At 43.3% G+C, this 70174-nt stretch overlaps 1 protein-coding gene across 1 annotated transcript; it reads left to right on the top strand.

Annotated features, from left to right (window-relative positions):
* Positions 1-41078: 41078 nt before the first annotated feature.
* Positions 41079-47329, top strand: FBXO30 (F-box protein 30). The gene is made up of 2 exons (XM_007517844.3): positions 41079-43171; positions 46222-47329. Exons 1-2 carry the CDS (start codon positions 41138-41140, stop codon positions 46423-46425), a joined length of 2238 nt encoding a protein of 745 aa, XP_007517906.3. The 5' UTR covers positions 41079-41137; the 3' UTR covers positions 46426-47329.
* The last annotated feature ends 22845 nt before the right edge of the window (positions 47330-70174 follow it).

The following is a 70174-nucleotide window of genomic DNA, read 5'->3' as shown; positions in this document are numbered from 1 at the left end:
ACTACAACAATAAAACAGCAAGGGCAACAAAAGGGAATAAATAAATAATAAAACAATTTAAAAAAAAAATAAATAAAATAAAATAAAAAAGAAAGAAGAGAAAAAAGAAATATCTGATCAGAGGGCCAGGCGGTGGTGTACCAGGTTAAGTGCACATAGTACTAAGCGCAAGGACCCACACAAGGATCCTGGTTCAAGCCTCAGGCTCCCCATCTGCAGAGGAAGTCGCTTCACATCTTCAGGGGGTTCTCTTCACAAGTGGTGAAGCAGGTCTGCAGGTGTCTGTCTTTCTCCTTCTCTGTCTTCCCCTCCTCTCTCCATTTCTCTCTGTCCTATCCAGCAACGATGACATCAAAACAACAATGACATCAATAACAGCAACAATAATAACTACAACAGTAAAGCAACAAGGGCAACAAAAGGGAATAAATAAAATTTAAAAAAGAAAGAAATGGAAACACAATAAAGGGCACAAGGACCCAGGTTCAAGCCCCTGGTCCCCCCCTGTAGGGGGCAAGCTTCACAAGTGGTGAAGCAGGGCTGCAGGTGTCTCTCTGTCTCTTTCTCTCTCTCTCTCTACCTCTTTCCTGTTAAGTTCTTTCTGTCTCTATCTGAGCAAGGATCCCGAGCCTCTGGCTCCCCACCTGCGGGGGGCGGGTCACTTCTTAAGCAGTGAAGCAGATCTGCAGGTGTCTGTCTTTCTATCCTCCCTCTCTCCCCTCCTCTTTCAATTTCTCTCTGTCCTAGCCAATAAAAAAATGGCCTCCAGGAACAGTGGATTCATAGTGCAGGCACCAAGCCCCAGCGATAACCTTGGGGGAGGAAAAAAATAAAGCAAATTATAGAAGGGCAAATACAGTATATTGATTCTTTATTATTATTATTATTATTATTATTATCTTTATTTTTTGGATAGAGAAAGCCAGAAATTAAGATGGAAGGGGGAGATAGAGAGGGAGAAAGAAAGACACCTACAGCCCTGCTTCACCACCCATGAAGCTTTCCCCCCTGCAGGTGGGGGCCAGGGGCTTGAACCTGGGTCCTTTGTAACATGTGCACTCAACCAGGTGAGCCACCACCCAGCCCAGATGATGACTCTTAATAAGGCAACTAAAATAGTGATTTTTTTCCTTACTGTACAATGTTTTTATTTTGGTTATTGCTAGGGTTTTACCAACCAGGCTGATTTAAAAAAATTATTTATTTATTTTAAATTTTTTTAAATATTTATTTATTTTCCCTTTTGTCACCTTTTGTTGTTTATTGTAGCTGTAGTTTTTATTGTTGTTGCTATTGATGTTGTCGTCATTGTTAGGACAGAGAGAAATGGAGAGAGGAGGGGCAGACAGAGAGGGGGAGAGAAAGACAGACACCTGCAGACATGCTTCACCACCTGTGAAGCGACTCCCTTGCAGGTGGGGAGCCAGGGGCTCGAATTGGGATTCTTATCTGCCACGTGCACTTAACCCTCTGCGCTACTGCCCGACTCCCAAAAATTATTTACTTACTTATTGGATAGAGACAAGGAAATTGAGAGTGAGGGAGGAGATAGAGAGGGAGACAATGTGACACCTGTCGCCCTGCTTCACCACTTGCAAAGCTTTCCCCTGATAAGTTAGAACTGAGGTTCTGAACCTGGGTCCTTGTGCATCATAACACCCGTGCTCAATCAAGTGTGCCATTACCCAGCCTCAAGGCTGACTGGTTTCAGATAGAACCAGGGTGGACAAGAAACTACAGCAATGAAGTTTCTTCCATTGGGGCGGGTTACACTTACAACACAGCAGTGTACAATCCAAGTGAGTTATTTTGCTGACCCTAATCAGTTTTATTAAAGTAAACTCCCTTCTTCTATGAAAGTAAGAATAGCCAGGCAACTCAGTAAGTGGGAGAAGGTGCTTGCACATCACACAAGTGAAAAGTGATTGATATCAGACAACTGTACAAAATTGATACAGTTCTACAAGAGAAGCCAAAATTACCCAAAAACAAAGGGAGCCAAAGCAGAGGTAGATAGCATAATGGTTATGCAAACAGACTGTCATGCCTGAGGCTCTGAGGTCACAGGTTCAATCAAGCCCCTGTACCACCATAAACCAGAGCTAAGCAGTGGTCCGGTAAAACAAAACAAAACAAAACAAAAAAACCAGAAAACAGGCCGGGCAGTAGTGGTTTAACCACACGTGGCACAAAGCGCAAGGACTGGTGCAAGGATCTGGGTTTGAGCTCCTGGCTCCCCACCTGAGTGGGGTGGGTCACTTTGGAAGTGGTGAAGCAGGTCTGTAAGTGTCTTTCTCTCCCCCTCTTCTTCCCCTCCTCTCTCCTTTTCTCTCTGTCCTATCCAACAACAATTACAGCAATAACAATAACAACAAGGGCAACAGAGTGGGAAGAAAATGACCTCCAGGAGCAGTGGATTCATGGTGCAGGCACCCAGCCCCAGTGATAACCCTGGAGACAAAAGCCAAAGAACTAACCATTTTTCTAAAGACAAGCTACACAGGGCCCACAGACACAAAAAGAAATACTCCATTTTACTTATAATTAGAAAAATATAAATCGAAACTACACTGAGATACCACCTCACACTGACAGAATGGTTTACAGTAACAAAACAGGAGGTGACAGGTTCTGGGGAGGCTGTGACGCAAAGGGAACTCTATTACATTGCTGGTGTTGCAATGCAAACAGGCACAGCTCCTTCGGAAGACTGTAGGGAGAGTCACTAAAAAATGGAACCTGAGGAAGATGGGTCCTGAAATTGGAGCAGCATGGAATGTTCCTACCCATGACCACAGAATGTGAGCTCAGATCTACAGGGATGCAGAGGTCACAGAGGCTCCTAAGCTGAATATGGGCCCCAGATCACATCAAATCGATGGGGTTGACAGTCAACAGTATTGATACCCCTTTCCCATATTAGGGAGCTACTCTCTTCACTGATCCAGCTCTCTGGTCCTTTTTCCAACTATGACATCATCTCCTCAGACAATAACCTGGGTCCACCTGCATATCAGACATCAGGCTCAGGGAAATACTAATAGTCATGGGCTCTTTGGAATATACCTAAAACAGACCTACTAGCTAATTTCCAAAATGGAAACCCCAAATCTTCATTTGCAATATTCCAGCCTTTAGGTTCATGATTAGTCAACAATTTGTTCTTCTTTATATGTTAACTCTTTTTTCAGCCACCAGGTTCCAGATGCTACCATGATGCCAACCAAACTTCCCTGGACAGACAACCCCACCAATGTGTCCTGGATTCCCCAGAGCCCTGCCCCACTAGGGAAAGAGAGAAACAGGCTGGAAATATGAATTGACCTGTCAATGCCCATGTTCAGCGGGGAAGCAATTACAGAAGCCAGACCTTCCACCTTCTGCATCCCACAATGACCCTGGGTCCATACTCCCAGAGGGATAAAGAATAGGAAAGCTATCAGGGGAGGGGAGGGGATATGGAGATCTGGTGGTGGGAATTGTGTGGAGTTGTACCCTTCTTATCCTATGGTTTTGTCAGTGTTTCCTTTTTATAAATAAAAATTAAAAAAAAAAAAGTAACTTCTCTTCTGTAAAGCTAGAAGCCAGTCCTCAATGGGAGTTTTGTTTGTTCATTTGTTTATTTTGTTTTTATTAGAATTGTTAAATTTCATTCTTAAAAAGATTGTGAGATAATATAAAATTTAAACAAATTATTCATTACAAACAAAAAAAGTGGAATTACCTTATGGTGCAGTGATAGCACTCTGGGGCATTTATCCAAAGGACATTGAAACGCTCATTAGAAGAGGCCTCTGCAGCCCTGTGTTCACAGCTGCATTATTCACAGCAGCCAAAGAGAGGAAGCAGCCAAGATGCCCCTCATCAGATGACTGGCTAAAGAAGTTACGGGATTTCTACTTTGTGGAATACTACTCTGCAATCAGAAAAGGTATTGTGTCCTTTGGGACAACATGGATGGATCTGGAGGTGACGGTGTTTAGGGAAATAAGTAAAGAAATGAAAGACAACTAGCAGATGGTTTTGTTCACATGTGAAATCGAGAGAACTGATACACATGAACTTGAAAAGAAAAAAAAAAGCAGAAGCAAACTCTTTCTAGGTCTTAGAGAAGTAGGCAGGTGGGGATACAGAACTGTGGTGGTGGGTGTCCACTAATTTTACCATCTCCTAACCTACTATTAATCACAAAGAAAACAGATAAATGCAAATTAACAAACTCCCTCATTCTACGGGGGGTTGGGGGAGAAATGGAGAAATTTTTGTTAGACAAGCCAAGTCAAAAATGGAAACTGATAGCATAAGTCCTTTTCAAATTTTCAGCTGGTTCCAAATGTACCCATTGCTATCTTTCTTGGAAATACATCATTCTGTCAGGAATTTGTTATACCATCAAGTTAGTTCTAGGTTAGGCTGGTGTTATGGTATGAAGTCACAAGTTCCTAAACTATTATTAACAGAGTATCACCATGCAGTCTTAGGTAGCTAAAACATTTTAAGATGTTCAATACAAGCCACAGACTTCTATAAAAATGTATTGTTTGTTACTGTCCGTTATTAGAAATATTTGTTTATTTCTGGTTATAAATGTCTTACCCGTTTGTGAGTACACCTACTGGCTGAATTTTATTTTACATAACTTTCCTTCATACTCATAAGAATGCAAATTTATTCACAGGAGAAAATAATAGATGTGTGCACTACAGAATGTCATTGAAGAGTCCATGATAATTATCTTGTTATAATGGGGTCACTTTTATCAATAAAAAAACCCTCCAAGAATATTTAGTCTTCAGACTATTAATAAGATGTTATTGTTTTTTTTTTCTTTTTCATTATCTTTGTCATAGAGACACCGGCAGCACTGCTTCACCACTCTCAAAGCTTTCCCCCTACAAATGGGGACTGGGGACTCAGATCCTCATCCTTAACCATTTATAACGTGTGCACGCAACCAGGTGCACCACCACCCAGCCCCATAAGATGCTGTGCTTTTCCAAGAGAGTCAGGGAAGATAAGACACTGAGAGTGAATCAGGGTCAAAGACACTAACAATAAGCCAGTGGCCCATGGCCAAGCTAACTCAAGCCAGAGCAGGAGGCAGCCAGCAACAACTCGGCCAGGAAGAGTTGGCTTGGAAGTACAAGTCACGAAGCCAGAGGAAAACGGGTTGGGGGAGGTCAAAGTAGAATGCAGAGTCTGAGTTCTAAGGACAGGAGACTTGGCCATGACCCTCTCCTTCCCTGTGACCAAGCTAGGACCTAAGCTATCAGTTAGAGTGCTTTGCAGACACAGATGACAGGGAAATGAGAAATTATAGCCACGTGTCAACAGCTATACTGTAAACCATTAACTCCCCTCGATAGAAAGGGTTTTAAAAAACCTTACCAAGAAAAGAGAGACTGTTTTTCAAGAGCAGTCTCCAGTTTCATTGCGTTCCTTCCCCACCTCCAAGACCTCTGAGTGACAGTGAATGTCTCCAGTTTTTGTTCCTGTAGTAGGCTCCCTCTGTGTTTACAGTTGATATTGACATTAATTATTTAACCAATACTCACCTGGGAAAAATGAATAAAGATATAAGTTAACAAATTGAGTTGACTGGCATGGGATTTTTTTTTTAATTCCGTGTCTTATTTCTAAACATATCACAGTCACAAAAGTATTGATATATTTTCCCTAGACTAAAAAGAATAAATAGTGTTTATTCCCTGTGTGGTTTACAGTAGAACCTTACTATGGCAAGCATGAATATTAAGTTGAGGGTGGGTGGGTGGGGATAGTATAATGGTTATTTAAAGAGAGTCCCATGCCTGAGACTATGAAGTCCCAGGTTCAATTCCCCAAACCGCCACAAGCCAGAGCTGAGTAGTACTTTGGCTAAAAACAAACAAACAAAAAAAAAAACCACAGTAGAAGCAAACCAAACAAAACAAACATTGGGGCCAGGTGGTGGCACAGCTGGTTGAGCACACATGTTTCAGTGGGAAGGACCTGGATTTGAGCCCATGATCCCTGCATGGGGAAAACTTTAAAGAGTGGTGAAGCAGGGCTGCAGGTGTCTCTCCCTGTCCTCCCTGTCTCCCCCTTCCCTCTTGATTTCTGACTGTCTCTATACAATAAATAGAGATAATAAAACTTTAAAAAAATATTTAATTGAATCGTGAATAGAATGCAACAAATAAAATCATGATTCTCTAAGCCACTAATATAGAAACAGCCTGTCCTAATGTCGATGACTTTTTATGGGGACTTTCAATCTAACATTAGAAACTATCTAACTCACCTTAATCTGAGCACCTTAATCTTAATCTGGGAAAATCTGAGGAAGTGTTTTGTCCTCTCCTGCCTGCTCCCCACTCCCCCGCTTAATCTATCTCTTCAACACCACAAGTGCATCTCCCATTCCAGTGAACCACATTACCCTTGATTTATGTACCACTAATACCTACATTGTAAACTTAGAAACTAGTTGCTGGAGAGATAACATAATGGTTCTGCAAAAGACTTTTGTGCCTGAGGCTTTGAGCTCCCAGGTTCAATCCCCAGCACCACCATAAACCAGAGCTGAGCGGTGTTCTGGTCTCTTTGGTTTCTCTCTCTATTTCAATAAATAAATAAATAAATACTAAAAGAGAAAATAAAAGAAATAAACCAGGATCGAGCAGTGCTCTCATGAAAGAGAGGAAGAAAGAGAAAGTATTTATTTATTTATTTATTTATTTATTTATTTATTTATTTTTGCCTCCAGGGTTATTGCTGGGGTTCGGTTCCTGCACCATGAATCCACTGCTCCTGGAGGCTATTTTTTCCCCTTTTGTTGCCCTTGTTGTTTTTTATCGTTGTTGTGGTTATTTTTATTGTTGTTACTGATGTCGTTGTTGAATAGGCCAGGAGAAATGGAGAGAGGAAGGGCAGACAGAGAGGGGGAGAGAAAGACAGACACCTGCAGACCTGCTTCACCACCTGTGAAGCGACTCCCCTGCAGGTGGGGAGCCGGGGGCTCAAGTCAGGATCCTCACGTTGGGTCCTTGCACTTCGCGCCATGTGCGCTTAACCCACTGCGCTACCACCCGAACCCCACCAAAGCCTCTTTTTATTATTTATCTCTGATTTTCTCCCCATATATGCAGACTCAAAGTTTCAAACTATTTTTTAATTAAATTCCTTTCTTTTAAAAATTATTTATTATTGGAGAGAGGCATTGAGGGTGTAGGGAAGAGAGAGAGAGGAGACCTGTTGCCCTGCCTCACCACTTGTGAAGTTTCCCCCCTCCAGGTGGGGACCAGGGGCTTGAACCTAGGACCTTGTGCACTGTAGTGTGTGCCCTTAACCAGCTGCACCACCATCCAGCCCCAGTATTAAACAATTTTAAAATGCACCCCTTGGGAAAGTGCAATTTCACTTACCAACTAGGAAGCTTGATATTAGCCAGCATTTAAAATATAGCCACAATAAAGAAATAGGGCCTGCCTAGCCACTTCATTCAGAATGGCTGGTTTGGAACTTCATAAATACAGACAGCAAACACCCCCTACACCCTAAAAAAATGAGGTATTGGTGTTACACAGTAGGTGACTCTTCTGGATGTTAGGTGCTGCGTCAGAGTGACGTGGGGCCTAATAGCAGACAGACCTGCTGAAACCCAGCTGCACCCACCCATTCAGTCTGTGATGAACACAGTGACCTCAGATGGGCATTTCATGTCTTCACTTACAAAATGACAGATGAATGACCTCTCAGGTCCAACTGGCTTGTTCATGAGAGCAAATATAGAACCAGGATCTGTCAATTCTGTTTTCAATTCTGTCCTGTGAGAGAGTTGAGGGTAGAACTGACTTAACAGCTCAGCGAGCCTATTTCTGCAAATGTTGACTAGACATGACTTGAGTGGCTGGTGATAATGAGCTTACAAATAGTGGATGCAAAGGAGGAAATCATTTAATATGCGTTGTGCACTTGCATTGAAACCGAAAGCACTTAGCATCAGCTCAGTTTAGTTGTACTTGCCGAGAACGATTTTCTTAGCACTTGAGAGGGAAGTACTTGACTCTTTAGCAAAGCTAGAACAGAAAACTAATGACAAAAACAAATCAGAATTTCAAAGGTGGAAGTAAGAGAAGACTGTGAGAGAAAAGAAGAGCCAGTGTGAAGGTCTGTCCCCTCACCTCTGACTCATGGAAGCTTCTGTGGCTATTAGCAGAAGCTTCTGTTGGCAGGTTTGCTTACACCTCAGGAGTCCTTTGGGAATGAAGTGAACTTTCTTGAGTAGATCCCCTCTTAATCAATTTATTTTATTTTTATTTTGAAAAAAAATTATTTATTTTGGATAGAGACACAGAGAAATTGAAAGGGGAGGTGGAGATGAACAGAGAGAGACAGAAAGATACCAGTAGCACCTTTTTTTTTTAACCACTTGTGAAGCTTTCCCCCCTGCAGGTGGGGACCAGGGGCTTGAACCTGGGTCCTTGTGCACTGTAACATGTGTGTTTAACCAGGTGCACCACTACCTGGCCCCTCAGTTTTTTTTCTCTTTCCTTCCTTCTTCCCTCTCTTTCTTTCTTTCTTTCTTTCTTTTTCTTTCTTTCTTTCTTTCTTTTCTTCTTCCCTCTCTCTCTCTCTCCCTCTCTCTCTCTCTTTCTATTGCCCTCTACATCCTTAATCAATACATTTTCAAATATATTAGTTCAACTCAGGATCACTTCATGTTGCTGTAGATATTAAGTCATATTATCATCCACTGAACTATAAGGGTGTATAATCATTAGGCCATGTACATTTCCTTTGATGTAGCATTAAAGCCATTCCTGAAAAGTACTGTGTGTCTTTCTGAAGCCTGTGGTTCTGTTCTTTAACAGATATGAGAAGCATTTAACCAAAATTAAGAAGCAACTGAAATTTCTTCTAGTGCTGAGGCCAGTCCTATTTTGCGAAGAATCATACTTGTGTGACTTCACTAGCAGAAGGGAGAAGAACAAGTATACATCGTCGTTTAGAATGCTTCTCTGCAGGAAATATGCCGAGAAGTGGGTGAACAGAAGTGGGGTACAGCCAACTCTTTCAAGTGTGAAATGTCTGAGCCAATTCTTTCCAGTGTGAGACTGAGGATAGACTACATATCCCCCCACGTGACAAAACAGTGAGGATGTGGTAACCCAGGCTTTATAAACGACCCATGTGGGCTTACTTTAGATATTTCTATTTCAGCTTGGGAAATAACAAGCATCTGAAAAGTGAACTAGAGGTCAATTTAAAGTTCCTCTATTTGTGTGTGGATGTGTTTGTTTTCGTTATCTTGCTAATTAAATCACAGTGTGTGAAATCCAGGCCCTAGACTTGGATCCTGGCTCAGAAACAGATTTTTCTCTTTCCTACGTACAGACTGTGGATGATATGAAAGAGGAAGATGACCAGAGAGCTCTAAGCCCCAATTCCACCACCAGGACTCAAAACACTTGTGACCAGGAATCTTTATTTTTATTTAATTTATTTTTTTTAGCTGTATTTATTGGTTAGAGATAGCCAGAAATGGAAAGAGTAAGGGAGATCGAGAGACGGAGAGACACCTGCAGCCCTGCTTCACCACTCACAAAGCTTTCCTTTTGCAGATGGGGACTGGGGACTCGAACCTGGGTCCTGGCACATTGTAACGTGTGCAAGGTGCAGTCAGGTGCACCACCACTCATCACTGAGAGGGAAGAGAATCTGGAAAACACTAAAGGAAATCAATCACCGTTTCTCTTATCTGAGATGAAAGAGGAAAAAGGAAAAACACCCAGATTAGGTGTCTGTTCTCTACTGTTCTAAACCACACCACACCTATTACCACTGTACTAATATAGGTGTCTGTAAGTTCCGCTACCCTGCCCTTACACCTCTGCGTTTCATGAACATTACAGATGACTGTGTGGTGTGTAACCACAGCACTCCCCCCCCCAGCCCCCCCGAGTCCTTTCTTTTGTCCCTGAAACACACAGCCTTGGGCAGCCCCTGATGCTTGTGTCCGTGGTGCTGTTGGGTGTGGTCTGGTACTTTCATATTCATTATTCATTACCACCGGTTCTCCACAGTATCTACCACTGCCTCCCTGGTGGGGGTGATGGTCTTCTTCACATTTCTAGTATTTGGGCATGTACGGACAGAAGGACATAGAGAGGAAATGAAAGCCATGGCCTTCCTCCTCTGTGGCTAGAGCTTTCCCTGCCACAGCTCCGACCAAGGACCTAGCAGGGAAGGACGCGAAAGATGTGGTGGGTCCTCCTTCACAGGACACAGGAGTGGTGTACGGGGCCTCCTCTGCATGCCCCTGAAGGGAAGACATCCCCTTTGTGCCAGTACAGAGCAGGTGTCAATGAGGATGTCATCTTCCATCACCTTTAGTGTCCTGAAGTTCAGAGGGGAGCTGATGGCCCAGTCAAGTGAGACCTCCCCCCCCCACACCCCCTGCCCAGTTTTCTCTGAAGATTCCTTCGCTCCGGTGGCCCTGGCTCTTTCCCTTGGCCTGCATGTCTGCCCATTAGCACCCAGAGCTGCCTTCCAGGGCAACTCAGAATGAACTCAGCATGAATTTAGCAGACATGTGTAAGGAGCCCGGAGTAGCTTTCATTCCTAGTGGAATGGCTACCTTTTGAAACTAAAATCTCAAAAGCAAAAATGAAAAAAAAAAAAAAAGGTACCTTATAGTACAGTGCTAATAGGTGCAGGTGTAGCTTAGAAAAAAAGGGAAGGTAGGGCTGTAGAATGAATAAAAGTTACACACACTCACACACACACACTCACCCACACATACACACACTCACAGACACACACACACACACTCACACACACACACACACACACATACACACACTCACAGACACACACACTCACCCACACATACACACACTCACAGACACACACACACATACACACATACACACACACACACACACACACACTCACACACACACACTCACACACACATACACACACACACACACACACATACACACACACGAATCTACACATAGTTTCGGAGAACTATGATAGTTTCCATTGGAGGGATATAGAGGTATTTAGAACTCTGGTGGTGGGAATAACATGGAATTATACCCCTGTTATCTCATAATTTTATAAATCACCATTAAGTCACTAATAATAAAGATGTAGGTGATATAGGAAGTCATAATGCCATTGGAAATATAAATTGTGAGGGGAGTTCACTCCAGGATTCCTGGGAAAAAAAAAAGACAATCATAGATAATTAACTTAGCTTCTTCCTTTACGTCTACAATCTCAATAAAATTTATACAGGAAACAAAATTTACTCCCAGCGTTAAGGCAGTTAGTGTATACAGGTGTTATCAATGTATCTTACAATGTATCTTATGTATGTGTTCTGATAGCACCACACCTTAGAACAGTTCATGAGAAATAAAGGAACGATGCAGATTTCAATGCCTGATTGCTGAGTGGACAATTAGCTTCTCACCAGAGTCCACAGATGGGACAAATCAGATGGAGCCTTTCAGAAACAAACGAAGAGGCTTGAAGTAGCCCTGACACATTCTTCTCAGCCTAGGCTTTTATACCGTCTTAGCTGCATCCCGTGAGTACCCATTCATTGGGGAAACTGACGAGCCTTCCTAGCCTGTTGGGTAGTTGCCATCTCCCCCTGGCTTCTTCTTATCCATATGGCTATATAGGGATTTACTGATCCAAAGGTTTGGTCTATTTACATAAATCACTTTTACATAAAGCACTCCAGGGCATTGGTGGTTCAGTTATAGGATTCTCGCCTGTTCCGCCCCCTCCTTGTCACACTCTGATTTTCACCAGTCACTTTTCTCTCCACCCTCTCTATATCACATCCTGTTTCCACCCTACTTGGAGAGTATAAAAACAGCTGCTCTTCTGATTAAAGACACTTGGAAATTGCTTTCCGGCTCCGAGAGTTCCAGAGTGTATCTCCTGCGGAAGTTGGTGCAGCACGCGTTCCTGATCCCTCTCCCACACAGCAGCCTAGATCAGCTCCAGTTGAGTTCTCTCCAACCCAGAGAGCACTAGCTCGGGAAGAAGTACCCTCAGGCTATCCCGGCATCTGGCGCCCGGAACAGGGACCCGTAAGCAGCAGATTTACAAGAAGACATCTTAGATAAGTACACACCTTTTGGGTATCTGCAATATTGTGTTAAGGCACTGTGATTTTTTTTTCTTTTTTATTGTTTTCCGGAGATCTTTCCACCATGGAAAATCTTTTCCAAATCCTGCATTCTTTTTCCAGTATACAATTTTTATATATCTGGGACATTTTTCTCGGGGCTTCACCTTATATCCTGTTGATCATCATAGCAGCTTTTAAGGGATATATAGGTCAACCTCTCAAAAGGCTTAAGAAACTAGAGGCTGAGGTCCAAGAGATAAAGGAAGTAATCATAGAACTTAACCAGCACCTTAAAAACAAGAAGAAGCAAAGGCCTGTCGTGATCTTGACCCACCCTAATTCCTCTGCATCTTGCCCTGAGGCCCCTATTTTGGCAGACACGTGTCCGAATTCTCCTTTGGACTCCACAGCCACTTCTTCGGCCACCCCCATTTTGGCAGAAACGTGTCCGGAACCTCCTGCTGCCTCCACGGCTGCTTCTTCACCCCACCCTGTTTTGATAGACACATGTCCGAATTCTCCTGTAGCCTCCAAAACCACTTCTTCGGCCACTTGTCCAGAAGCTTCCACTTCAGTGACTCCTCCTACCACTACACACTTATCAGAGGAAGTCCACACATTTCCGGTCAATGTTGCCCCCAATAGACAAAAACCTCAGGCCTGGTATCCATATTCCGCCACAGACCTGAAGGAACTACGCCAGGCTATCAAAGATGACGGTGTTCATGCCCCATGGACCAGGTCCATTTTACAAGGCCTGCTTCAGAACCTTAATACCCCTCAAGATTGGAGAGATGTGACTCGTGCTACGCTCCCAGGCCCCCTCTTCCTGCAATGGGAGGCATTCTTTCGCGATGAATGTTTACAACAATCGCGGAAAAATATTCAAAATCAGCCAGAGGGTAATTTTGATGCATTGTTTGGAACAGGCCAATTAGAAACAGGGATTCAACAGGCGGAAGCCAAGTTTCCAGCGGGGTATTTTGATCAAGTACGCCTGTGTGCATTAAAAGCATGGGAGCGATTAACACCACCCATGGGAGCAGCCTCAGCCCCCATTCTCTCCCTGCAACAAGAACCTGATGAATCCCTCGCTAAATTCATTGCCAGGGTCCAGTCGAGTTTGGAAAGGAAGATTTATAATCCTGACGCTCGTTTTCTCCTTCTGCGATCCATAGTCTGGGATGGAATGCTTCCGCATTTTCGACAGGCCTGTATCACTCTTAAAAATGAACACCCAGATACTTGGATTCTAGCTACACAGGATCTCAGATCAAGCTCTTTTCAAGGACCTATGTTACAGGCCTATGCAGCTACCTTACATAAGCAAAAAGGAGCTTGCTTTCAGTGCGGTCGCCAAGGGCATTGGCGTAACCAATGTCCAGAAAATAGACCGCGACCCCGCCTCCAGTCAGGGCGACCCCACCTCCAGTCAGGGCAACCCCGCCTCCAATCAGGGCAACCCCGCCTCCAGACAGGGAATCAGAGACCACGAATGCCTTGTCCCAGATGCCAGAAAGGATTTCATTGGAGGAGAGATTGTTGGTCAAGGTTCCATAGGAACGGCACGCCTCTGCCAAATGTAAACAGGGATTTAAACTAGGTATGGGGCTTCCCTTAGCCCCGCCCCCAAGAGGGAAGGAAGCAGGTCGCCCGCTTGGTGCTGTGCCCTTCTTCCACAAACAGAAGCCCAGCTTGGGACCCAATCCGTCGCTATACCCACCACGCCAAGTAACAATAACAGAGGGTGAGCAGAAGGAGGAACCCGTGGTATGTGGGAACTTCCAGCATAGAAATAACCGGCTGGAGCAAGAGAACAGCTCGAATTCAGAGCCTGAGATTTTATGGACCACCCCTGTTTTAGAAAGGGGTCACCCAACTATGACAGTAAAGATTGGTAATATTCCTTTTAAGTGTTTGATTGACACGGGAGCAGATAAGACAATATTAAGACAAGCAGAGGTTCCCCAGAGTTGGGAACTCCTCCCAGGACCACGCTTACATGGTGTTGGAGGATTGACTCAGGCATTCCGCACACGAGATTCCCTTGTGTGGGAAGATCCAGAAGGGACTACCGGACGCTTTCAGCCTTTAATAGCTGATATAAGCACCAATTTATTGGGAAGAGACTTGCTGGAATCTTTAGATGTAGTGATATCCTCAGACACCTCTGCAGGACACCACACTCACTCCTGTGAGACTGCTAGACCCAACCAGCACCCCCAATACTAACTGCCACTGTTCGTAACAGAACTCCCTGCTTAGATTGGCTTTCTAATGAGCCTGTCTGGGTGGAACAGTGGCCTTTGCCTAGGGAGAAGCTAGAAATTTTAAAAAAACTCGTCCAAGAGCAGTTATCGTTGGGACACATTCGTCATTCTCGGAGCCCATGGAATACTCCAGTCTTTGTAATTAAAAAGCGCTCAGGAAAATGGCGCCTCCTCCAAGATCTTCGTGCAGTTAATAAAACCATGCAGGTTTGGGGCTCCCCCCAAAGGGGTTTGCCTCTTGCTTCCGCAATTCCCACAGGAATTCCAATCATAGCTATTGATATACAGGATTGTTTTTTCTCTATTCCCTTACACCCACAAGATTGTAAACGTTTTGCTTTCTCTGTTCCTTCTATTAATAATGCCAGCCCTGCCGATAGATTTGAATGGGTGGTACTGCCCCAGGGCATGGCTAATAGTCCTACTATTTGTCAAGAGGTTGTTAAATCTGCCCTTTTTCCATATATTCATAAGGGCCTTAAGGTTTTTCATTATATGGATGACGTGTTAATATGGGGAGAATTAGATACAGATCTCTCCGCCCTACGTGATTTTCTAATCCCTGCCTTAAAGAGAAGTGGACTTAATGTAGCTCCTGAGAAGATACAGCTAATCCCTCCAATATCTTTCTTAGGCTCAGAGATTTCCCTAACGCAGATTCGTCCTTTAAAACCTTGTGTTACTTTTCCTTCTAATCTCACTCTTGCTTCTTTACAAAGTTTTCTTGGAAATTTGAATTGGCTTAGGCAGTATCTTTATCTGCCTACGAGCTGCCTGCAACCACTGTTCGATCTGTTAAAAGGAAACAAACAGCCCTCCTCAAAGCGTATGTTAACCCCCGAAGCATCCTTGGCTCTGGAAAAAGTTAACCAGGCTCTCCAGGACATGCACCTCGTTCGATTCTCCCCCTCCTCTCCAGTAAATCTTCTAATCTTTAACTCCACCCCCACGGTAGTGGGGGCATTGTGGCAGAAACATGGCGTTCTCGAATGGCTTCATACGCCAGTAGGCGGAGCTCCAAGACTCCTTACCGAGATTGATGCCTTAGCATTTATGGTTCGCCAAGGAAGAAACAGATCAGTTCAGGTCTTAGGAAGGGAACCAGATTCAATCATTCTTCCCTTTTCTCTCACTGATACAGAATGGCTCATACGCCACCATTCTCGTTTTGCCATAAGTTTAATGGGTTTTCCAGGACAATTAGATAATCATTTTCCCTCTAATAATTTGATAGCTTCTTTACCTCTGTTGCCTCTACTAGTACCTAAACTTTTCTCTCGAGATCCCATCCCCTCTGCTCCTACAGTGTTCACTGATGGTGGAAAAAAGGGAGCTGCTGCCCTTATATATTATCCAGACCAGCAATACCCCAAACCTCTCTTTACTGAACTTCCTGATAATTCCCCTCAGTACAAAGAACTTTATGCTGTTTTCCTTGCATTAAAAGCTGTACCAGAATCCTTCAACCTTTTTTCTGACAGTGTGTATACTGTTAACTTACTTCCATGGCTTGCTCGATCTTATGTAAGAATTGATGACAACCCACTTTCTCCTCTTTTAATTCAAATTGCCTCTATGCTCTGTTCTCGAACCCATCCACTATATGTTCAGCACCTACGTTCCCACAGCCCTCTTCCTGGTCCCCTGTCCGAAGGGAATGCTGCAGCTGACCGCCTTGCCTCCACAGGAATTCTCCTAGCCTCTGTCTCTAATCCTGCTGACTTTCATTCCCTAACCCATGTTAATCTTAAAGGTCTTCGAGCTCGATTTCCTGATATTCCTCTGCCACAGTTAAAACGTATTCTTGCTACATGTTCCTCCTGTGCAGGTCTAATCAAAACACCTGCTATTCAGACTCTAGGGGTTAATCCTCGAGGTTTAAAAGCCAACGCTCTTTGGCAAATTGATGTTACCCACATACCTAACTTTGGCAAACAAAAATATGTGTTCGTCTCAATTGATACCTTCTCTAAGTTTATGTGGGCTACAGCTCAAACTGGAGAAAACTCAAAAAAGCTTATAAGCCATATGCTCTCCTGTTTTGCTGTAATGGGCTTACCTCTTCAACTTAAAACAGATAATGGACCTGCTTTTACCAGCAAACAATTTAAAGATTTTTGTTCCCTCTGGAACATTACTCATACTACAGGCATTCCGTATAATCCACAGGGACAAGGCATTGTTGAGAGGGCCCATCAAACTCTTAAGGCTCAATTAAATAAAGAAAAAGGGGAAATTTACCCCCCTAATATCCAGCTGGCAAAAGCCTTAACTACATTAAATCTCTTTAATATTTACAAAAACTCCGACCAACCTCCTATAATTCTTCATTGGCAAACACCACCCACCCTCCCAGCTATTAAAGTCAAATGGAAAGACCCACTTGATAAAATTTGGAAAGGACCTGACCCCCTGTTGACTATGGGGAGGGGTTTCGCATGTATTTTTCCACAAAATTACTCCAAGCCTGTTTGGGTTCCTGCCCGCCATGTCCGGCAATACCCACATGATGGTGCTGATATCCCTGAAGAACAAGAAACACTGCAAGAAGACTGGCTGCAAGAGGACTGGCTACAGGATGCACCCCAGGATCCATAATACAGCATGGCAGAATCAAAAAAAAAAAAAAATCTGATTCACAGAACTCTCCCCCCCCCCCCCGAATGAATGTCTTATGCTATGACTGGCCAGTTGTGTTTTGTGAGTGAGTGAGTGAAAAAAAAAAAATTGAGTGAGTTGAGTGACCAAAATTTTTGTATGACCCATTGTGCTCAGAGTACTCTGAAAGTTAACTGACTTTATATCAAACGGCTGGACGCAGCCATGGTTTCTGGAGACGTCCAGAAACAGTCCAAAAATTGTTCATTCCCCCTTTTGATTTCTTTTTTAAGTCTTGATATCAATATGAAATGTTTAGTCTTAAACTGTGTGAGTAAAGATGGTTCAACTATGACAGTAGTTCTAAATTCACATTTGAAATGATATATCTTATTTACAAGTTTTTCTCCTCCTGTGTGTTATAAACTATATGTTTAATATGCGTGTTTCAAGTTTGGTAAACATTAACTTGACAGTTAAATCGTAACTTCGAAGTTACATTTTTACGAGAAGAGGTAAAATCAATTCATTTAAGTAACTGAGTGTTTAAGGTAAAACTCTAAATATTCAATGTGACAATTCATCATCTCCTAAGTTAAAATACAAATTCTCTATACAGGACATTTTTGGAGGGCCCCCAAAAATGTCCTGTAAGCTATCTTGTGGAAATTAATCCACAACAAATTTGGCATCAATCTGATATTGTAAATGTACCAAAAAAAAAAAAATTGTCACTAAAATGTGTTAACTCTAGTAACCTGAGTTTGCTTAAAAACCCAATGTAAAAATAGTCAAGAATCAATATATGTAACTTAAACTCGGTATGAAAACTTTGCTATATAAAGACTGCTACATGAGGTCACGTAAGATGACCTTTACACAAAATTATAAAGATACCTAAACCAGTTATAATCATTGAGTTATCAATTGTAGTAAACTTCTAATTTGTTACAAAGTTTTTTCATAAGTAATTGACTACAGCTATGACAAGCCTTCGCATAAAGAAGCATCTGCTCATATAGAATCCCCAGAAATCCATCTTGGACCCCTGACCTCTGACATCACCCACAATTACAGCCATCCCCAGAAACCCATGATGTGACCTGACACGATCTGGAGAACCTGATTCACAGACTCCGAAGGACAAGACTTTCCTACTGCCTTTCTCTCAACCATCGGTGTCTGCTCTTCCTGCTTCTGTTTCGCCCATCATGTTTTGGCGGTTCCAGGTCACTCTCTACAGAGAAGAAAAGTTCCGGTGGCCATCCTCCTCCATCAAGATAGACGTGTGGCATTTATTTCCTGGCCGTTGACATTGGACTGATGCTTCTATAGAACTTGCTGGACACTCCTTTTATATTCCTGGACTTCTTGAAGAATGACTGTAGCAGGCTGACTCGGGATTTTGCAATGCCAGATCACCCCTCTAGCCCCTCGGCTTATCAGGCCCCCACTCCTCCACCCATCAGGCTCACTCTGTCTCTTGCTACTCTTACTTATCCCTCCGTCTTGTGCTAGTTCTTTTTAAAGACACTTACACACTATCATTCTGCTTTCTTCCCAACAGGTTTCCGTTCACCCCTACACTGCTATTCCCCTGACAGAGATGAAGCCTTTTACAGACATTGACCCAGTTATATATGGCCATTAAGTAAGAGGAAGATGTTGGGGAATTGTGAGGATATGGTTGAGCTTGGAAGGGCTTGAGCCTGAGGGGTGTGTCAATCCTGTTAGTCTCTCTCTCCACGGAGAGGTTGAGCAAGGAGGGACAGTAGAACCCCAAAAAAGGTGTGCCTCTTATCAGTCTCCCTGCCTCACAAAGTGCCCCACACTCCTGATACTATGGCAAAAAGTTAAAAAGAAAGGGGGAGATGTTGGGTAGTTGCCATCTCCCCCTGGCTTCTTCTTATCCATATGGCTATATAGGGATTTACTGATCCAAAGGTTTGGTCTATTTACATAAATCACTTTTACATAAAGCACTCCAGGGCATTGGTGGTTCAGTTATAGGATTCTCGCCTGTTCCGCCCCCTCCTTGTCACACTCTGATTTTCACCAGTCACTTTTCTCTCCACCCTCTCTATATCACATCCTGTTTCCACCCTACTTGGAGAGTATAAAAACAGCTGCTCTTCTGATTAAAGACACTTGGAAATTGCTTTCCGGCTCCGAGAGTTCCAGAGTGTATCTCCTGCGGAAGTTGGTGCAGCACGCGTTCCTGATCCCTCTCCCACACAGCAGCCTAGATCAGCTCCAGTTGAGTTCTCTCCAACCCAGAGAGCACTAGCTCGGGAAGAAGTACCCTCAGGCTATCCCGGCACTAGCCGACTGAATCCACATAGATCCCAGTCACTTTCAAAGCCAGCAACAAGCAGCTCCTGCCAGCTTTCAAGCTGAGGGGGAGAGAAAGACAGACACCTGCAGACCTGCTTCACTGCCTGTGAAGTGACTCCCCTGCAGGTGGGGAGCCGGGGGCTCAAACCCAGATCCTAATGCTGGTCCTTGTGCTTTGCACCACGTGTGCTTAATCTGCTGCACTAACCCCCCCAACTCCCTATCAAACACTATTATAAAGACATGGACACATTAATTTAAACCTCACAACAGCTTCTGGGGTGGATAGGCAGTGCTACTATTAAACCGCCTGCCAGTCTGTCTGTCTGTCTGTCAGTCAGTCAGTCAGTCAATCTGTCTATATATATGTATGTACATATGCATTTTTACCACTAGGCTTATCACTGGGGATTGAACCCAACTCTCCCAACAGTCAGAAATAATTTCTTTCGGGAGTGGGGTGGTAGCACAGTGGGTTAAATGCAAGGATCCTGGTTCGAGCCCCCAGCTCCCCACCTGCAGGGGAGTCTCTTCACAAGCGGTGAAGCAGGTCTGCAGGTGTCTATCTTTCTCTCCCCCTCTCTGTCTTCCTCTCCTCTTTCCAGTTCTCTCTGTCCTGTCTAACAACGACGACATCAATTACAACAACAATAATAACTACAACAATAAAACAAGGGCAACAAAAGGGAATAAATAAAAAATAATAATAAAAAGGAAATAATTTCTTTCTTTTCCCACTCTTCCTCCTTCTCCTTTTTTGATAGAGACAGAGAAAAATGGAGAGGGGAGGGGGCCAATGAAAGGTAGAATGAGGAAGAGAGACATTTGCTTCACGGCTCATGAAGCTACCCCTGTAGGCAGGAACCAGAGACTTGCACCTGGGTCCCTGAGCAGGGTAATGTGTGCATTCCAGCAGGTGTGTCATTACTCAGCTCCTGACCTGTTTTAGAGATGAGAAAAGCCAGCAGTGGTGGTATATTAGTTATCTATTGGTGTACAACAAGTGACTTAAAACACTTTTATGAAGTATGACTTCATGGGACTTTCCAAGTCCCTCAGGAGGTGCAATTAAGACTCAGATTAACTAAGGGTCCAACTGAAAGATGATCAGCTTCCAGTCTCATGAACATGATGGGTGACAGGATTCGGTTCCTTTGGGACATTGAACTGAGAGCCTCAAGAGTCCTAGGTGGTGGTTGTTCAGTGGGCATCCTCAGTTCCATGCTGCTGGAGCTGCCCCTGAATGACAACGCCTATGACATATTCCAGCAGTTAGAAACAAGTCACAGCTCTTGTCCACACTCGAAGGGTGAGAGTAAAGTGTGCAGACAAGGAGACCTGGACCACCGGGGAACACCTTAGAGTCTGTGAAGTAATTTACTCACTGATTTAGCTCTTTCAGTCTGCTGTAACAAAATATCACACACTTAAAGAACAATGCTAGTTTATTACTCAAAGTCCAGAGGTTGGCATGGCACCAACAGAACTGGTGTCTGGTAAGGACCTCATATGGTGAAATGGGAAAGGTATCTCTTTGGAGTCTCTTTTATAAAACCACTAATCCCACCGACCTTTGTAAGATGCTATATCCACATACTATCACATAGAGGATTTGATTTCAACGAATGGATTTTTGTAGGAGGTCAAAATATTTTACCTATATAGCACTCACCCTAGGATTCTCAGCAAATAGACACTTGAGCCAGCCTTTAAGCACAGGAGACCTCAAGCAAGCAGCTCCAGAAGAGAGTGAGATTAAAACAATTTAGAGAGGTTAGAGAGATATCTCACCTGGGAAGGTGTGAGCTTTGATACAGCTCAGGTTCCAGATGCCAGCATGATGCCAACCAGACTTCCCTGGACAGACAACCCCACCAATGTGTCCTGGAGATCTGCTTCCCCAGAGCCCTTCCCCACTAGGGAGAGAGAGAGACAGGCTGGGAGTGTGGATCCACCTGTCAACTCCCATGTTCAGTGGGGAAGCAATTCCAGAAGCCAGACATTCCACCTTCTGCATCCCCTTGGGTCCATCCATGCTCCCAGAGGGATAAAGAACAGGAAAGCTATCAGGGGAGGGGATGGGATAGAGTTCTGGTAGTGAGAACTGTGCAGAGTTGTACCCCTCTTATCCTATGGTTTTCTCAATGTTTCCCTTTTATAAATAAAAAATAAAAAAAATAATTATGGGAGTCGGACGGTAGCACAATGGGTTAAGTGCAGGTGGCACTAAGCGCATGGACCGACTAAGGATCCCGGTTCAAGCCCTTGGCTCCCCACCTGCTGGGGAGTCACTTCACACACACACACACACACACACACACACACACACACACACACACACACACCAGACGGACACACACACAGACAGACAGACACACACACAGACGGACACACACGCACACAGACAGGTACACACAGAGACGGACACAGACACAGAGACGGACACACACACACACAGGGCACAAGGCCCCGGGCAGTCTGCAGGTGTCTGTCTTTCTCTCCCCTTCTCTGTTTTCCCCTCCTCTCTCCTTTTCTCTCTGTCCTATCCAACAACAACGGCATTAATACAACAACAGTAACTAGAACAATAATAAAAAAACAACAAGGGCAACAAAAAGAAAAACAAACAAATAAATAAATATAAAATTAAAAAATAATTATATGTTAATCTTCAGTCCACATACTTCAAATACATTTATATAGAAAATATAATTACTGCGATTTGATTTTAAACTTTGGCAGTTAGGTGACTCCAACTGGTTCTTTTTCTCTTGTAATTCTTTTGGAGCAAATCACTAAAGAGGAATGGTATTTCCCACCACAGTCCTGGCTGGGAATTCCTACTGCCCCATGATGTCACAGCTGCAATCAGTCCTCACCCTCACACACTGGTCTCTGGCCAGTGATGCTTTCCTTAATTAGTATCTGACTTACACTTAAGTTGTCACTTATCTGTGGATTGGTTCCCCAAGTGCAGGCTTGTCTAGTGGAGCAAGGACAATCTACTTTCACGGTGACTGACACTATTTGCTTGACAGTGAAAAAGGGAAACATAATTTCTCTGTCGACTTTGCTTGCTTTATCCACTAAATGTGTTCTCCGTGATGACTTTTCTCTCTTACACCCTACTTTTCTAAGTCTACTCCTTCTATTTGTGTTATCTTATTCTTATGGCTCTCAACGTTATGCTTTTCTCAGCTTAAGAATGACTGCTAGATAAATCATTATGAATAATACCTTGCCTATGTGACACTATCTACAGAGTTAGAATTTTAAGAGTTACAAAGTCCTCTTCCCTTAAGGCTGTAGGGAGAGCAACCTTAGTACTTAGTACCTCCTTTCCTCATTTTTCTAATTTCTAGCTTTCAGCTTCCCTATCACAGCTATAGGTGGTTAAGTTATACAAATGGTGATGAATTTGTTGCATACATTCCTTAGCTAAATTTTCTGGTTTATGTAGACAGAAAAATCCAGCTGAAGAAACTTTTGTGTTTCTGGAATTCCCTTGACTGACTTGTCACTGAAATTTTAAACCTCCTTGAAAAAGCACCAAGAGAAGATTCTCTGAGAAGTTAGAATATGGTCCAGAAAATGAGAATAGGATGAAATGAGAGAAAAGTTCACGTTGTGCTTTTAACATGAAAAGCAGTCATTGGGCTTCTGCAGCATACATAGTGGCATACTAGATGGGGGAGGGGGGTTACAGGGGTAGGGGTGCAGAGGGGCCGGGGGAGTGGAGTAGGGGTGGGGGAGGGAGAGGCTACAAAAACAATGCAGCACAGACCTCCAGCAATTTGACAGGTAACCTGTAAGCTGATAAACATCTGTGAACATGGTAGCTGTCACGATGCCCATGTCAAAATGCTGAAGTAGTCTCTGCAATTGAAGTCCCAGACAGGGAGAGAACACAGGATGAAGATTATATAGTGAGAAGGAGGAGTTTCAGGTACTGTCAGCCTGTGAGCACCGGTGACTGGGCTTGACTTGTTTACAACCCTTGGCAATGTAAAGAAAATAACCAATCTTGCTAGAAAGAAGTATTTACTTGGAGCAATCCAGGACCACAGCTGAGACTTCATCTCACTGGCTTTACATTATTCACATCCACTGTAGATATTTGAATAGGGAAGTAACAAGGTGAGGGGCCAGGTGGTGGCGCACCTGGTTGAGCACACACGTTAAAATGCGCAAGGGCCCCGGTTCAAGCCCCTGGTCCCTACCTGCAGGGGGAAAGCTTTGCGAATGGTGAAATGGTGCTGCAGATGTGTCTCTGTCTCTCTTCCTCTCTAGCTCCCCCTTCCCTCTCTATTTCTGTCTCTATCCAATAAGTAAATAAATGAATATAATAATAAAAATCGAAAGAGAAGTAACAAGATGAAATGAATGTCTTTGGAAAAACTATGCTGGTGATAGATGTCTGGTGGGGGACAGTGCTGGAAGAAGTACTGGTAAGCAATAGCAGAAGTCCAAATGTTCCAAAGAGTGGTTATAAAAGGATAAATGGACTTAAAAAAAAATTATCTGGACTTCTCTGGGCAGACGAAACCACTAATGTGTCTTAGAACCTCACATCTCCAGAGCCCTGCCCCACTAGGGAAAAATAGAAACAGGCTAAGGTTATGGATCAACCTCCCAATGCCCATGTCCAGCGGAGAAACAATTATAGAAGCCAGAACTCCCACCTTCTGCATCCCCAAAAGAATTTTGATCCATACTCCCAGTGGGGTAGGAATGATATGGGGAAGATGACCAGAGGGCTCTGAACTTCAACTCCATCAGGACCCAGAGAGATAAGAGGAAAGAGGAAGGGGCATTTGGATGTAATCATAGGTGTATGTGTGACTTGGAAAGGAAGACAAGATGGGAACTATTTTTTTCTTCCTTTTTGTTACCCTTGTTTTATTGTTTTGTAGTAATTATTGTTGTTGTTATTGATGTCATTGTTGGATAGGGCAGAGAGAAATGGAGAGAGGAGGGGAAGACAGAGACGGGGAGAGAAAGACAGACACGTGCACACCTGCTTCACCGCCTGTGAAGCGACTCCCCTGCAGGTGGGAAGCCCGGGGCGTAACCTGGATCCTTATGCTGGTCCTTGTGCTTTGCTGCCACGTGAGCTTAACCTGCTGCACACCTCCTGACCCCCTGGGAACTATTTATTTTTTTAAAGGCCAAATATATACAAATATATAGGAAGAGTTGTGGGAATAATAGTGAACTCATGTTTGTAACCTTGGGAGAACTGCTATAGCTTACAATGAAGGGATTGGGGACACAGAACTCTGGTGGTGGGAACCATGCAGTATGGTGCCCATTATCTTGTACTTTTATAAATGCATATTAAATCACTAATAAAAACTGTCTGGACAGGAAAACTTACTGAGATGGAGGGGACAAAGAAAACTGTGAGGTTTCCATTCTTAATGACTCAGCTTGCGCTGGGAGTGCAGAGTCATAAGTACATCAATTCAGGCGTCGAAGAAATTTTAAACCTAGAGAGAGTTTTGGAAATCATCTAGTTTAACGTCTTTATTTTACAGGAGGACAAATGAGTCAAAGAGAAGCCATGCCTCACTCCAGGAAAGTGCAAGAGTGTGTGTAGTAGCATTGAATATTCTCCCAGAACTTAGCTCATCCTACTTCTCTATACTCCTTAACTCTGAACAGTGGTGTCCAAACCCTGGGCTGAGGCTTATATGCCGTCAAATCATGTAAAAATGAGAAGAAAAAGAAAAAAAAAAGATTGAGTTTTATTTCAAAAGTTAAATTTATTCATGTTAAGATTGACCTCTTACTATGTCATTTTGTCCTGGCTAATAATTGGTGCTAAAATTTCTTTTCATTCATGAAATGAGGCCTTGATATAAGCCACACGACCTTTACAGTCTTTCTTAGCACCTTGACAAGGTAGTAATGTAAGTGTCTTTGTCAGTTAAAAAAAATATTGCTGACTAGGGGCTGGATGGTAGCATACCAGTTTAAGCGCAAAATGCAAGGACCGGCATAAGGATCCAGGTTCAAGCCCTGGCTCCCTACCTACAGGGGAGTCGCTTCACAAGCAGTGAAGCAGGTCTGCAGGTGTCTGTCTTTCTCTCCTCCTCTCTGTCTTCCCCTCCTTTCTCTATTTCTCTTTGTCCTATCCAACAACAGCAGCAGTAACAGCAATAACAACAACAAAATGGGAAAAAAAATGGCCCCCAGGAGCAGTGGATCTGTAGTGCAGGAACCAAGCCTGTGTGATAATCCTGGAGGGAAAGAAAAAAAAAGCTGACTTTCAAAATCTAAGTTTGAGAATTATTTCTTTGCAGGGTGGAAAATTATGTGTGTGAGATGTTTCCCAAGACACAGAAGCTGAGGATAAAAATACAGCCCCCCCCAGATGATTATGCAAGAGTATTTATCTCTAACCTCCTTCCCTCCCAGACTTGCTCAAGATTACAACCATCTTTTTTTTTTAAATTATTATTTTACTAGTGATTTAATAACAATCAACAAGGTTGTGGGATATAACAGGGGTACAATTCCACACAGTTCCCACCACCAGAGTTCTGTGTCCCATCCCTTCCATTGGAAGCTCCCCTATTCTTTATCCCTCCAGGAGTAAGGACCAAAATTCTTTATGGGGTGCAGAAGGTGGAAGGTCTGGCTTCTGTCATTGCTTCTCTGCCAGACATGGGTGTTGACAGGTGGATCCACACCCCCAGCCAGTCTCTCTCTTTCCCTAGTGGGGCAGGGCTCTGGGGAGGGGAGGCTCCAGGACACACTGATGAGGTCGTCTGCCCAGGGAAGTGAGGATGGCATCATGGTAGCATCTGCAACTTGGTGGCTGAAAGGTGGTAAGATATAAAGCAGGACAAATTGTTTAATAAACAGGAATTTGAAGTTAGGAATAGAGCAGAAGAAATTAGGGGTCTTAGGGTAGGAAGAAGCTAGGGAGTCTTTTTTAGGTCTGTACAACCATCTCCTTTTTTCTTAAACTTTGTTTAGGAAAAGGAAACACTGGCAAAAACCATAGGATAAGAGGGGTACATACATCTCTACAGAATTCCCACCACCAGAACTCTGTATCCCCTCCCCTCCCCTGACAGCTTTCCTATTCTTTATCCCTCTGGGAGTATGGACCCAGGGTCATTGTGAGATGCAGAAGGTAGAAGGTCTGGCTTCTGTAATTGCTTCTCTGCTGAACATGGGTGTTGACAGGTGGATCCATATTCCCAGCCTGTCTCTCTCTTTCTCTAGTGGGGTGGGTCTCTGGGTAAGCGGACTCCAGGACACATTGGTGGGGTCGTCTGTCCAGGGAAGTCTGGTTGGCATCATGCTGGCATGTGGAACCTGGTGGCTGAAAAAGGAGTTAACATATAAAGCCAAACAAACTATTGACTAAATCATGAAACTAAAGGCTGGAGTAGTGCAAATGAAGAATTGGGGGTGGGGGTCTCCGTTCTGTAAGTAGCTAGTATATTTTAGTTATACTCCAAAGGGCCCATAACTATACTAGTTTCCCCCCCACCCGAGCCTGAAATCTGATATGCAGGTGGATCCAAGTTATTGTCTGGAACCATCTCCTTTTTATTGGTCATGTGGTGTTTGCTGAAGGAGTCCCAGGATGGAGACTGGGGTGGGCAGAGGGACCACCCACCACCCCACCAGGAGCCATTCCTCTGCCCCATCACCAGAGACCAAGGCGTGGGAGTAGCAGCGGAGACGTGTGTAGCGAAATTGTGAGGATATGATTGAGCATGGTGTGGGACCTCCCATTGAATGACGGGGGGCCTGGATAGCACGACCTTCCTATTAGTCTCTCTGCACCTGAGATCAAGCCTGGAGGAAAACGACCACCAGGGAATGTCCCCTCTTGTCAGTCTCCCTGCCTCACAAAGACTCTTCATGCAGCCCATTTCCTTGCCCCCAAACCAGATGGTTTGTTTACTCAGAAGTTAATGGAAGTTCATCTTCTTTGATCACGCTGTTCTGCTCTGTCAAACAGTAACTAGGAGCATTCTCCTTACTCCTCTACCCCTCCGGTCCTTTCAGCTCACATGATCTATCTTCTCTCTGCCCTTAAGACCCCTCTCTGTCTGCTGGTTATTGATAACCCTATTTTCCTCGTTCCTTTGATCAGTTAACTCCCTTGCTCAACATTTGCTAGGAATGCGCTGACCTTTTCTCAGCCCCTTACCTCTCTTTGCCCCTTTTCTCCCAAACCATCTATGGAATAGACAACTTCCTTCCTCCTACGAGCCCTTATAAACCCTGCTTTGCTGTTCAATAAACGGATTGTCCGTCAGACAAGTCATCTCTTGTTTCTTGTCGCGGCACTAGCACCGGACACTGAGTCCGGACGCTCACCCCTGCTGCCTGGGAACCTTCTCCCAGGGCCCCTGCACAACCTGGTGCACAACAGGGCAGGTACGCAGGAGTCTGTGCCCGAGAAGAGGCCTCCCCACAGGAAGTACGGCAGATGTGGCCTCCATTCGCTCCTCTGCTCATGTGTGATTTCTTCAAGAATCCCCAGTCCCTGGCAAAGCATCCCGCAAAGTTCTTTTAATGCACACTTGCAGGTCGGGGGCAGGGCTCACGCCGACAGGCAGGCGGCTGCTGTGGTCTGGTGCTGAGTCACCACCTGCCACCCGCCCCGCAGCCCGCGAAGAAGCCTGGGCTCTGCAGCACCCAGGGAGCAAGAACTCAACCAACCCCTGTCCTCTGGGAGCACCAGCTCATGGCCAGGGCTCTGCGCCGCCCCAGTGCATGCAAACAAAATTTCTACCTGCACTTGTTTCACATTGCATAAAAAAAATCTCAAGACAGAATAGGAGTAGACAGCATGAGATAGCATTGCCGGGGTAGATAGGTAGATAGCTTTGCCGGGGACACGGACACACGGACACAGACACACACTGATACACATACATGGAAACACACACAGACATGGACACACACACGGACATGGGCACACACACAGACACACACATGGATAACACACACGGACACACATACACGGAAACACTCGGACACACACGGACACACACACAGACGGGCACACACACAGACGGACACACACACATGGACAGCACACACACGGATACACATATATGGAAACACACATGGACATGGGCACACACACAGACACACATACACGGAAACACATGGACACACATACACGGACACACACTCGGACACACACACACACACACACACACAGACGGACACACACACAGACAAGACACACACACAGATAGACACACACACAGACGGACACACACACTCACACAGATGGACACACACTCACACTCACACACGCACTCACACACACACACACACTCTCACACAGTCACACACTCACACACACTCACAGTCACACACTTACACACACACACACACACACACACACACACACACACACACACACACACACACACACACACACACACACACACACACACACACACACACACACACACACACACACACACACACACACACACACACACACACACACACACACACACACACGGCTCTGGGGACTGGCTCATAGGCCGGGGCGGGGGCGCGCGCGCACATGCTCCTCCTCTCTGCAGCGTGCGCGTCCCCGTCCCGCGCGGGGCTGTGCGTGCGCGTCCTCGCCGTGCTCTGCGTGCGTGCGCGTCCCCGCGGGGTTGGTTGCCGGGTGGGCGGGGCGCGCAGGGTGGAGGGAGGGAGGGAGGCCGGGAAACGGGAGGAGGAGGAGGAGGAGGAGGAGGAGGGAAGAAAAGGCGGCGGCCGGCGGGGCGGAGAGGAGAAGCGAGGGGCCGGCGGCCGGCTCGGAGGGGTGTGGGGGCCGCTGGGCGGCGGCGGCGGGACAGCCGGTGAGTGCGGGCGGGGCGGGGCGGCCCCTGTGCGCTGACCACCCGCCCACCCGGCCCGCGGCGCCACCCCCGGGACCACCCGCTCGGCGCGTCCCCGGGCCGCGCGCTGAACCCGGTACCGGCGCCCACCCGCAGCCGGGACCCTCCGCTCCCTGCTCCCTCTCCCTCTCCCCCCCCCTCCCCTCTCTCCTTTCCCTTCTCTCTCTCCCTCTCTCCCTTTCCTCTCTCTCTCTTTCTCCCTCTCTCATACTCTCTCTCTCCTTCTCCCTCTCCCCTCTCTCCCTCCTCTCTCTCTCTCTCCCGCTCTCTCCTTCTCTCTCCCTCTCCCCTCTCTCCCTCTCTCTCCTTCTCTCTCATACTCTCTCTCTCCTTCTCTCTCTCCCTCTCCCCTCTCCCTCCTCTCTCCCTCTCCCTCTCTAATTCTCTCTCCCTCTCCCCTCTCTCCCTCTCTCTCCTTTTCTCTCATACTCTCTCTCTCCTTCTCTCTCTCCCTCTTTCTCTCTCATACTCTTTCCCTCTCCTCTCTCTTTCTCTCTCCCTTTCTCTCCTCTCTCCCTCTCTCTCTCCTTCTCTCTCTCCCTCTCTCCCTCTCCTCTCATACTCTCTTCCTCTCCTCTCTCTTTCTGTCTCTCTCCCCCTCTCCCTCTCTGCCGTCTAGAAACGTGTGTTCCCGGGGGTGTGAAGGGCACACGGTGACGGCCCGGCTCCGGGAGGGGAGGGTCGCGGCCCGGGCTGCGGGGGAAACTTGCCGACGCGGCGCTGGGACCTGCCCCCAGTCCTGTGCGGCCGTCTGTCTGTCCGTCCCGAGCAGGCCCGGGCCTGGGAGGGGAGCCGGGCCTCGGATTTCATCTGCTTTGTTTGGGTGGGTGGCTGGGGGTCTGTCTGTCGGTCTGTCTGTCTGGGAGGCTGGAGACCAGCCCGGGGTCTATAGAGGACTCTGCTGGAGACCCTCCCCTTCCTCTGCCTCCTCCTCCTCCTTCTCCTCTCCTCTTTCTCCTCCTATTCTTCCTCCTCTTCTTCACCCTCTTCCTCCTCCTCCTCCTCCTCCCTCCTCCTCCTCCTCCTCCTCCCTCCTCCTCCTCTCACTCCCCTCTGCCTTGTTTCTCTCTCTTTCCCTCTCCTCTCCTCTCCTCTCCTCTCCTCTCCTCTCCTCTCCTCTCCTCTCCTCTCCTCTCCTCTCCTCTCCTCTCCTCTCCTCTCCTCTCCTCTCCTCTCCTCTCCTCTCCTCTTCTCTCTCTCTCTCTCTCTCTCTCTCTCTCTCTCTCTCTGCCATGTGGCTCTGTCCCAGATCCAAAGATGCTGGGGACGGAATTGACCTTTTATTCCATAATGGCCACGTAGAGCTGGATCCAAAATGCAGTTATTTATGGGCGTTGTGGGACCAGCATCGGCCGCTTGACTTAAATACAAACAGACTTTCCCAAGGGCTGTGCCCGGCTTGTGTCTCGCAGAGACAGAAGTTTACCGGCACCTTTGCTGTGTTGCCTCCAGAGCTCTCCGCTGTTGACTAGGCAAAAAGGAAAAAGGGGGAAAAATAATAATAAAAAAAGGATCGTGTGAAAAGATACCTTTAGGATTTTTTTTTTTTACCCTAGAGTTCTGAATTCTCAACAGGCAGTTGATGCTGAATCACCCTTGTTGATGCTTAGTCACTGTTTCTTAAGTGTAGTTGGGAATATCATGGTGTTTTGTTTACTTTTTTCTTTGAAGTCGCCAGTTTGTTTTTCTTCTGTGATTCTGAAAATGTTAAGTGGTGGAGGGAAGAATTTTTTTTTTTCTTTTCTTCTTTGTGTGTGTGTTTGTGTTAACTGAATTTTCTGATGTCGACAAACTTTTATGCATTTTTGATAGATAGATACACTTGTATGCATAGGTATTTGATCTTAATTCAGTTTTGTTTTGTGTCTGTCACTGGGAGAATTAAAACAACTCCAAAGTGTCTGAATAGTTTATAGAACGCTGAAGAGCAGCGGCGCGTATCTTGAAGTCTTGGAGAGAGACAGGCGCTTTAAGGTCACTAACGTGCTCCCTGATGATGCGTTTACTACTGGGCATGTCGACTAAAATGTGACTTTTAAGGAGATACTCCTATGCTGTTCTGCATAAGTAAGTCTTTCACTGAGTTCCTAGAGACTTTTAATAAATGGAGTCAGTTTGAATGTTGGGTGATGCCAAATTATAAAGTCTTCAGTCAGAAGGCGATGAAATGCACTTTCAAATTTAGTTTTATGAAGTAGATGAGATTTGCCTTGAACTAACGGTTTTTATGTTGTAGGTGGGTACGTGAACACAGATAAACATGCCTCAGTTAAAATGCGATCTGCAAAAGTAAACGTAAAAAAAGGATGTATGTCTTTTCAGTGTTGGCATTACATAGGTCATTTGATTTTTTTTTTTTTTTAATAGACTCTGTGAGTGGGGACTAGACAGGCGCTGCATGCCCAGATGAGCACATGTTAACAGTGTGCAATGAGCCAGGTTCAAACCCCAGTCCTGGCCAGAAGGGGAAGCTTAACAAGCAGGTCTGCAAGTGCCTCAGTCTCTCTACCCTCCTCTTCCTTCTCAATTTCTGTCTCTATCCAGTAAATAAATAAATAAAATGTTTCTAAAGAGATTCTTTTTTTTAAAGGCGGCACTACGTACCTGGTTAAACGCACACATTATAGTGCTCCAGGACCTGGCTTCAAGCCCCTGGTCCCCACCTGCAGGGGGAAGCTTCACTAGTGGTGCAGCAGGGCTGCAAGTCCGTCTCTCCCTTGCTATCCCCCTTCCCTCGTAATCTCTCTGTTCTATCAAATAAAGTTTAAATTAAAATGTAATTAATCTATAACAAAGATTTAAAAAAAAAACTCTGATACAAAAGTAATAGACAAAGCTGTGTGTCTAAATGTGGCTGTTATGTGATGTGAAAAACACCCATTTTCTGAAGAATACAGACTTGTATTCTATTAGGCAGACCCATAATAAACCACCTTTCTAGAGTTCTAGATTTTTAGTGAAGCAATTGACTCAGGGTCACAAAGCTGAAGGTTCCTTGAAATCTGTTCTCCTGTGCTGTTCTGTGTTTTTAAATACACTAAGCTCTACTATTTGGGGGAAAAAACATTTTTAAAAAATATTTATTCCCTTTTGTTGCCCTTGTTGTTTTATTGTTGTAGTTATTATTATTGTTGTTATTGATGTCATTGTTGGATAGGACAGAGAGAAATGGAGAGGGGAGGGGAAGACAGGGGGAGAGAAAGACAGACACCTGCAGACCTGCTTCACCACCTGTGAAGCAACCCTCCTGCAGGTGGGGAGCGGGGGGCTTGAACTGGGATCCTTATGCCGGTCCTTGCGCTTTGCGCCACATGTGCTTAACCCGCTCTGCTACCTCCTGACCCCCAAAACACCATTTTTTTTTTTAATGTTAGTATCTATCGAATTAGGTTCTGGGTTAGTTATTAAATATAATTTCAGTCTCAGATGTAAGTTTACAATATTTTCATGTGTTTATTCAGTAGAGAACATTGCAAGTAGAACTTCGCTTTGGAAACAGCTACTCGTGCCCATATTTAGAAATGTTTCATGTATGTTTTGATTATGTCACGACTGGAACGGTGAAAACTTGAAAAAAAAAAAGTCCATATAATTAGGTCATACTCTATAAATAAAAAGTCAGTACCAGAAGTGAGTGACGTTTGTAAATATTGTGGTCGTGTAGCCATCTTGGGCTTATGAAGAGGGCATGTTCATTGAGCGGGCACTTTAGTGATAGCGGGTTCTTAATCTTGCCAAGCTCTCCTTTCTCCCTTTGAAGCCAGTGAAGTACATCTGTCATGCTCCTTACCACTGAGCGCACACAGACTCAGCAAATCGGCCAGCCCCTGGGGCCGTGTTTGGTTTTTGCCACAGTGGGGCTGACTCAGGAGAAGTTCATAGCTAATTTGGAAATTTAGTTGTAGAGTTACTTATAATAATGATTGATTAATTAGAAAAATAGGTCTGGTTTCATGTCAGCCTTACACTGAAGCAGTCTTTTTGTTGTTAATGGTATTTTACTTGTGGTATCAAGCGGTAGAGTGTTTGAACTATAGCAGGTACAGAGAAGTGATTTGGATGCAGTGTGTGTGTGTGTGTGTGTGTGTGTGTGTGTGGTTTTGAAGGGTGGGGGATTGTCCCTGGGGCTTTATTGCTCTAGGCCAACTATTTCATATAGAGACAGAGACAAGGACATCTTCACAACACAGCACTGAAGCTACTTCCAAGGCGGTGGGGCCTGGGCTTGAACCTGGGTCTTGCACACGGCCAAGCAGGTGCCCTATCCACATAAGCTAATTTGCCAGCCCTTGACTCAGAGATCTGAAAGATTCTGTCTTTGCTTGGAGCATGTAGTGTCTGTGAGATAAAGCATTCTTACTTGGTTCTTTGGAGTCCATTTGGTTATTTCTTCTAATTCTTCCATTTGTTTATGTCTTTCAAATAAGTGTGAATACATTTGAGGGGCAGTTTTGAGCTCAGGGAACACCCCAATGAATAAAATGATGGATTTATAGTTTTCCTGTGGAGAAAGCTATTCAGTGGCCTAAGTTTGAGTTGTGACTAGTATCACAAGGAATACTGTAACACAAAGGAAGTAGAGAGTGTAACTGCAATATAGGGGATCCACACATGGCCTTTGTGTATATAAAAAAGTAAGATAATGGGGGCTGGGCGGTAGCGCAGCAGGTTAAGTACACATGGTGCAAAGTTCAAGGTTCCTGGTTCGAGCTCCGGGCTCCCCAACTGCAGGGGGGTCGCTTTGCATAGTGGTGAAGCAGGTCTGCAGGTGTCTGGTTTCCTCTCCTCCTCTCTCTGTCTTCCACATGTCTGTTTCTCTCTGTCCTATCCAACAACAACAACAGCTATAACAACAACAACAAGGGCAACAAAACGGGAAAAATAGCCTCCAGAAGCAGTGGATTCACAGTGCTGGCACCAAGCCCCAGTGATAACCCTGGAGGCAAAAAAAAAAAAGAAAAAAAAAAGTAAGCTAAGTTGAGAAATGAAAGTCATGAGAAGGCAGTCAGGGACTGAAAGGGGGATGTTTGTGTACATTTTGTGTACTCGGGAGGCAGAGGCAGACATTAACTCTCTGTGGCTTGACTTTGCTTATTTTAAGATCATGCTAATTTATTTCCTTACATATTTTCGTAAATTTGGAAAGCAAATAGCTAAACAGCTGTCCTTTGTTTGTCATACTGGGTACCATTTGGGGGAAAATGATTTTTTTTTTTTCAAAGATGTGTATTTCTTTTGACTTGATAGTGCTGAGAGAAATTAGGAGAGGGGGAGAGGAGACAGAGAAGGAGAGAGAAAGGAGGATGTGTGAAAGGGTCACCGCTGGTGAAGCTTCCCTGCAGGGGTGGGGGCTTGAATTCAGGCCCTTGGGTGTGGTGGTGGGTGTGTCTGCTCACCTGGCCGGGCCCCCTACCAGTCCGCAAAGAACAAAAACAACCCTTTTATGAGGACATTTTCTTTATGTCTAGAAAAAAACCTTACACGACAGGGTGTCATTTCACTATGAATTGACAAATAACTTCTGTTAGAGAAAGCTGAACTCTTGTCAAGCATTTCATAATTTATAAATATTTTCTAGTTTAATGAAATTTTCTCATTGATCAGAATTTTTCATTTTTATTTATTTATTTATTGGATAGAGGCAGTCAGAAATCAAGAGGCAAAGGGGAGAGAGGAAGAGAGACCAACACCTGCCTTACCACTTATCAAAGCCTTTCCCCCTGGAGGTGGGGGCCGGGGACTCGAACCCAGCTCCTTGTGCACTGTACCGTGTGCTCAACCAGGTGCGCTGCCACCCGGCCCATCAAAGTTTCAATATAAGTCAAAAACTATATTTAAAAATTGCATTTTATCTGGAGTGTTTATATTCTCTTTTAAGGAATTTTTTTTTATAAAACTCTTAATACTGATAAAGTTTTTTTTGTTACTTTTAAAATTGAGTTTGAAATTCAGCTTGATTCTGAAGATGTCATTTCCTACTGGACACACTGTCATTTGCTGTTCAGCTGCTAAATTAGGGAATAGTGTTTTAATGCCATTTCACAGGAGTTAGGAGCAATTGTGAAGTAATTTGGGGGTATAATTATGTTTGTTTTTAAACTTTTAAAAAATCTTATTATTATCTTTATCATAATTATGTTTGCAATAGTGATGTTGATAATGCAGTGAAGATAGACCTTACACAGAGGTTTTGCAAACTAGAACTCCCGGTTTCAGAGTAAAGATACTCTGGTTAAAAGGAAGGTAGAGGGTTAGATCTGGGTGTTTTAAATTCTGAAGCTGACATTCTACCCTGGGAATACTTCATTTCCTAAAATTCCTAATTGTAAAATGGAGTTTCCACTTAATTCTGTTTTGGCATAGCTCTTTTGAGCATTGTGAGATTTGTGTTGTTGCTCCAGACATTTCTCCTGCACGTTGTAACTGTGTATTATTTAAATTGATTCGACACTATGCAGAGCAGAGCGAGGTGCTATTATAGTTAGAAAGAGGAAGGGGGGGGGGGAGCTTTCTTGTCCACAGAGCTGATTAAGTGTTGGAATAAACTACAAATTGTATAATCTCCACTCTTCAAATAACGTCTTCAGATCGGATCACCAGCTACTGAAGTTCTGCTTTATTGCCTCAGCTTCTTTTGCTTTAGATTAACTTGGTGCGTAGAGCAGTTGTGGATTTAAAGCCTGTCTCTGCCTTATCCCAGGCTCATTGCCTTATCCCTTATGTGGGCCAGTCAGCTTCTCTGAGTCTGTTTCTTCTGGGCGGTCATGAGGATGAAGTCCATGGTAGCAGGATCGTGTAGGTACACTGTTGCCTGCTCCCTAGGTCTACTTCAGCACCTTTAGCATGGAACTGTGGACTCCCTGCTGCGGATGCTTTTAATAAAATACACTTTCCTTACTGAGAGGGAGAGCCTTTAGACGGAAGCCTTCTATTTTGAAGCTTGAGAATCCTCAGTTGTTGGCACAGTTTCCCTTGTCAACTCTTGAATTCAGTGACATTTGTGAGGTCTGGCCTGTCTGGTGTGGTCATGTGACGGGCATGCAAATAGCCCTCCAGGTTATAGGGTAGCAGTGAGGACTCCTTGAGGACCTGCTTGTATTTGTAGGCTTCACCCTTCCTAACACAGCTTATAGCCTTCAGCATGCGAGGTAGACTAAGTCTTGTTCTTGCAAAATAAAGCTACAGCTGTCTCCACAGTCTAATCACGCAGTCAGTTTTTGTCCCAATTCTTAATAGTTTCTCTCTGCCTTGCCTGCTTCCTTTGCAAAGGCTGTCATTTATTCTATTACAACTCTCCTGGCTTGTCTCTTTCTAGGTTGCCAGTTTATAAAATTCATGGAAATAAGCATTTGAAATCATTCCCCTCATCATCAGTGATGTCCAAACACGATGGACACCATGATTCTGTTGGTGAAAGTGTACCTTCCTCCCCTCCCTCCCGGCAAACACCATATCAACTTAAGAGCTTTTTCTTAGCTAAACAGCTTATTGATAACGGGTACAGTTTTGCTTTGCTAGTTTGAAGGAAATAAAACCTGGATTGGATTGGAGGACAAGAAATAACAATTTCGGGAGAGATTAGTTTACATTAACTTCTTGGAACCAGGATAGAATTGGTGGAAAACTGTGCCAGCGATAATCATCTTCTTTTTTTAAAATTATTTTTTATTTAAGAAAGGATTAATTAACAAAACCATAGGGTAGGAGGGGTACAACTCCACACAATTCCCACCACCCAATCTCCATAGCCCACCCCCTCCCCTGATAGCTTTCCCATTCTCTATCCCTCTGGGAGCATGGACCCAGGGTCATTGTGGGTTGCAGAAGGTAGAAGGTCTGGCTTCTGTAATTGCTTCCCCGCTGAACATGGGCGTTGACTGGTCGGTCCATACTCCCAGTCTGCCTCTCTCTTTCCCTAGTAGGGTGGGTCTCTGGGGAAGCTGAGCTCCAGGACACATTGGTGCGGTCTTCAGTCCAGGGAAGCCTGGCCGGCATCCTGATGGCATCTGGAACCTGGTGATTGAAAAGAGAGTTAACATATGAAGCCAAACAAATTGTTGAGCAATCATGGACCCAAAGCTTGGAATAGTGGAGAGGAAGTGTTAGGGAGGTACTCACTGCAAACTCTAGTGTACTTCTGCTTTCAGGTATATATTTTGCAGTAGTTTACGGATATGTGTGAACATATGCTCTCTCTCACAGAAACTGGTGTATATCTAGGTTTGGAGACTTTGTTAGAAAGTGAACCACCTGAGATGGAATTAGAGTATACTATGAAAGGAAAGGTCTCACCCGAGTAATGAAGCTGAAGGGTTGTCATTCCACATGCGAAGTCTCTGGACACAGTCTGAGGTGAAGCATGTTGAGGTGGCAATCGTTGCATTGGTTAGGTTGTGATCGGCGGATGCAATATTATTTGATATGGATTGGAATAGGCATACGGGAAAGTGGGCCCTATCCAAGGGTTCCAGGACTGGGGGAAGTAGGGGTTCTATAGTGGAGATGTAAGGTTCCTGCTGTCTTAGGGTTCAAAAGGACAATCGATAGTTAATGTTATCATCACATTATTTGGTAATTGGGTTAACTTTGAAAAGTCCTTTTGTTAGGGTTTGCTGTACAGTACCCAGCATATTGTATATAGCTGTGCTATTGGATGCTTCTGATCTACTTGGTCTAGGCTTTTGAGAGATCCGCATATCAAATACACAGCCTATATATTAAAAAAGATTCGGTTTGTGTTTTGAAAAACTTTGAGACATACAATTGATTTTCCCTCTCTCATATTAATTAACTAGTGATTTATATGTCTACATTTTGCTAGGACTGTACATAAACACCATTCCCACCACCAAAAGACTGTGACCCATCCCTCCCACCCACTCCCACCCCCCCACTGTCCCAGGAAGCTGCATGTCTACCCCTCACCACAGGCTTTTTACTTTGGTGCCCTCGATAATCATCTTCTATGTGCTGAAGTAAATAGGCTGCATCAACTATTATCCAGAACATTCTTTTCTACTACAATGTAATTTAGTTTGGGAGAGCCTGAAATGAGTTGTCTGTGGCATATCCAAGAAAGGGACTGTATAGAGTAGCAAGAAATGGCATCAATGCCTGAAGGAGCCTTAATATTTTGTACTAGAAGAAAAAATGAATTAACCAGGAGTGGATAAAAGCCAGGGAAGTGTGATAATGAAAATTACAAAAAGATAACAGTGCAAGTGATAACTTCAAAAAGAAGAGATCAGTTGAGGTAACATAATTAATGATCAAGGAAGCCAGGAGCTGGAAAAAAATGCCCTTTGAACTTGACGTTGAGAATCTCAGTGGAGCATTTTTCGTGCGGGCAGGACTAGAGGACTGAAATATCTGAGGGGATAGGACATCTTCTCTGCTGTGTTTTCGACTTTGAAAACTGTCAAATTGATTACATAATGTGGCATTTCTGCTTCTGACCTCCTGTAACTCTTTGAAGGAGGTTCTGTGTCTGACTGGTCTTTTCATTGCCACACCGAGACAGTGCTTGCTACAGAGTCATCAGACATTAGATGGGTGTTGAATGAACAGAATGGAAAGTGTGACTTTGCCAAGTAATTGATTAACCTACAGTCCTAGAGATGGAACCAGAACTTCTGTTTCCGGGATAAATTTTAAGACTTAGCTATTGATTTCTTGTAGAATCTGTTAAGGCAGATATTGAAGATGCACAAGTAGTTGAGTCTTAAGGAAATTTCGTATGTTTAAAGGGAATAGAAAAACAAAGGTTTTAGTTAAGCGTACTCGTGATACTCCGGTGATCCCCTTAGAAACGTGGTGAGTGGGGGCCGGGCGGTGGCGCAGCGGGTTAAGCGCAGGTGGCGCAAAGCACAAGGACCGGCATAAGGATCCCGGTTCGAGCCCCCGGCTCCCCACCTGCAGGGGAGTCGCTTCCCAGGCGGTGAAGCAGGTCTGCAGGTGTCTATCTTTCTCTCCCCCTCTCTGTCTTCCCTCCTCTTTCCAATTCTCTCTGCCCTATCCAACAACAACTACAACAGTAAAACAACAAGGGCAACAAAAGGAAATAAATAAATAAATAAATATATAAAAGAAAGGTGGTGAGTAATCTGTCGTGGTGGGATATGTCCAAATCCTTTGTCCTGCATCTGAAAATTGGAGCTCTGGTAGTGCAGTTGGTCAGCACACCATACCTGCACATGTCACTCAGAACTTAAATGTGCATAGATGTGTTTCAGGGGCTTGAGAGCATCATAAAACTTTTATGTGCGTGTTGCCAGCACCTTGTGCTTGGCCAAGTCCATCATACCGGGCCACATTCTTCATTTTATTTAAGATGGAGAGAGGGAGAGGTTAACCATCATACGTGGGGCACTTCTAATGTCAGTCCTGGTGCCCACCAGCTTCTGCTGGCCCGTAAACCCAGCCCTACGTATGGGGAAGTCTTAGTCCTGCTTGGTGAGCTATCTCCTGGCCCACTATACTAAATCAAAAACAAACAAACCAAGAAAAAAACCTTCTTCTTGATAGAGACAAGACAGGGAGAGACAGAGAGACACCTGTCCTGATGCTTCACCACTTGTGAAGCTGCCCCTCACTCAGCACACGGGGACCGAGGACTTGGATCTGGGTCCTTGTGCACTGTAACCTGTGTGCTCTGCCATTGCCCGGCCCCTCCTTTACTTCCTTCATTTTTTATTTGTTATGACAGAGAAATTGAGGAGCAATGGGGAGAGAGGGAGAGGGAGAGAGAGACGGAGACGCCTATAGCACCGCTTCACCACTTGAAAAACTCTGCCCCTACAGATGGGGACTGGGGGGGGGGTCGAACCTGGGTCCTTCTGTGCACTCAACTAGGCCCAGCACTTACTGGATCCTACTAAATTTTAAATATAATATATATATATATATATATTAAACTTTTTGTCATTTAGACGTGTTGTTGCATGGTAAATGAAAACAAGCACCACAATTTAGTGTATTAAACTGCTATTTTAATCACAGTGCTTAAGGTCTTTGAAGATACACTGATATAGCAACAGGTCGATTTTTTTTAAATAAATTGTTTTATATTTATTTTCTCTTTCGTTGCCCTTGTTTTTCTTTATTGTTGATGTCGTCATTGTTAGATAGACAGAGAGAAATGGAGAGAGGAGGGGAAGACAGAGAGGGGGAGAGAAAGGTAGATACCTGCAAACCTGCTTCACTGCCTGTTAAGTGACTCCCCTGCAGGTGGGGAACCGGGGGCTTGAACCGGGATCCTTGCGCCGGTCCTTGCGCTTAACCCGCTCCGCTACCGCCCAACTCCCAGCAACAGGTTGATTTTATGTGTGTGTATCAAACTTGTTCAGTGTGTTCATTTTATATATTCCACCCTAAAATAGGTCAGTATGTCTTCATGAACTTTTTATAACGTAATTTTCTTTTAAGTAAAATAATAATAATAATACTTTTTTGGTCAGGGAAATAGCTTAACTAGGGGGTAGCACTTAAATGCATAGACCTCTCAGTTCCATTCGTGGTGGTCTAGTATTGGAGTAGTGCTCTGGCTCCCCCTCCTCTCTCTCATATGAAATCCTCTTATGAAGGAAATCTTCAAAAAGAATTCATCTCCAGCTGCTGCGGAGACAGCTCACCAGGTAGTGCATATGTCTGGGCATACACACGGCACAGGCTTGAGCCCTGTTGTGGCGGGAGATTCTAGTACTGTGGTGTATCTCTCCCTCTCCGCGCGTCTCTCTATCTGAAGGGAAAAGGCAGCCAGGAGCAGAGAAACTGCATGTGCAACACCCCAGCTCCGGAAAAAAAAAAAAAAAGAAAAAAAATTTAAAAAGAGAGGAAAGACACAGAGTCGTTCTTTGCTAACTTTTAATCTGTTTTTTCCCCCCCATATCTCAGCGACTCGATTTGGACTGATCACTATGGGGGAGCTGCAGCACTCGCACTGCGTGAACTGTGTCAGCAGACGGTGTATGGCCAGGCCAGAGCCCGGCGTCTCCTGTGACTTGATGGGCTGCCCGCTGGTGTGCGGAGCGGTGTTCCATTCCTGTAAAGCGGAGGAGCATCGGCTTCTGTGTCCCCTGGAGCGGATACCTTGTCTCAACAGTCACTTCGGATGCCCGTTCACAATGGCCCGGAACAGAGTGGCCGAGCACCTGGAAGTGTGCCCCGCGAGCGTGGTTTGCTGCACCATGGAGTGGAACCGGTGGCCGGTCAGCTACGCCGACCGGAAATCCTACGAAACTCTAAGCAGGGAGGTGGACGAAGTGGCCCAGTTAGATATGGCCTTGGCGCTTCAAGACCAGAGGATGCTTTTAGAATCTCTCAAAGTAGCGACGATGATGTCGAAAGCTACTGATAAAGTCTCAGAAGCAAGAGAACAAGTCTCAGTCCAACCAAGCGGCCCAGAAATATCGCCACGTGCCAACGGCTTGGTGTCTGCAGATGAAGAGTCTTATGGCGCACTCTACCAGGCCACTGTGGAAACCACCAGGAGTTTGGCGGCTGCTTTAGATATCCTCAATACCGCCACGAAAAACATTGGCATGCTGAGTCTTTGTGCTTCCCCAAATGAAATGAACGGAGAGAAAAATGCCAGCGAAAGCTTACAGGATAGCTGCGCGAAAGACCCAGAAGATTCTCATGAGGAGGAAGTGGGAGCAGTAGGTGGAATTGACCATGGCCCCTCAAGTCAGGATGGCCAGTACGAGCCCAATGGCTCAAGTGATCTGCTGTGTGACTTGAGTACCAACGCTTATGGAACGACTGCTCTCTGTAATGGTTTCCCTTTGGAAAATATATGTGCACAGGCCATCGATGAGACTCGGAACTTACAGAGTGACTCAGAAGAAAGTAGCTTAACCAATGGAGAATGTGTAGCGTCAGACGGCACTTCAAGAGCTTCCGGTTCACTTTCACTAGCTGCCCAGCTCAGAGAAGTCATACCACCCAACGCGCTGCCTAATGGCGCTGTCCAGCATCTCCTCAGGCCCCGTGATGAGGAGGAGGGAGAACCGTTATGGAGAAAAGCAGACTTGGGGGACTTGAAGAATATGGATATTCTGTCTTTCAGCCACACACCTTCATTCAAATTTCTCCCTAATTCGTGCTGGTCGAAACCAAAGGAAGATAAAGCCGTAGACACATCTGACTTGGAAGTTGCGGAAGACCCAATGGGCCTCCAAGGGATAGATCTGATCACCGCCGCCTTGCTGTTCTGTCTCGGGGATTCCCCAGGTGGGAGGGGCATCTCGGATAGTCGCATGGTTGATGTTTACCGTGTTGACTTTGGGACTCAGACCTTTTCCCTCCCATCTGCAATCTTAGCTACAAACACAATGGTGGGGGAAATAGCATCAGCTTCAGCGTGCGATCACGCCAACCCACAGCTTTCGAATCCCAGCCCTTTTCAGACACTTGGGCTGGATTTAGTTTTGGAATGTGTCGCCAGGTACCAGCCCAAACAGCGTTCCATGTTTACATTTGTTTGCGGACAGCTATTTAGAAGAAAAGAGTTTTCTTCGCATTTCAAGAATGTGCACGGTGACATTCATGCTGGACTCAACGGCTGGATGGAACAGAGGTGTCCATTAGCCTATTACGGCTGCACCTATTCTCAGCGGCGGTTCTGTCCGTCAACGCAAGGCGCGAAGATCACCCATGACCGTCACCTGAGGTCGTTTGGAGTCCAGCCACGTGTACCGGCAGTATTAGCGGAGCCCGCAAGAAACTGTGTTTCGGGATCCCGTAGCGACCACCTGAGCAATCTTCCCTTTGAAGTCCTCCAACACATCGCAGGCTTTCTGGATGGCTTCAGTCTCTGCCAGCTCTCGTGTGTGTCCAGGCTCATGAGGGACATGTGTGGCAGTCTGCTGCAGTCTCGCGGGATGGTCATACTACAGTGGGGCAAAAAGAAGTATCCAGAAGGAAACTCATCGTGGCAAGTGAAAGAAAAGGTTCGTTTCCTTTGAAAACCCCTGACTTGTGTGCGCCACGTGCTTAGTAATGTTGCGGAATTAATGCAGTCACCATCTTGTTGAGAAACGGCTCTCAAATTGAACACGGCCAAGTTTTTTTTTTTTTTAGATATTTATTTATTTATTGCCTTTTGTTGCCCTTATTGTTTTATTATTGTAGTTATTATTGTTGTTGTTGATGTCATTGTTGGATAGGACAGAGAGAAATGGAGAGAGGAGGGGAAGACAGAGAGGGGGAGAGAAAGACAGACACCTGCAGACCTGCTTCACCGCCTGTGAAGTGACTCCCCTGCAGGTGGGGAGCCGGGGACTTGAACCAGGATCCTTATGCTGGTCCTTGCGCTTGGTGCCACGTGCGGTTAGCTCTCCGCCCAACTCCCCATGGCCAAGTTTTAAAGTAATGAGAATATGGAAAGCTAGCCTAAATGACTTGTTTGTCAGAATAACATTTGTAGCAGACACCCTGGAACTAGTTTGTCTCCCTTGCTAGAGAATGCTCCCAATTTCTTCCACCTGGACAGTTCTGTTGTCATTCAGTTCTTTGCTAACAATTCCCTGTGCTTTATAGTCCTTGTTCAGGGCCACCTAGCTGGGACTCCCCCTTGAGCTTTCTCACAAGACAGTGGAGGCAGCAAGAAAAGTATTTTCGGACTGGTCGCAGACGGTTGTTTCCGTTCTTACCATTTTCCTTAGGATTCGGTTGTTTCAAGTAGAATGTTAAGTAAGGAAAGATAAGAAAAAGTGGCAAGGACTACAACTTTCAGTCAGTAGCCAGTGAAGTGTTGAGGGGAGTGGATGTGGAATATGTTAGGGAGAGTTGAGGTAAGACTATGGCAGTGGGACTTGGCGTTGGTGGGACCGTGGGCTCAGTTCTGTGCAAAGGGAGTTGATGCATGAGTGCCTAGTGCTGGAGACGTGGACACCTCTGGAAATAAACTCAGACTTCACCGTTTCCTTCTGGGGTACTCTGCTTTTGCCAACTTTTATTGGAAGCATTATCCAGTCAGTAGGAATCTGAGGGCACTACAATATATATATATATATATATATATATATATATATATATATATATATATACACTAGTGAAAATAGATCTCACTTTAGATCACTTATAGTGTTTAACATTTTATTTATTTTATTTATAGAATAGGAAACATTTTACAAATTTCCCCTGGTTATATAAGGTTCTAATTTCTGGCTACTTTGTTCTCACCATCCTTAGCCATTTTCTTTCTTTGGCTTTTTTGGTCCAGTTTTTTTGTTTTTTTTCAGAATTTGGACATTTACCTTTGTGTTTTCCTTTTGTTTTGATTAATGAATGAATACATGAATCGTTTTATGATTTTTTTTTTTTTTTTCCCTTAGAAGGGAACTCCGATGGCGGAATGAACGTTTCGTGCTCATTGAGTCTGTGTGTGCTCGCTCTGCACTTTCATTGCCCGTGCGACTTGGAATCTTTCTTTCACTGGGAGTGGGGCACTTGACCTCGCTCACCATAGCGTTCTCATAGGAAGTGGAATACTGGAGGGAGTTCTAGAATCTTTCCTGCAGAAAACCCCGGCCGCTCTTGCAGTCACATCGCTGCTGTTTAGACAGAGTGCTCATTAAAGGTCTGCATCGTGGCCACTTCCCCTCTGAACCGAGGCCTTTCTCTACAGACTTTCACTATACAGCTCCTTGACTGTCTCGCAACAGCGTCATCAGAGTCCGGCATGCCTAGCGCACTTCCTTTCTCTGCCCCCACTACTGTCAGGATACGACACAGTCATCCACCGCTTTGCCTACGGTGGGAGTGTAGAAGATGAGGTGGACTGTCTGTCCCTTTATTTCCATGACCAGGGAACCCGAAAGTCCCGTTGAGTCTCCTGTCATGCCTCTTAGACTTGCTTTGCTGCTCAGTCCCGACTTGAATCCTTTCCTCGTCTCTAGCTAACGGGCTTTCTGCTTCCATCCGGGTCCCTTTCCCACATACTCTCTGTAAGAGGCAGCTTAATACATCCGTTCTTAAATTCAAGAATTACACGATCACTGCAGAGCTGAAAACCTCTTAGAACTACCTGTTACGCTGGGGCAGATGCAGATTTCTTAAGCGAAACATTTACAGCTTTGCAGAATCTGTTGACCTTGTTTGCCTCTTGTTTCCTCTTGCTACTGTGGAGCCCGGACACATTACTTCCCTTAGCTACGCTGTCCTCGGCACCACCTCTGAGCACTGACAGTGTCCTGGGCAGCGCACGAATAAACATTTTTTCTCTTCTTAGTTTAGATTGCTCCCCCAGTTTCCTAGGCAGAATATGAAGTTTGGAGAGGGTAAGTAGACCTAGGGGAGCTGTCTCTGCAGCGTGAGGCCTTGCCTCCTGGCTTAGTCGTAGGATTTTACTTCCTCTCACACACACACATACACAAAAAAACATTGAAGCCCCCTGCCATGCAGCCTCCAGCGCAGGGCGGGCGGTACACTGCCTGTGTGGTGCTCCAGTGCACACCCCCACGTAAGAAGTCACTATTGTGCTTTAAAAGTCCCCTTCAGTGCCCTTCATTAGACTTCAGACTCTTTGAGAACTGGAACTCTGGAAGCCAAAATGACTATTGCCTACCATGGCGCCTGCCATTACAGGGGTGGGGGGAGTGTGTGGGTGTGTCTAACTTGAGTGAGAGGTGAATGGATTACCGGACACCCTTTGTCGACGGGTCACCATGAAGCTTTCCCCCTGCAGGTGAAGACTGGGGGCTTACGTTTCAGGGAGGTGGGGTGGGAGAGGTTGGGGGCAGGGGGGAGGATGGGATGGGGCACAGTCTTCTGGTGGTGGGAATGGTGTTTATGTACACTCCTGTCAACTTGTAGTCATAGAAATCACGATTTAACACATATGAGAGGGGCGAGATTGATCGACTGTCTCCAAGTTTCTAACGCACAGACCGTAGGCCGAGTCTTTGAAATGTCGACTCTCTTTAGGCCACCCCTCAGGAAGTGCATTTTGACCGCTAGACACTGGCCTGTTTAACTCTAAAGGAGACTTTTCTTTCAGGTGTGGCGCTTCAGCACGGCCTTCTGCTCTGTTGACCAGTGGAAGTTCGCTGACATCCTGAGCATGGCTGACCACTTGAAGAAATGCAGTTACAATATCGTAGAGAAGCGGGAGGAAGCAGTCCCACTGCCCTGCATGTGTGTAACCCGGGAGCTCACCAAGGAAGGACGTTCACTTCGCTCCGTGTTAAAACCTGTACTTTAAAAAACCCAGACAGCTCCCCCTGAACACACATGCTAGCACCTGATAGCATTTCTTTGTCCTATGAAACACTTTATTAATGTATTAAATATTTACAACTAGCTCAGTTGATTGTCACTATGTATATAATGTTTTGAAGTGACATATATTTTTATAAAGTACTATTTGGTAGGAGAAACACTGCCTTAATGTTTGAAATGCGTGACATTTTTGGAACTTGCCAGACAGGGTGACTTAAATCTTAGTGACAGTTTTCAGAACTAGTATTTCGAATAGGGTGCCCATTTCGGTCCTTCGGTTTCTGCTTTCTAGACTGACCCCGATCCTGACCAAACACTGGACCCTCACATTTCCTGTGGGTTGCTGCCTATATGTATTCAAAAAGGAAGATTTACTCAAGTTGTTTCAATGTAGGCTTTTCTCTCTCCCTCTCCCTTTCCCTGCCCTTCTGTTTTTCAGTAAAAAAAAAAAAAAATCCAGTTGCGTAAGCACTGACAAAATCAATACAAAGTCTTTGTTTATCTAGTACCCATATTCTATGCTTGATTGTTGGTATTCAGAGGCCTCCAATAATATATAATATTTGAAATCAAATGATTTTTCAAACAAACATCCACAGGATGTTTGAAAAATGTTTTTTTTACCTTAAGTATTTATAATCATTAGTGGAGGAGTGACCATATGCAGTTTTTTTTTCTTTTTTCCTTCATGCCACATCCAGAAAGGTTCATGACAATGTGTTATAACAGGTTCGTGCAAAAATCTCCTCTGAATTTACTTTAAATTTCAAACAGTTCATGGTATGACATACATATTTCTTGAATATTTGCTCTTTGGAGAGAAGAAAATAATACCTCGTTTTGAGTTGGGCATTGCTGTGAATAAATTTTAGCTATTCAGAGTGAAAGGGCTTTTTTATAATTTTTTAAAATTCTGTCATTGATGTTTATCCAAAATCACAACAACAATTTTGAACATTTGAAAATGTTCAAAGTAACAATCACTAAATGTAGAATCACATCTTGGTTGACAATCTCTTTGAAACATTTCCAGGTTAATTTCCCACAGACCTCTCTACCAAAAGAACAATGCACCTTTGTATCAAGGTACAACAAAAACATTAAATGACCTACCTACTGTTGAAGTATTTTATTAGAGTCTTCACCTTGATTTCTGCTAGCATGAACCTGATTTGTCCTTTAAGAGTAAGTACGACAGCAATCAGAAAATTGCAGAGATGCACTTTAATAACTTGTTTTAATATTTCTCACAGCTGGTAGATCAATGGTGTCAAATCATCTTGCTCTAAAAAAAAATCAGAATTATGTGGTGTCTTCTGTTCCCTGAGAGTTTAATATTGTTACTGGGTTCTTGATTGCCATAAATGGGCTGAAGCACTGCTTAGACATGAGAAAAGAATCCTGAACTGCTTAATACTTGTTTTGGTTGGACCAAGTCCTTACTACAGCTAAAAGAAAAGAGAATTCAGTAAAAACTAATAGATGATTTTGCTTCACCTGTCATCTTAGCTATCATATAGCACTTACTGCTCAGAGATTAAAACTTTCTCAACTCTGAGATTATGAATTACATAAACAGTCCATTCTTACAGAAAAGCCAGTAGTAAGACATCAAATCCTATAAACTATAACTGCTTTTTACAGTTTTGCTGAAGAAGGTGTCTGTGGTATGAATAGCACAATTATTAACTTTTTGTTTTATGATTGTGCTTTAAAACAACAAAAAAAAATCTTTGATGTAGTCTGGGACTTGGCACAGAGGGCAAAGCATTGGACTCTCAAGCATGAGGTCCTGAGTTCAGTCCCCAGCAGCACAGGTGCCAGAGTGATATCTGGTTCTTTCTCTGATCTTTCTCATTAATAAAAAAAATATTTTTTTTTAAAAAAAAATCCTTGATGTTTAAGTTTGAACTTCTTGTTTGCACGTTGGATCATGAGCTTCTTAACATTTCTCCACTTCCTAATTCTCTTACACATCTTTGGCTGTTGTGTGTGTTAGTTTTGCCACCATACTATTTTGTTAGAGTTGTTTTCATTGTTCAGCATTTGTTCAGATTCCGATAAACGTAATACTTTCCCTTTCAATGGCTCATTAAATTCAAAAAACAAACCTTCATTTAGATAAAACTTTAATACTTGGCCTTCTAACCACAGTCCTACGGCTTCTGTGATGTGGAATGTTTGCACGTGGTGGCAGTTTATTGATCACCGTTGCTCATTAATATGGAAAAGCCATTAGTTTGCTTTCTCCACCGCTTCAATAAGTTCTTACAAGTAGTCCCAGGAATATTACAAAGTCCAGAGTTTCTGGCAATATTATTTTTGTAAAACTTGGGAGGGTCTTGTCTGTGTTGGCCAAGTGAGTTGTCCTGTGAGAAGACTTTGGTGATTCCTTAGTCTTCACTGACTGGCAAAATAGAGTTCAAGTATCATGATGAAGAAAAGTATCTTAATTCTCTTTTATCTTATGCCTGTTAACTGCTTGTTTACCGTAACGTGTCTTTTTATTTTTTATTTTTAATTTTTCTCTTTAGCTCTTTCGTGTCTGGTTACAGACACTTGGAAGTAGTGGTTCTCAAAGTGTTCCCCAGACTTCTTCCCTGGGAACTTGTTAGAAACTGAAATTCTTGAACTCTCCCTAAACTGTTGAATTAGAACCTCAGGGGAAGGAACTAGCATTTTTGTACTAATGACCTCCAAGTGTTTCTGATGAACACATTTTGAGAACTTTAAGGAAAACCTGGGATAAGCAGTTCAGTCTCCAGAAGATGTTATTGGAGGGGGAATATCTGTGTGTTTACATGTAAAATGTAGTGTTAGGAGTTACAGTAACTTACTAATACTAATTAGCGGTTAAATTGTTAGTATATGGTTTCAGAATCTTACCTAGGGTACTCTGTTGTACATTTAAAACAGGCACGTGCTCATATTTTAAGTCTTTGTTCCTGTTCAAGGTAAATTGTGCATTTTCTAGTCCACTAGCGCTAACATTTAGCCTAGTCATCTTTCATTCTTGTTTAGTGACTGCAAGAATCATGTTCACAAAAAAATGAAAGTCAGTCATGTTAACATTAGATTTCAAGAACAGGCAGAGAGTAAAAAATGGAGGAATACTGAATTAAATTATTTAAACTCTATTAACAGTTATTGAAAGAGGGGTGTTTATCAATAGCGTAGAACCAGTTTGCTCTTACACCTTCGCACCCCGAACCTCACATCCCGTCAGTTGTTATTAACTAGCCTTTAGCGTAGATATTACGACCTTAGTAAAGTTGAAGATTATAAGGCTTCAAGAAAACATTAGAGTCCCTGAAGGTAACTTATATTGCATTATTGTGGACACATTTGTCGCTCTGGTGATTTGACTAGGTTGTTGTTGTTTTTTTTTTTTTTTAGCGTTTATAAGCATTTAGCCCTATCATGTTTTGTATCCCAATCTAAAATGAATGTGGGATTACTCTATTTTGAATTTTTTTCTGGGGAGTGGTTGCATAGACATTGAAAAAAATGTTTCATGTGTGACAATGCCACATTGGAAAAGCATGTGATCAGACCTGGTGAGCTGTGGGTTCAGAGTCCCACAAAGAAACTAGTTCACCCTCGTTTGCTCTTAAAGGATGAACAAGACCTTTGGATGGAGAGGGTTTTTTTTTTTATCTTATTATTATTCTCTAGGAAATGAGAGAGCATATGTATGCTGTTAAGGAAAATCAATGCTTCAGTGTCTGTTCTGTTGTCTTTAAAGTAGTTGAGTATGACTGGGTTTCTTCTTTTTTCTTTTCTTTTTTTTTTTTTTGTATTTAATCTAAATCTGATTCCCAAACAGTTTCAGATTTTTAAATAAAGGCCAATTTTACTAATTCCTTATTAATAACAAAAGGATAATTTCTGCTTAAAGTCACCTTCCAAAAGATGAGACCTTTCTATAAGAAAACAGAAGTACTCCCAAGTTCAGATGTGAGAATTGGGATGATTGAGAGAATATTCGGGAAATGAGTCATCCCCATCCCCAAAATAACAGCAAACACAACAAATTAAGGTATGCTGCTCTTTAAGTTCTTTGCAAATATTAGGGTCTTTTGCTGAAATTTTACGAGTATTAATTTGTAGGATAAAATTCTATACATTAATGTATATGAATATCTACATATGTGATTTGGCAAGGTAGATTTTAATATATCTCAGGTGTATTTGTGAAACAGTATCTTTGAGAAGCTTTTTTTTTTAAAGCTTAGAACATTTTAGAACTGATATTTTATATTCGGAATGTTTGGCATTCCAATGCATTTCAGAGGGAGTGAGTTCTCACTAATGATAAAGGAGTTACACGGAACATTCATGAACACTTAGAACGCAGTAAAAGTTCAGTATGAATTCAATATATATATATATATATATATATATATATATTATCTTTATGACTTGCCAGACAGAAGGTTCTTTTCATTATGGGGAAAAAAAAAAAATCTCTGAATTAAACTGACAACATGAACAATGGATATACATTTTTCACGAACACAAAACTTTAAGCACCTGTCATCATTACCACATTTGGTTATAAATATGATCAAAAATGATTTGTCAGTATTGTATTGTACTGGTAATAGTTGTTTGTGTCTTCGAAAGTAATTATACTCCAATTTCTGTTGAGTCATAACCACTCAGTGCGGGAAAGGTTTAAATTCTTTCCCAGTAAGTACAAATCTATCAGATTTAATTTTTACCTTTAGTATGAACTTAGATTTCAAATCTGCCTTAAACAATATCCACAAGCAGGTTGATAAAAGTTTACTTTTTTCTTCTTTTTTGGCAGATGCATGGATGGTTTAGAATTAGCTTCCTTCTGTCTGTTCCTATCAAAGAATAACATTAACTGACATATCATGACCCAGCAACCTGCTAAGAATGGGATCCATAACTCGACTAAAAGGTTGACGTTGAAAACAGGAGATCTTGTGTTTTGTTGTACTCTGAGTCTTTTTCATTGAAGTCCTTTTATTATTTTTTTTTTATAGTGGTTACCTTTCCTGTAACTTCAGTTTTCTGACCAGTCATCAAAACAAAGTAGATTAAACACAAAGAGTTTTGAAAATTTCTGTTCTGCCAAGAAATTATTTTTAGTAGTTTGGGTGAGCGTTTCAGTTTGATTAGTGAATATTTAGATTTTTTTTTTCTTTTTTAGTCTTATAGCTTACAGATGCACTTGTAGTATCGCAAAGTTGAAATCCTCACATTCTGGTCTAACCACAATACTTGACTAAAAAGAAATTGAGTCAGCAATGAAAATGATGATAGGTACTACATTTGTTTAAGAGTAAAATTACTTGAAAAATATATAACTATATCAACTGAGTAGCTATATGAAGTAAGAGCTTTTAAAAATTGTGTTAATTTATTTTTGAAATAGGGTAATAGAATCCACAACATTCCAATTGCTTTGTAGAATATGGAATAAATTGCTTTGACTCTTGAAGAGAAAAACTGGTGGACACGAATTCTAATGTTTTATGCTGCATAAATATGTTAATGTACTATTCATTTGTTCCGTGCTTAAATACCAGTCAATCCTGAAAACTTGAACTGTATTCTGAAAGGTAGTTACATTGACTCATTCACTGACCTCAGATGCCATTTATCGATCATTTGTCATGATGTATATTAATAGTCGCCTTTTACTCAAACGTGAAAGGATATGCTTCTTTGAAACAAGCATGCTAAGTAAAAGAAGATGTGGAAAGCCGCATATTAGGATTCCATTTGTAAAGCATCTTAAACGGACAAACCAATGGAGACAAAGCAGATCACTGGTTGCTAGTGGGAAGTCTAATCAATGGACACAGGTTTTCTGGGCGTTGGGAAGATTCTAGAACAAGGTCATGATGGTGATTGCATAATGTTGTAAATGTACTAAATGCCACTGAATCATACACTTACAATGGTAACTCTACATTGTGTTTATCAGTTTAAAAGGGGAGCAGGGGTCCTTGCAGTCATTATCAAAGTCAAAGCAGTGTGTTCAAGGTTAAAGGTCTCATAAAATTCACAAGTCTTGTCACAGAACGAGCTCTAATTCATCACAACTCCCTTCTAGTTCACACCACGATGACACTGAGTCACAGGCTTCTGTGCTCATTTTCATTTTCTAGATTGTATGTGCCACAGGGCACATAAACTGCTTAAAGGTCCCTTTAAAAAATTTTTTGCTTTGAAAAATAAATTTGTATAATTTTCAGACATCTAAAGTTTTATATTTTGTTCCTTTTAAAATAGCCAAGACAACATTGTATTAAGACAGAAAAACAATAAATTTCTAACTTGATGTATACATTTTTGTCTTCTTTTGTCTGCTCTCATGGAAATAATTAAATTTGGGATTGTTAGGTATTCTCGTGGTTATTTAGTTTCTTATTTTACATTGTGGGAAATCAAAGTTGAGTTGGGCACTGTTCGGTTTTACTTGAGCATTGGTCTCTGTTTACTGCTTTTTTGTTTTTTAATTTTACTAGTGATTACATACTGATCTACAAAATTACAGGGTAGCAGGTATGATGCCACCACCAGAGTTCTGAAACCCCCAGTCCTTCCATTGGAAGCTACAGCAAGTTCTCCTAAGGTTGCAGATATGGGTTGACTATTATTTCTATAACTGTTAGTCTATATTTGTATAGATTTGCCCATTTTTTCCCCCATGGTTCCATCTTCTATTCCAAGTCAGACCAACACCTATTTCCCCTCTTCTCTCTGCAGGTCCTGATGGAACTGGAATTCAGAACCCTCTGGTCATCTTCCCTTTACCATTTCTCCCCTGCTGGAAGTATAGACCGGAAATGTCTTGGGGGGGGGGGGGTGGTGGTGCAGAAGGTGGGAGGAGAGGTCTGGCTTCTGTAGTGGCTGCTGGACATAGGCATTGGCTGGTGGGTCCATACCCCCATCCTGTTGCTGTCTTTCCTTAGTGGGGTAGGACTCTGGGGAGGTGAGGGTCTAGGATACACTGAGGTTGTCAGCCCAGGCAAGTCAGGAAGGAATCATGATCGTATCTGCAACTTGGTGGCAAGATATATAACAGAACAAAGAATTAATGAACAGGAACCAAGAGTAGGAATAGAGGAAAGAACTGTGAAAGTCTTTGATGTATGTTCCTAGGGGCCTTTGACTATCGTAGCTTTTGCTTGAGTTTGATAGCTAACATGGAGTTGGACAGAAATGTCTGAAAAGATGGGAGTCAGAGTTGAGAATAGGGCTAGATAGTTGGGTTAGGGCAGAGAGTAGCTCCCAATCTTGAGGAAAATCTATGAATGAAATTATCTTTATCCCACCCACCTGACCCAGGGCCCATGTCTATTCATATTTAGCACAGGAGCCTCTGGGTGTGACCTCTGGGTCCATGTTGGTCTGAGCTCACAGTCCGTGGTCACAGCTGGGAACATTCTAGGCTGCACTCGTTTCAGGACCCGTCTTTCTGAACTGGTCCACCTTGTTGAGTATTAAATGGTCCTAGTTTCTCTGTGGGCCTTCACTTTTAATAGAACAGTCTCTCCTGAGTGGCAGGGTAGGCTGACCTAGCCTCCCTTCAGAGAGTGGGCCAGTGCCCCCCCCCACTGCTACTTTATTATAATGAGAGCACGGAGAGCCCATATGAGGACTTGTGATCATGTCCCTGATGGGAGGGCCGCTGTGTACATTTATGACTTTGAGAAAAAAGCATTTTCAATATACTTTAAATCAATGCTCTAAGTAGCTTATTTTTTAGAAAGTTGTTAAAGGGTGAAAGAGATGGCATAATGTCTATGCAGAAGACTTTCGTGCCTGAGGCCCTGAGGTCCCAGGTTTAATCCTCCTCTCCACCATAAGCTAGAGCTGAGCAGTGCTCTGGTAAAAAAAAAAAAAAAAAAAGTGTAGTTCAATGTTAAAATTTTCATTTTGTAAATGATTGTGCCTGTCATATAATTAGGGCTGCATTTGTTAATTGGGTTATGGGTCTACACCATCTGGAACAACAATATATATTAAATGAGCTAAAACAGAAAGAAGCTGAGAGTGTGGATTAAACTATGGGAAAACCAGCCCTACTGTCTTCCCTTTTTATATTTTAAACTTTATATTTTAAAGTTGTCACGTATTTTTTTAACTACTATTTTTTTAACTTTTTACTGTATTGAGATTAATGGTTTACAGTAAATAGTAAAATAGAGTAGTTTCTCAGTGTTCTACACAACAATTTAACCCCTTCTAGGTCCTCCTTCGCCATCATGTTACAGGACCTGAACCCCACCCTCCACCCCCCACCCCAGAGTCCTTTACTTTGGTGTAATACACCAACTCCACCTTGTTGAGTATTAAATGGTTCTTTTATTTTTTGTAGGCCTTCATTTTTAATATAACAGAGGACTTCTTTTTCTTTTTTTTCTTTCTTTATTGGAGGATTAATGCTTTACAGTACAGTAAATATAATAGTTTGTAAATGCATAACATTTCTCATTTTCCACACAACAATACAGCCCCCACTAGGTCCACAGAGGACTGTTGTGTTTTTTTTTAAATTTGTATTATCTTTAGTTATTGAAAACAGCCATAAATTGAGAGGGGAGGGGAAGGGAGCGAAAGGGGGGTGGTGGAGGGGGAGAGACCTGCAGCCCTGCTTCACCATTTGCAAAGCTTTCCCCTTGCAGGTGGGGACCAGGGACTTGAACCTGGTTCCTTGTGCACTGTAACGTTTGCTTTCAACCAGGTGCACCACCACCTGGTCCCCTGAATGACAGAGAACTTTTAATGAGAGGGTGTCAAGGACTCCAGTGAAATAAAAATCAAAAAGAGAGAACTTAATCTACAGACGTTTGGAGTAAGTTGTACAAAGCGGAGGAGGGATTGGGGACAGGTTAGAGGACGTGGAGATAGTGAAATCTAGGAGCAAGAAGGGAGTCAAAATCGACTTGATGACTTCAGTTTTTTTTTTAAGTAGAAATTCAGTCCCATTTGTACACATAATAGAACTAAGATGCTCAGCCCACCAGCACATCTCCAGAACATGGAGAGCTAGGGAAGTTAACATTTAGTGAGTTCTCTGTGAAGGATACCCTGTGAGTCCTTGGTCACATGGGATGGGAGCAGGGCAGCGTGCTTTGAGTGGAACAGTTCATGACATTGATCAATGAGATTAGAATTGCTTAAAAGGAAGCGACCTTGTACATTAGCGAATAATGTGTCTAGACTCACTAGTAATGCCGCTTTGAAATGCATCATAGGAGGTCGGGACGGCTCACCAACTAGAGTGCACATGGCGTCGTGCAGGAGGATGTGAGTCGCAGGTACTGTGCACCACATAGGAGCACCATGTGAAGGCGCAACTCAGGTCGGGTGGGGCAGCACTGGGTTGTTTCTCCTTGTCAGTCTCTCACCTCTCATCTGCAAGATAGAAGAAGGAAGAAAGGAAGGAAGGAAGGAAGGAAGGAAGGAAGGAAGGAAGGAAGGAAGGAAGGAAGGGAGGAAGGGAGGGAGGGAAGGAAGGGAAGAAGGAAAGGAAGGAAAGGGAGAGTGAGAAAGGAAAGAAGGAAAAAGAAAGGAAGAAATAAAGTGTTCACCAGGAGGAGTGGAATTATGCAGGCCACCACATCCCAGCAAAGCCTTGGTGGATTTTTTTTTTTTTTTAATCTGTACAGTTTAGAGGTGGGCAAGTAGCTCAACAAGTAAGAGTGTAGGATTTCTGGAGGCTCACGGTTGGTTGGTTCAATCCTTGGTTTTGCATGTACCAGAGTCATGCTTTAGTTTCTCTCTTTCTCCATCTCATCCAAAATAGATATGTTTTTTAAAAATTTGTACTGCAAGGAGGATACTGGGAATTATGAAGAGCCAGTGTCACTGACCTATTACAGAGAAGACGCACACTGCATCATCTAGATAGATCTATGGGAAGTTTTGAGAATGGACATCAGCAAAATGTGTTGTGGAAGTTGGAACATGAAGCATGCAATTTTAAGAAGTAGGTTTCTGAAAATTTCAAGTATAGTCTATGGGAATATATAACAGCCGGAAATACAGTCAGAATGAAATTTTTGGACACCGAATTTCCATCACTGGGAGGCTGGGTGGTGGTGCACCAGGTTAAGCACTGGTAGTACTAAGCACAAGCACCTGCACAAGGATCCCATGGTGTACCCCCCTCCCCAGCTTCCCACCTGCAGGGGCAGGGGCTCCTCACAAGCAATGAAGCAGGTCAGCAGGTGTCTATCCTTCTCTCTCCCTCTCTTTCTTCCCCTCCTCTCTGTCCTATACAGTAGAATGGGAAAAAAAAATGGCTGCTAGGAATAGTGGATTCGTAGTGCTTTTCACTTGAGTCCCAGCCATAAGCCTGGAGGGGAAAAAAATTCTATCACCTAATGGTAATCACACTTAATATTATTGTTTTTACTTGTAGATTTTAAAATATATACATAGCTATAAATATACCATTGTTACTTTCATTTTTTTCCAGTCAGTGATTTCTAGTTTCCATTTTAGTAAGATTTTATCCTCCTTACTTCCCAGACCATATTGTTTTTCTTGTTACCTGAGCAAATATTCTTCTAGACGGTTAATGCAATGAAGTCTTTAATAAGTCTACGTGCTGTTATATATATATCTAACAAACTAATACAAACCTTTCTCTGACATTGACTTCATGAAGAGTTGAGGCCAGGTATCTCTAAGAACCATCTCCCAAATTTAACTGGTTGTAAACTCATGCCTAGTCTGCTGTATTCCTAATATGATGTGTAATTTGAAAGTAAATTAACATTTTTGGCTAGTTTATATTTAAGTATTGTACTGATGATCCTCCTAATCATATTTTTTGAAAAATACATAGCAACAGAGGACACAATGAAACAAAAAAATCATACTTCTATGATTATATAAATGCATCATTTGTTTTTTAATATTTATTTATTTACCTTACCGGATGCATGATGAATCTAGCATTCCCAGTGGTACTTTTTCTTTTTCTTTCTTTTCTGATGGAGACAGAGAGAAATAGGGAGAGAGTAAGGGAGAAACACCTGCAGTACTGCTTTACCCGGCAGGTGGGGACTTGAACGTGGGTCCTCATGCGCGGTAATGTATGTACTGGGCCAGGGGCACTAGGCTCTGGTGTTTGTTTATGAGAGCACTTCTCAGCTCTGGTTTACGTGGCACTGGGGCTTGAACCTGGGACCTGGACATTCATTCTGGTCCGTAAGTCATTGTGCATACCCACTACACTATCTCTCCTGCCCTCTCGGTGTGCCATCTACTCATCTGAAGCAACTGAATCCTCATGAACTCTTTTCTCTTAGCACCTCAGGAAAAGTGACAGACTAATTTCCTTTTATGACTTTTTTTTTCTTTTTCTAGTAGAGTTTCATATTCATAGTTTAAAAAGTCAGGCTAGTGGAAAGTCAGGAAAGAAGAAACTTTACCATTTACAGAGGAAGCCTAGCCCCTGAAAATATGTACTATTGGAGAAGTAAACTAACTCATTTTGTCTTGCTTTTAAATTTCAAAATAAGGGAGTGGTACTATTGAGGATTTCAGGACAAGGGTTTCAAATATTCTCTCCCCTATCACAGCAATGAAGTCCTGCAAAAATAGTTAGAACTTCGGAAATGAATGAAACATTTGCAAAAGTCCAGGGAACAATTATACACTTAAAAAGTATTTGCATGTGGGCAAAGCATTGCACTCTCACAGTGAGGTCCTAAATTTGACTCCCTGTCATCACGTACGTCAGGACGGTATCTGGTTCTTTCTCTCTCTCCTCCTATTTTCTCATAGATAAATAAATAAAAACTTTTTTTAAAAAGGATTTGAATGTTAATGAAATTTGCAAGTAATGCATATTTTTACCTAATCCCAATTGTACCCTCATTTTTCAACCTCCAAAGAACTCTTGTGGTGAAAACTAGCAGTTTAGTAGTGACCCATTCTCAAAACAATGTAACTATTTTTTAATTTAATTTTTCCCTTTTGTTGCCCTTGTTTTTTTTTATTGTTGTAGTTATTATTGTTGATGTCATTGTTGGATAGGACAGAGAGAGAAACGGAGAGAGGAGAGGAAGACAGAGGGGGGAAAGATAAGACACCTACAGACCTGCTTCACAGCCTGTGAAGGGACGCACCTGTAGGTGGGGACCTGGGGGCTCCAACTGAGATCCTTATGCCTCTGGTTCTTGCACTTAACCTGCTGCACTCCCACCTGACCCCCACAGTGTAACTATTTAACCTAGCTGTCAGTTCCTTGGAAAACTCTTAATTGTTATACTTGTCTCTACTTGACCTGACTCAGAGCTGACCCAGTGTGAATGCCCTTTTCCCCTGGGCATTTAATTAAAACATTTGTTTGCTATTTCAACAGTGTGAGGCTGTTGGTATGCATGAGACCCTTTCTGTTTCATTTGGTTTAAATCCCCCCTGCTTAACACTATTCTATTTACATAACCACTTCATTCTATTTACATAACCACTGTTAACAAGTTCCACCCTCCCTCCAGGGCATTTGTGGTTCAGTGATAGGATTCTCACCTAATCTGCCCCCTCTTTGTCACACTCTGATTTTCACCAGTCACTTTTCTCTCCACCCTCTCTATGTCACATCCTGTTTCCACCTTACTTGGCAAGTATATATAAAGACAGCATTGTGAGTTTTACAGTACTGTACTTTGAGTTTAACTTAGCTCGTCTTAGATTGTGCTGTGTCCTGCATGAATAAAGAGATACTGCTTACAGCTCAACCATGAGTCCCTGGTCGTCTGTTACCCGCCCATGAAGCCAGCCCAGCGAAAACAACATAACCCGTCGAAAACAACATGAGGCAGCCTGATTGATAGAGGCTAGGACAATCAGCTAATTAAATACTCAAAAAGAAAAGCCCAGGAATGCTTTGTCCACAAAAGGCTTTGTAAAGCTTTGATATATTATTGGGAACCTGTCAGAATATGTACATATGTCAGGCTCTCTGCTTACCCAGTGAAGACTTGAGAAGACCACAAGCCCTTCCTCTACCTGATTTTGAGGCTTCATGGAAGCAGAGTGTGAAGTCATGTCTGAAAAACCTCCCCAAAATCTTTGAGAAAGTACCAGAGAATTATTGTCTAGTCATTAGCTCTAAAACAAACAAACAAACAAACAAACAAACAAAAAAAACTAAGAAAAGCTGTAGCTAAGACAAAGACTGTAGCTTTAATGGAACTATTCCAGGAAAGGCGTTAAAAAAAAAAAAAAACAACCAGTAGCAACAGCAAGGACAAATCTTGACTTACAGGGTTGGGAGTGGGGGGGGGGGATTGTGGATTATTTACAGAATAATCACATATCAATTACAATTTCTACTTTAAGCAAAATGTTAAATTGCAAGTCATGTCTCATACAAAGAGAAAAACCAAAAGCGAAAACAAACAAACAAACAAAAAAACCACAAGCAACCAACTAAACAAATAAAACAGGCAGTGTAAATCATCCTTGAGGAAGTCTTACCTGAATTTGACCGAGGCTATAAATCAGTAATTCAAAGGGCACTCAAAGACCGGAAGGAAATCTTGTCTAAATAACCAGAGGAGTGAATCTAAGATGGCCAGCTCCATGGAATCTCTTCCTTCATCACAGCCAATTCCACCACAGATGGCTGACTTTACACAGAAATAAATCTAAGACTTTCTGTTTTCACCATTAGGGCATTACTGCTTCTGTTTGACTTTTTTCTTTCCTTTCCTTTCCTTTCCTTTCCTTTCCTTTCCTTTCCTTTCCTTTCCTTTCCTTTCCTTTCCTTTCCTTTTCTTTTCTTTTCTCTTTTTTCAGATAGATAGACAGACAGATAGGGAAAAGTCCAGAGGAAATAGCTTAATGTGTTAAAGCACATTCAGGTTAGTATGCCGGGGGCTCAGAGGCCCCAAGTTCTATCCCAGGCATTGCCATAAGCCAGAGCTGAGCAGTGCTCTTGTCTCACTCTCTGTCTCTGTATTTCCCATTTAGATAGGTAAATAAATAATTCTGCCAGAGAAAGAGAGAGAGAGAAGTAAAGAACTCACAAGCACTAAGACTTCCTCCAATGCATGGGGACTGGGCTTAAGTCAAATGTGTGACAGAGTAGTACACTATCCAAGGGACTTGTAAATTATAGGGTCGGGAGCTGGGCGTAGTGCACGTGGCGCAAAGCACAAGGACCGGCTCCCCACCTGCAGAGGGGTCACCTCACAGGTGGTGAAGCAGGTCTGCAGGTGTCTGTCTTTCTCTCCCCCTCTCTGTCTTCCCCTCCTCTCTCCATTTCTCTCTGTCCTATCCAACAACAATGACAACAAGGGCAACAAAAAGGAATAAATAAATAAATATTAAATAATAATAATAATAATAATAATAAAAGGAATTGAATGTGAGATATTTGGCCAGAAAAAACATCAGATAATAAGTTAAAGGAAGGTAAACTTTAAAATGCTCTGTTTTGATATTTAAAAACAAATTAATAAAACAATTCAATGTCAAGCAAGTGTTGAGTTTTGTGTTATGAACTACAATTCAATTAAAAAGTATCTAGTATATAAAATTCTTTTTTTAAAACTTTGTCAATCTTTATCATAAGTGATGTTTTAAAAAACTTAATTAACTAAAGTCAAAGCCATTTATTTATTTTATTTTTTTTAAATTACTTTATCGGATAATTAATGCTTTCCATTCAACAATAAATACAATAGTTTGTACATGCATAACATTTCTCAGTTTTCCACATAACAATACAACTCCCACTAGGTCTTCTGTCCAGTTGTGTTTTTTTTTTTAATTTATTTTTTATTTAAGAAAGGATAAATTAACAAAACTATAGGGTAGGAGGGGCACAACTCCACACAATTCCCACTACCCAATCTCCATATCCTACCCCCTCCCCTGATAGCTTTCCCATTCTCTATCCCTCTGGGAGCATGGACCCAGGGTCATTGAGGGTTGCAGAAGGTAGAAGGTCTGGCTTCTGTAATTGCTTCCCCGCTGAACATGGACGTTGACTGGTCGGTCCATACTCCCAGTCTGCCTCTCTCTTTCCCTAGTAGGGTGGGTCTCTGGGGAAGCTGAGCTCCAGAACACATTGGTGGGGTCTTCAATCCAGGGAAGCCTGGCCAGCATCCTGATGGCATCTGGAACCTGGTGACTGAAAAGAGAGTTAACATACAAAGCCAAACAAATTGTTGAGTATAAAATTCTTAAATTTCACGATTATGAACCTAGAGTTCGGAGAATTTCACCTGTGCCTTGATTCCTTTGCTCTTAATTTGGCCATCGACATGATGAGTCTCCACACACAGAAATGTTCAGATTATCAGTCTTGTCTGTGGACTACAGAGAAGAGGCACCACTCATCACTTTCTGATTTATCTTTGCTTTCCTTTGCATTCAATTTTTATTCATACCGTACAATCTTATCAATCGTTATTAAATCACTAATAATAAAAAAATCAGTTAGAAATAAGAAGATGTATGAATTTGGACTAGAGTTGGTGTATTGCACCAAAGTAAAAGACTCTGGGGTCGGGGGTAGAGTTCAGGTCCTGGAACAGGATGGCAGAGGAGGACCTAGAGGGCTTTGATCTGTTATGTGGAAAACAGTAATGTTACACATGTACAAATGATTTGACTGTTGATTGTAAACCGTTAATCCCTCCAATAATGAGAAAAAAGTATTCAGTGTAAAATTAAAAATAGGATCTAAGTGGTGGCACATCTGGTTGAGTTAACGTTTCAGTGTGCAGGGTTAGGGTTAGGGTTAGGGTTAGGGTTAGGGTTAGGGTTAGGGTTAGGGTTAGGGTTAGGGAGAGTTAGGGTTAGGGAGAGTTAGGGTTAGGGAGGGTTAGGGATAGCGTTAGGGTTAGGTTTAGGGTTAGGGTTACGGTTAAGTTTAGGGTTAGGTTTAGGGAGGGTTTGGGTTAGGGATGGTTAGGGTTAGGGCGGGTTAGGTTTAGGGTTAAAGTTAGGGATAGGGTTAGGGAGGGTTAGGGTAGGGTTAGGGTTAGGGAGGTTTAGGGTTATGAAGTGTTATGGTTATGGTAAAGCTTTTCCCATCTGTAGTGGGAAAGCTTTATCAGTGGTGAAGTACGGCTCCAGGAGTCTCTCTGTCTCTCTTCTTTTCTATCACTCCCTTTCCTCTTGATTGCTGATCGTCTCTAGATAATAAGTAAAACTGATAAATAATTAAAATAGCCAAACTAATTACTACAAATTAAAATATTTAAATTTAATACAAAACTGATCACAAATCCCCCGTAGATGAGTTCTTTTTATAAATCACCGTCCTCAGCAGAAAGTTTGAATTCTACATTGAAGATATTGTTTCTTAGACGAAACATTTGTAGTAATCCTGAGAGTGGACATGAAGGTTGAGGGGTGTCTAGAGGTCGAGTTGTGGGTTAAGTACATGGCAGGAAGTGCAAGGACTGTCAGAAATTAGGATCCTGGTGTTAGCCCCATGCTTTCCATCTGCAGGGGAGTCACTTTGCAAGTCACTTTGAAGCAGGTCTGCAGGTGTCTATCTTTCTCTTCCTCTCTATCTTCCCCTCCTCTCTCCATTTCTCTCTGTCCTATCTAACAACGCCATCAATAACTACAGTAATAACTACAACAATAAAACATGTACTACACAAAAGAATAAATAAATAATTTTTTTTAAGTTAACTATTAAAAAAGAAGAAATGAAGGTTGAATAGGAATGAACTTGATACAGTGTGTTATTGTTAAACCTGGTACTGTTATCATCAGAGTAATTACTAATCAGCCATAAAGGATGATGCCAGGGCTGTGATATTGAGGGCACAACTAAATTGCTGTAATATTTATCTTCTAAAATAACTGTGAAAACAATTTAGTTTCATTGAGTTATTGCATGCATATTGCCATTTTTAAACATGGTTTAGCTTTGCCTTCATCGTGAATTAACACTTTCTTTGCATTGTAGGTGTTATCTTTACAAAGTATACCACAGTTTTCAGAAATTCTAGTGGCAAGTAACCTCAGATGACGTGGTACAGTGGGTAAGATATCGTATTCTCGTACTCGCAACCATGAGGTCCTGACTTTGATCCCCAGCAATGCAGGTACGAGAGTAATGCTCTGTCTTTTTTCCCTCTCCCTCCCTCCCTGATAAATAATTTTTTAAAAATATCTTTATTATATTTATTTATTGGATAGAGATAGCCAGAAATTGAGAGGGAAGGGGGAAATAGAGAGGGAGACAGAGACACACCTACAGCCCTACTTGACCACTTATGAAGCTTTCTTCCTTCCAGTGGGGACCAGGGGCTTGAACCAGTGTCCTTGTGCATTGTACTGTGTGAGCTTAACCGGGTGCACCACCACCAACCCCACATAAATAATTTTAAAGGAAATAACAGTGAAGGACACACATGATAAACTCACAACTAACATACTGACTGGAGACATGCTGAAAGTTTTTCTTCTAAAATCATTGACGAGACAAGAATGTACTCTTTTGCCAGTGCTGCTGGACAAAGTTTTTGGATGTCTTAGCCACAGCAAACAGACAAGAAAAGGAAAGTTAAATATTCCAAATTGGAAAAGAAGAAATGACGCTATCACTCTTTGCAGATGACATGACAATGTGCACAATTTTGTAGAATTCACTAAAAAAAATCTTGCAAAATCAGAAAGTCAATGTAGTAAGTGACAAACTGCAAAATCTATAAAAATCTGTTGCATTTTTTCCTTTATTTACCTCCAGGATTATTGCTGGAGCTCGGTGCCTGCAGTAGGAATACACTGCTTCTGGAGGCCATTCCCCCTTTGTTGCCCTCATTGTTTATAGTTTTTGTTGTTATTGCTGTCATTGTTCCATAGGACAGAGAGAAATGGAGAGAGGAGGGGAAGACAGAGAGGGGGAGAGAAAGACAGACACCTGCAGACCTGCTTCACCGTTTGTGAGGTGACCCCTCTGCAGGTGGGGAGCTGGGGGCTCAAACCAGGATTCCTAGCACAGGTCCTTGCATTTTGCACTACCTGCGCTTAACCTGCTGTGCTACCACCTGGGCCCCAATCTGCTGCATTTTTAGATCCAAGCAACAAGTTAGAAAAGGAAGAAATCAAGAATATAGTCCCATTTATTGAAACAGTCACATTGAAAGGAATAAAGTGTCTAGGATAAGATGAACAAAGGAGATAAAAGACGGGCACATTGGAAACTGTAAGTCTTAGCTAAAGAGAGGAGACACAATAAAATGGAAGTACAGTCTATGTGTATGAATTAGCAGAATTGACATGATTCTACTGCTAATCCTAACCAAAGCATTGCACATACTTAATGAATTTGTATCACGATTACTGCAGCTTGGCCCTTTCTTCCTCTTTCTTTCTTCCTTCCTTCCTTCCCAATAGAATTCTTTTTTAAAGGTATTTTCGGTCTTATTTATTTTATTTTTAAATTTTTATTAGTGATTTAATCATGATTAACAAGATTTTAAAATACCAGAGGTATATTTCCACACATTTACCACCACCACATTTTTGTACCCCCTCCATTGGAAGCTTCCCTATTCTTTATTCCTCTGGGAGCATGGACCAAAATTCTTTTATTTTTTTTAATATTATTTATTTATTTATTTATTCCCTTTTGTTGCCCTTGTTGTTTTATTGTTGTAGTTATTATTGTTGTTATCGTTGTTGGATAGGACAGAGAGAAATGGAGAGAGGAGGGGAAGACAGAGAGGAGGAGAGAAAGATAGACACCTGCAGACCTGTTTCACCGCCTGTGAAGCGACTCCCCTGCAGGTGGGGAGCCAGGGGTTCGAACCAGGATCCTTATGTTGGTCCTTGTGCTTTGTGCCACCTGCGCTTAACCCGCTGCGCTACAGCCCGACTCCCCAAGGAGCAAAATTCTTAATGGGAGGCAGATGGTGGAAGGTGTGATTTCTTCAACTGCTTCTCCAATCCCAAGAGAATTCTTTAAGAAATAGAAGAAACACACACACACACACACACACACACACACACACACACACACACACAAACACACACAACACTGAAGTTTATTGGTAGCCAGAAAAGATTCCCAAGAACCAATAGCAAGAATACAGACATCAGCCTCCCCAACTTTGGTCTATCCTACAGAGACACAGTCATAACAGCTGTGTGGTTTGAATATAATAAAAACAGACACGTAGATAAAAGAAACTGAGCTGATACCCTGAAAATAAGTCTTCACATATATTGGGGTAGTTTATGACAAAAGAGCCAAATCATAAAAAACAGAGCATCTTCAATAAATAGTGCTGGGAAAACCGTCTAGCCATATGCAAGCGAAGTCACAGGGTCTCACACCCTGCACAAAGTTTAATTCAAAGTGGATTAAATACTTTTATGTTAGACCAAGTCCATAAAATACATAGAAAAAGCATAGGCAGAACACTCCATGCTCTTGGCTTTAAGAATGCCTTCTTGGCCTTGAACGTCATGACCAGCTAATCTAAAGCAAAAACAAAACCACAACAAATGGAATTACAACCAGTCGGAAAGCCTGTGCACAGCAAAAGAAACTATAATTGAAATGAAAAGACCCCCAGGGCTCAGGACACCACTGGCGGGTGAGTCAGGCCTGCTGGAGGCTCACGAATGGTGTGTGCTGTGTCTCTTTCTCCGTTTCTTTTCTCACTCCCTCTTTGTCTTTATGGGTCTGACAATGAAAATAAAAAAAGATAGTTCACTGAGAGCAGTGAACTGTGCATTCACCAAGGCCTGATGGCAAAAACAAAACAAAACAAAACAGAAAACGAAAAATTTGTTTGTTTGTTTGTTTTTTTTTGAAGAGGGAACACAAATCTTTATTCGCGCTGGCACCTCAGAGTTGGGTGTTAGAGAAGCAGGTTGGGCCACGTGGAGGTAGATAAAATGGCCGCCTCACGCAGTAACCTTTCCTGCGTCTGAACACCAGAGTGGAGCGCCGGCAAGAGAGCGAGGTGCGGAAAACGAAGGGTTTTTATAGGAGTAGCTTTCACGAGATTGGGAAGGGGGAGGAGTAACCAGAGCACTCCAGGATAGGATGATAACTCTCGTGAGAATGGGAGGGGGGAGGAGTAACCGGAGCACTCCAGATATCACGGGGATATAGACAATGCCCTGAGGGCACAACATGGCTGAACAGGCACTATGAGAATGTCCCAACTCTCCAGGGAACTAGCAGTAGCCTGAGGGGACAACATGGCAGATGTGACTGCATTGGCACAATTCCCCAGCATCTCCCCCTTTCCTTTTATCTAATGCCCAGGGCAACAGTGTGTAAAGTCTATGAACTACTCAGGGTCAGTCTATGAAAAACCAGCAACGTGAAGGGAAGGAAGCTGCTGTAAAATTGTCTAAAGTGTCCAAAGGGTATACCAGCAAGTCCGATAGAAGTCTCAGTCCAAAGTAGGCGACTAGGGGGAGAAATGGCAGGGGATGAAATGCTGCATGAGGAAGGTCAGCCTCTGGAATTCTGCTTTTCTGTAGATTGTGAGCTGGAACCACCAAAACGTGACAGGTCAAAGCAAAAGCAGGAAAGGCAGACAGGCAGTAAAAAGGTTCTGTCCTGAAAACAAAATTTTACTGAACGGGAGAATTTTTTTTTTTCCTCCGGGGTTATCGCTGGGACTTGGTGCCTGCACTACGAATCCACTGCTCCTGGAGACCATTTTTTCCCTTTTGTTACCCTTGTTGTTACTATTATTGTTGTCATCATTTTGGATAGGACAGAGAGAAATGGAGAGAGGAGAGGAAGACAGAGAGGAAGAGAGAAAGACAGACACCTGCAGACCTGCTTCACCGCCTGTGAAGTGACGCCCCTGCAGGTGGGGAGCCGGGGTTCGAACCGAGATCCTTACGCCGCCGGTCCTTGTGCTTTGCACCACCTGTGCTTAACCTGCTGCGCTACCGCCCGGCCCCCTTAATGGGAGAAATTTTACACCTGCATGTCATAGATCAAAGAGTTAATTTCCAATCTATATGAAGAACATAGAAAGCTCAACAACAGAAAAATAATATCCCCATCAAAAATGGGGTGAAAAACTCGTTCTTTCAGCGGACATGCCATCCAGACTCAGACCCAGAAACTTCGGGGCCACGTGAGCCACCACCACACCGCGTCCAGGAGGCCGAGGTGATGCTGGTGGTGTGTGCACAGTCACAGAATCAACTCGGACAAATATCTCCCAGGTCACTGTGGGCAAGATGGTATGCGGTGTTACCACATACAGAGAAATCAGGGCTCTGCCCAACTGCCAGCCTGGGTGAACTCTGGGCCCTGGTTAGTGAGCAGACACGGAAAATGCTGCCGGAACCAGAACTGGATCTGCTTCAGTCCTTGATGTGAAGCCTTGGTGTGGTCAGGCTACTCCAGAGCTCTGGGGAAGAGAAAGCCCAAAAGCAGCAGCCCATCACTGTGAAGTCCAGATTCTTTTTAAATTTTTTTAATTTTCCCTTTTTGTTGCCCTTGTTGTTTTTCATTGTTGTTGCAGTCATTATTGTTTTTCTTGATGATGATGTCGTCGTTGTTGGATAGGACAGAGAGAAATGGAGAGAGGAGGGGAAGACAGAGAGGGGAAGAGAAAGACAGACACCTGCAGACCTGCTTCACCGCCTGTGAAGTGACTCCCCTGCATGTGGGGAGCCAGGGGATCGAACCAGGATCCTCACACCAGTCCTTGCGCTTTGCGTCAAGTGTGCGTAACCCGCTGCGCTACCGCCCGACTTTCGAAGGCCAGATTCTTAAATAGATGAGCTTGAAACACACAGGAGGGCTTATTAAATGCTATAAATGTTGAAAGAAAGAAAGAAAGAAAGAAAGAAAGAAAGAAAGGAAGGAAGGAAGGAAGGAAGGAAGGAAGAAAAAGAGAAAGAAAGACTTAATGGAAACTTTATCAAAGAAGACATGGTCAACAGACAAGTAAAATTAAAAAAATCATTATCAGTTGTTATTAGGGAAATGCAAATCAAGACAACCCTAGAATAGACCTTATACTTGCGAGAAGGGCTCATGTCAGAGAAGACAGAAGCAACTGGTGTTAATCACAGTAAATGTACTGTGAGAACTCAGATCAGTGTCTGTTAGTAGGGCTTGGTTTTGCTGGGTCTTCACACCAGTGCAATGACACCATTCCTGGTGAACCTTTTCTTGTCTTTTAGTTCCTTTTCCTTTTGTTTTCTTCTCTTTTGCTTCTAGTTGCTGGGGCTTGGTGCTGGCACCAGGAATCCACAGCTCATGGTGGCCATTTTCCCCTTTTTCTTATTTTACTCTATAGGACAAAGAGAAATTGGAAGGGAAGGTTGAGATGGAGAAAGAGAGCCAGAGAGACAGAGAGAGAGAGAAAGAGAGAGGGGGGGGGAGAGACCTACAGACCTGCTTGACCGCTTGTGAAGCTTCCCCCAGAGAAGGAATGATATCACAGTGATCTCCAGTACATTCTTGTTTACTGGGATGAATCTTGCATATGCTTGTTGTAAATTAGTGAACACAATTACTTCTCTTAACACCTCTTCTCATTCTCAGAGTTGACCTGCTTTGGACAATTCTTCTTCTAGCGTTTGCCCTTCTTCCGTAGCCAGTCAACAGCGTCAGGTTGAGCCTGATGTAAAGTTTCGAGACCTCCTTTGAATCTGGAGAGGTGGCAGTCGTTGACTATGTGGGTCATAGTCTGTCTGGAGCCTCAGGGGCAGTTCGGGTCATCTCTGGCTCCCCAGCAATGGAACATAGCGGCGCACCGGCCATGGCCTGTTCGATAGCGATTGAGGAGGGCCCGATCATAACGTGCTAGGTCAAAGCCGGGTTGACGCTCGCAGGGGTCTGTGATGAGGTGTTTGTTCTTTACCTCAGCTGACTGCCAGCTCTGTTTCCAAGAGTCTGGAACAGAGAAGTTCAGTGTAGGCGTAGGGGACCAGATTGGGTGACGAGACGTCAAGCGTTGGACAGGGTGGGCGAAGATCTCCACGTATATTGGCAGGTCCGGTCGAGTGTAGACGTGGGAAATGAACTTAGATGATGCCGCATCCCGACGAATATCTGGTGGGGCGATGTTGCTAAGAACTGGCAGCCATGGAACCAGGGTGGAACAGATGGTTCCAGAAATGATCCTCATGGAGGAATATAATTTGGAATCGACCAAGTGGTCATGGGGGCTACGGAACCATCCTGGGGCACAGTATTCTGCAGTGGAATAGCATAATGCCAGAGAGGATGATCGTAGTGTGGAAGCGCTCGCGCCCCATGAGGAGCTGGCCAGTCTTGCAATGATGTGATTCCTCGCGCCCACCTTTGCTGCAGTTTTTATGAGATGTTCGTGAAATGACAGAGTGCGATTGAGAGTAATGCCAAGATAGACTGGCTGGGCTTCATGCTGGATTCCCGTATCGCCAAGCCGCACATTAAGCTCACGCGAGGCAGAGGCATGGTGTAGATGGAAAACAGATGATACCGTTTTTGCAGTGCTAGGGATTAGTCGCCATTTTATTTACAGTAATCAGATATCAGAGACATGTCTTTCGTGAGTGTTTCCTCGAGGATGTCAAAATTGGATGCCTGAGTTGCACAGCAGATGTCATCGGTGTAGATGAACTTCCTTGAAGAAGTTTCTGGGAGGTCATTGATGTAAATATTAAATAGCGTAGGAGCCAGAACAGAGCCCTGGGGGAGGCCACTTGAGACAAGTCTCCATCTGCTAGACTTGTCACCCAGATGCACCCGGAATCTTCTGTTTTGGAGAAGAAACGAT

The sequence above is a fragment of the Erinaceus europaeus genome, chromosome 4 (genome assembly GCF_950295315.1).
Source record: "Erinaceus europaeus chromosome 4, mEriEur2.1, whole genome shotgun sequence".
Classification (NCBI taxonomy): Eukaryota; Metazoa; Chordata; class Mammalia; order Eulipotyphla; family Erinaceidae; genus Erinaceus; species Erinaceus europaeus.
The sequence above is the reverse complement of the archived record's forward strand: the minus strand, read 5'-3'. Positions and strand labels throughout refer to the sequence as shown.

What these genes read in the sequence shown, in the direction of transcription:
- FBXO30 (XM_007517844.3), top strand. Translation starts at nt 41,138, where the DNA reads ATGGGGGAGCTGCAGCACTCGCACTGCGTGAACTGTGTCAGCAGACGG. An exon ending in CGTGGCAAGTGAAAGAAAAG is followed by an intron (nt 43,172 to 46,221) that starts GTTCGTTTCCTT and finishes CTTTTCTTTCAG; the next exon opens with GTGTGGCGCTTCAGCACGGC.